This window comes from Ascaphus truei, chromosome 7, assembly GCF_040206685.1.
Source record: "Ascaphus truei isolate aAscTru1 chromosome 7, aAscTru1.hap1, whole genome shotgun sequence".
In the NCBI taxonomy this organism is placed as follows: domain Eukaryota; kingdom Metazoa; phylum Chordata; class Amphibia; order Anura; family Ascaphidae; genus Ascaphus; species Ascaphus truei.
This window is the reverse complement of record NC_134489.1, coordinates 21762923-21835011: the sequence shown is the minus strand read 5'-3', so window position 1 is coordinate 21835011 and position 72089 is coordinate 21762923. Positions and strand designations below refer to the sequence as shown.

At 47.2% G+C, this 72089-nt stretch overlaps 1 protein-coding gene across 1 annotated transcript; it reads right to left on the bottom strand.

Moving 5' to 3' along the window:
• Positions 1 to 12370: 12370 nt before the first annotated feature.
• Positions 12371 to 56553, bottom strand: LOC142498791 (putative methyltransferase DDB_G0268948). Its single transcript, XM_075607242.1, has 6 exons — positions 56443 to 56553; positions 54004 to 54164; positions 52629 to 52842; positions 51143 to 51243; positions 31825 to 31962; positions 12371 to 12738 (listed from the first exon to the last, which is right to left on the bottom strand). The coding sequence occupies exons 1-6, from the start codon at positions 56551 to 56553 to the stop codon at positions 12651 to 12653; spliced, it is 813 nt and encodes a 270-aa protein (XP_075463357.1). The 3' UTR covers positions 12371 to 12650.
• Positions 56554 to 72089: the final 15536 nt, after the last annotated feature.

The following is a 72089-nucleotide window of genomic DNA, read 5'->3' as shown; positions in this document are numbered from 1 at the left end:
ACAGCCGTGGTTACGCCGAGGCGGGCGAGGATCTCGAACTTCAATTTTGCATAGACGTTAGCTTCGGCTGGCTCTAGATCAAAGTAAGCCTTCTGGGGTTCGCCGCTTAGGAAGGGTGCGATTAGACCAGCCCACTCAGCTTCTGGCCATCCCTCTCTCTGTGCCGTGCGTTCAAACGTGAGAAGATAGGCTTCCACATCATCCGAGGGTCCCATCTTCTGAAGGTAGTGGCTTGCCCTGGTCATTTTCGGAACTGGGGCTGCCGCTGCCATTGGAAGGTTACTGATAGTCCCCCTCAGGATCTCGAGTTCCTGCTGAAAGCCCTGAGCGAACCGCTGTTGCTCCTCTCTCAGCAAGCGGTTTGTCTCTTGCTGGTTTGCATTCGCGTTTTGCAGGGCTTCATTCATCTGTTGCTGGTTTGCATTCGCCTGTTGCTGGTTGGCATTCGCCTGTTGCTGGTTGGCATTAATCTCTTGCTGGGCTATTAGCAGCTGTTGCTGGGCTGCATTCGTCTGCTGCTGGTTTGCATTAGTTTCTTGCTGGGCTATTAACAGCTGTTGCTGGGTTTCATTTGCGTCTTTCTGGGCAGCGACATTGCGTACCAGCGCACCCACCACGTCTTCCATCTTGTTTGCAGAGGATGAAAAAAACTTTTTTTTTTTTTTCAAAGTTCTTCAACCCGCAGACCCCCTAGTGTTCTGCCCGCATTCTCCACCATATGTGACAAACGGCTTACTCCGGGGCTCCGTTGTTTGTCCGGGACTGTTTAGAACACGGTCTTTTAGGGTAGGTTAAATGATGAGGCGTCACGTACTGTTCCTTTAAACAGGCTATGCCTGGTTTATTCAGTCCCAGGCACTGAGACTGCCACAGTGCATACAACAGAAAACAGATCAAAACAAAAGCTGCTCACCTGAGCGATAACTTAACTTAGATATCCCTGACTCAGGGTTGGAAGTGGCTTTTCCACTTCCAACATCAAAACACGGTACTTTTGCAGTCTTACACAAATGAACAGAAAGATTGAACCTGTTTGGGGAAGAGGCTTCTCCCCTCTGTAGTTCAGCAGCCTTCCAGCCTCCTGACTCTTGTGGGGAGACCAGAGCAAACAGGAAATCAGTCTTTCATACCTGATTCCTAATTAGCATGACAGGTGACAGAAATCAGGCAGCAGACAAACTCTGGTCTGGATCTCTCATCCCTCAGTTCCAGCGCTTGCCAAACTGTGGGATGAAGTGTATGTATTATAAGGCTGCACTCCCAGGCCAAACAGGATAGAAACTGTCTAGTATCCTGGGAGCCCTATATACGGAATTTATTACCATCCCCTGGTTTCTGTCACACCCTATATACCCTACTCGAGTATCAAATGGTTTGTAGGCAAGTACAGCATTCTATCATCTGCTGAGTAGTAACTATTATGTGTATACAGTAATCCCTACAGTTTAGCATAAATATCACACTCACCCACGCATCACTGTGGAAGCTGCCTTTACACCAGCTTCCATTTTCTGCGCATGACCAGACCCTGGTGTGCTGAGGGGGAAAAAACCAAGGAGCACACAGTGTATGCATGTGGCAGTCAAGTTCACAGTGTGCTATAACAGTAAGGGGCACTGTGTAAACAGCAGAACAGCAGACATCACCAACAACCTACCCAATACTGCAGGAGCATATATCTGGGCTTACATTACCCCCTAGGTGTTTAGGTGATCTCCTATAGCTGCTCTAGCTCTATACTTTACAATAGCTATCACTGCTTGCTCAATAGCCTGCACTTTAGAGAATACTGCACCGACACACTTTATTCGAGCAAATACCCGGTATGTACCTGGCAGATACCTGGAATGCGCCGCTCCTCACCTCTGACAAGCCCCGTTGCATTTGCCTTCCCAGCCTGGGTTCATGCCTGGCTGATGGGCGGCTGATCTGTTAAATGATAATGATTAGGATTTAATAGGCTGCAATGCTTCGCGTGTCTACCAGATGGCATAAATTCATGAATTTTAATGCAGTATATATATATGTAGTGTGCAGTATTGCAGCCAACGGGAATAAAATGCTTCAATCCCTGCCGGAAAATAACTCAATGCACTCGGGCAGAAAACAGTCACAAACCTCAATACACCCGGGTATACCCGAATTCGTGGGACTAGCCGAGCTCGAATAAAGTGTGTCGCCAGTGTAGGCAATATCCCTTATAGAGATGTAGCTCACATTATATGGATGAATTTATACAGCATTAATTGAAATCTCTCTATGAGGGGGAGATACCTATAGGTTTAACCAAGCGGAATATATGCCACATTACCATGAGTGTATCCCTCTAGAGCGCATTTACGCTTAGATACACTCTAATAGAGACAGTCTCTTTTCAGTGGGTATTCTTTGACTCCTCTCCTATATTTTAGGTCGCTATAATTAATAGCGTTTGATCTCTAGTACCAATCAGGGATCATACTATATCTACCCACCTATACAAGGGTGGGTTACAAAAGGATACAGTCACGTGCTGTTCTACATATTATTTAATCATATTTTAACACCCTATTTTTTATTCATAGTTATAAATAAAGTCTTTTAAACTTATCATTATACAATTGTTGTTTACGAGTGCTATAAGACTGGGTTCTTTTTCTTTCATCGATATTGTCTGGTCTGCTCGCACAGAAACTCTTTTAAACATTTTTCCATTTTTTTTATTTTTTTTTGTGTGTGTGGCCCTTCAAGTGCAGGGGCCTATCAACATCCCGGTACTTCTGACACCATATGTTGCAGGGTACATGCAACCACAAGCGGGTTCTTTTGATAAGGCTTATTTATTGAGCCTTAAAAAATACAGCACACAAAAACAAAACAGCTTCTTTCAGCATACAAAAACAAAACAGCTGCTTTTCCGCATGCAGGACACCACAGACAATTCATCAAACATGTACTGTACTTTGAAAACAGACCTTGTAGCAGTAATCTACTTCAGCATTTCAGTCCTATCTATTCACTGGATTTATACCTCTCAAAGGTCACTCTTGCCCGAGTCTGTCACATCAGACAGGGGCATTAACTTGCACTTACATCACCTGGACAATCTCCAACTGGCAGAGACTTGTGTTACTCATTTTATATATTATATTTTTGTGTATTCAATCATGCTATTTTATGCTATTGTTTTATATGTGGTTTATACATAAAATTGGCTGCTGAGCCTGATCCCAACTAATATAGCGCTTCCCTGGTTGTTTTCTTTATTGTCCTTATTCAGCAAGGTTTGGGTACCTTGCATTGGAAGCTGCTTATGTGTTTGGATCATTTTGGTTCCGTCTGCCATTTTTTGTGCTATAACCACAATTAACCCCTCTCACTCCTAATGGTTCATGTCACATAACCTATTAATGGTATAAAAGTATATGTATTCATAGGATTTAACTACTCACATCATCAAGGTGTATTTTCGTTTCCATTCAATTTATAATTAAAATTTTTTTTTTTTTTTTTTTTTTTCCCCTTTTTTTCCCCCCCTTTTTTTTTTTTTTTTTTTTTTTTCTCATCACACTTGGATTTATTTAATAATCCATTTTACGGTGAGTGGTTTCAGGAACAGATCACCAGGCGCACTAATTTTTCTTTTGTTTGCATAATTAATAGCGTTTGATCTCTAGTACCAATCAGGGATCATACTATATCTACCCACCTATACAAGGGTGGGTTACAAAAGGATACAGTCACGTGCTGTTCTACATATTATTTAATCATATTTTAACACCCTATTTTTTATTCATAGTTATAAATAAAGTCTTTTAAACTTATCATTATACAATTGTTGTTTACGAGTGCTATAAGACTGGGTTCTTTTTCTTTCATCGATATTGTCTGGTCTGCTCGCACAGAAACTCTTTTAAACATTTTTCCATTTTTTTTATTTTTTTTTGTGTGTGTGGCCCTTCAAGTGCAGGGGCCTATCAACATCCCGGTACTTCTGACACCATATGTTGCAGGGTACATGCAACCACAAGCGGGTTCTTTTGATAAGGCTTATTTATTGAGCCTTAAAAAATACAGCACACAAAAACAAAACAGCTTCTTTCAGCATACAAAAACAAAACAGCTGCTTTTCCGCATGCAGGACACCACAGACAATTCATCAAACATGTACTGTACTTTGAAAACAGACCTTGTAGCAGTAATCTACTTCAGCATTTCAGTCCTATCTATTGACCAGCTAGCCTGCATGTGTGTGTAGCCTGGTGTTTTTAAAGCCCCTTGATGAGGCAGCTGGGATCAGACTAATTAAGCAGCCCTCTCAACTGAAACTTAACCACGTCACTGCTGCACTGCAAACCTAAACATAGGTTTGCCAGGTATATGGCTGGTGACATTTATTTACCCTGTCACAATGGGACTAAGAGCGCATGGAGATAGAATATTGAGATTTCCTTTTTACTTCTACAATAACGAAGACTTTAAACATGTGTTCTAAATAATTGGTTTTATTGTAAGGAAACTAATGTTGCTCATTGCAATGAGGAAAGGTTATTCAGGGAGAGGGGAAAGGCAATTTTAAGAAGGAAAATAATTGCATATATACTGTATATAAGAGGAGGAGGAGATTGATTTGGTGTTCTCGAAGGCAAGCAAAGAGTTAAATAATAGATTCTGTGTCTTTAATAAGCTAAATCCCACCACAGATAACAGAGAAAGTTATATTAGAGCTAACAATATATGTGAGGTTTGGCTGCATAGAAAAGATGCCGTTTAGAGATCTACATTTTTGAACAAAGGAGAAAAGAACCCCAGTAAAGCACTTATACACTGTGTTGAGATCATGGTGTAGATTTAAAAACTAGACTTTATTAGAATCATATTAAAACAATGGGGATTAATATAGGATTATACTATGTTTCACTACGCTTAATTACCTAAGGGATATGATAGTCCCTAGGTAGGTAGTTGTTGTTTAGTGTTGCTTGAGTACACTAGCCCCCAGCCACCTATGTTAGGGAAGCCTGGGGGAAAGCTTGAATGAGGGATTATACAGTAGTTACTATCCTTATATGGAGTGCCAAATTATATACTTGTAGTGCATTTGGTGCAATAGTGTTGAAATGACACTGCTAATGGTTGGTTGGTTACACAGCCTATGGTTAGCAATTGAGTGCCATTTTAATCTTGATACGATAATGCATCTATGTTGCCTTAAGGTTAAATGAACAGTATAACAGTACTGCCCTAAGGATGTACATCAACAGTAGCTCTAGGTCATGTTAGTACAGTAGAACCTGTAGCTATAGTTGGTAATGCACGGTAATAGTTATAGTATAAGGTACTGCACTTCTAAGACCTGTTGCTAACTGCAGTAGGTGATAGACTAGATAGAGCACTGTATAGACAAATGGTGGCAGTTGCTTGACAATCTGCCCCCGACCTAAAAGGGTGTGCTATTTATCCTTATAAGGTTGTGAACTGACTTGATCAGTAGATTGAAATTGACATAATCTTTGACATAGAGCACCATGTATACACTGATTGCTATACCTGAAAAGCCCTGGATGAGGGGTTAATCTTCAGGGTGTAGTGATGTAAAGCACCAGTAGGTATATATATAATAATTGAGCTCACCAATTGTGGAATGTGAACTATACCTTACTAGCCCTGAGTGGAGCTACTCTGCAGTAACAGTAAATGGTATTGAGCAACAGCACAGGTTAGTATACTCTACAGTATCTGTGTACTTGTCAGTATAGGATATGTAGAATCCCTAAAAGAAAGGCTCCCTTAGACCATTGGGTAATACAGGAGTACTGTATGAACCGTGCAAGAACTGAGTCTCAGCGCTGCCTTGCTCTGTCATTGATTCTGAATAGCAGCGTCTGTGTCAGAGGGCTCAGTGCTTGCACCTAAGTTGCCCAGGACATACTTGAAAACGAGAGGTAACTCTCAATGTATTACTTCCTCGTAAAATATTTTATAAATAAATAATAATAAATAAATAAGTTAGGAATTCTGCCGACGTGCACATTTCGCTAGTAGTGCTTAATCATGGCCAGTGTGGAGGGGAGATCCTGTGAGAGCTGGTGGGTATTTATAGCACTAGTGGTTATGACCTAAAGTAACCCTTCGACCTGCGCATGCGCACCTAGTGGTTGTCAGTGAGGGAGCTTGTAATGCTCTGATCCTGTCTGTGTGCTTTGACATTAGGTGCTGGGTTGTGTCTAATAAATACTGTGTTTACAATGTTAACCATACACATTGTTTCTTGTGGACCTCAACTGTTACCACTGATAGTTGTAAATGTTTAAATAAATAATTACAATACTGTGTCAAGTTTATGTGTCAATATTATAATGTTGTTAGCCTAAACATGAATTGCAAATTATACACACTGGCATATTAACTGTAGGAGGGAGACAATTGTTATAAATGCCAAACCATATCTAGATGACAGATATTGGATGGTTTTAAGAAGGGACTGAACATGAAACCTTCATTTAACCCTTTTGGTGAAAGTGCTTGCAGGGTATAGATCCATCGTGACTCTTTTTGTAAGAGAACCACGTCAATATCCCCTTTCCTTTGGCCCAATGAAAATTGATCTATGCCCCTGAAGGACAAAAAGTTTGTGTCACCATTGTGGCAGTTGTTGACATGCCTTGCCACCGGGGTGTCTGTTTTGTTTCTGATTGCGCCTAGATGTTCAAGTTCACGTTGTTTGAATTGTCTCTTAGTTTTACCGATATAGATTTTTCCGCATCTGCACACCCCTTGATAGATTGCTCCAAAACTTTGGCAATTTATAAACTTCCTTATTTGGTACGTTTTGGTGTTGTCCCAGCTTTGGAAAGTTTTCGTTGTAGAGACATTTTTGCATGCTTTGCAGTGTTGGGAAGAGAAACTACCCTGGGGTTTTGGTGGTAACCATGTGCGTATTGGTGACTCGGTAAAATGATAAAATGGCTGTGGACTAAGATGTCCTTTAGATTGCGTGCTCTCCTGCTCACCATAGAAGAGTAGGCAGGGATGACATCTTTGATGTCCAGATCAGGGGTTTTCTCTATAGTTTATTAGATCTACATTTTTACAAGTTTGGAAATAATGCCAGGAAACTGTTGGGCAATATGGCTATACAACCTATGAAGTCAAACCATATTCTGAGAATAAGGGAAAAATCAGGAGATATCACCACTAATCCTAGAGAGATAAAGAAGGTTTTTCCAAATTTCTATCAAAATTTATATAGTAAAAGTAATATAGACAAAGAAGCACCGCGTGTTTTTTTTGGAAATAATTAAGTTCCCTAAGTTAGACAGAGGAGAAGAGCTGCTGATCTTAAATACTCCCATAATGATTAAAGAGATAGAAAATTCTATTAAAACTCTTAGAAACGGGAAAGTGCCCGGCCCAGACGGATTCACAGGAGAGTTTTATCAAATTCTTATTGATGAAATACATTGTATGAAGCCCCAACCCCCTTTAATAGCGCGCCTGAGATCAGATGCATTGTACGGATCCCAAACTCTCTCGCACGACGATGCTCAAGGAACCTGAGACACAGAGAGCGTTTAGTGCGGCCGACATATTGAATGTTACATGCACATGACAAGACATAAACTTCATGTGTAGTTAGACAATGGATGGAACTTCTAATAGGGAAGATAGACCCATTAAAAGAGGATGAGAAGGACTGGGATGTGGTGAGGTGTTTAAACATAAGACACCTGGACCTGCCACGTCTTCGATTGCCAATGGAGGCAATCCCAGGGTCCGTGACAGGAATCAGATCTCTTAACCTACTGGGAACCAGCTGATTTTTTTTATATATTAGTGGCTTTATGAAAGATGACTGGTACCCTAGGTGTCAGATGTTTTTTCAGATGTGGATCACACCACTATACTCCAGTGTTGATTGAGCACTTCTGTAATTTGATTAGAGTATCCTCTAAATTTGGTAATGAACTTAACACCGCTCTTTGCTGATGGCTGATTTTTCTTCTTCATGCCAGATTCTCTATTGAGTGATATAGTCAGATTTATTCAAGAGATCTACTCTATCAATAGCTCTCACTTTATTACAGCTCAACCCCCTTATAATGCTGTGCTTGGGGTCCAAAGAATCACCTCGCACTATAAGCGTGTTGTAAAGTATTCATAAATACAAAAATTGGGAGCCACGCTTACATCGCGTTATAAGCGGATTCGCGTTGTAACAGATTGTGTTATAACGGGGTTGAGCTGTATAAGAAACCTGGACTAATTCAGAGTCATAGCATTTTATAGCGAACTGGGACATCAGTCGACGTGATTGATCTTCAAAGGCAGAAATGGCAGAGCAGTTACGTCTGAGTCTATTAAACTGACTCAGAGGGATGTTTTGTATCCATTTTGGATGATGGCTACTCCTTGTGTGGAGATGGCCATTTACTGCTACTTCCTTGAAGTGAACTTTAGTTTGAATAGTGTTATTCACGTCGACTGATAGAGCCAGATCAAGAAATACATTTTCATTTGGGTGACTCTAATGAGTACATTTTAATCCAAGATCATTATTATTGAAGTCATCCATTACCTGTGTGAGACTGTTCTCATCTCCTTCCCAGACGATCAATAGATTATCAATGTAGCGGCCATATAATACCTGACCCGCCCCAGCCGCACATTGGGTCCAGATGTAATTGGATTCCCAGAACCCCATCATCTCAGTCCTTCTCATACTCTTTTAACGGGTCTTTCTACCCTATTAGAAGTTCCATCCATTGTCTAACTACACATGTAGTTAATGTCTTGTCATGTGCATGTAACATTCAATATGTCGGCCGCACTAAACGCTCTCTGTGTCTCAGGTTCCTTGAGCATCGTCGTGCGATCATTAAAGGAGTCTTAACCCATAGTATTCCACGACACTTTTCTATTATGCATTGCAGGGACCCTGCAAGTTTAAATATCATTGGGATTAAAGCTATCCCAGGTTCTAAACTAGGAGGAGACAGGTTTAAAACTCTCTGCATTCGTGAATCTTACTGGATCCACCGCCTGGGTACGTTGGTGCCCAGGGTCTAAATGAGTGTATTGATACCAGTATTCTAGTCTAGTGTAGTCTCTAGCTCCTTGTTGCAGTTTATTAGTCGTGGTTGGTTTTTGCTGCCTTGGTTAATCTTCCTATCCTTTTCAACCACAGGTGGCTATTTAGTCACATCATGTGATTTATATATCCAAAGTTTTCTGATTCTCTTGTATTGTTGGTTCAGACACTGGCTCTTAGGCTGGGGCCATAGAGGGGGTAGCGGGGCTGAGGCGCGCTGACGCTGAGGCTCGCCTGCTGAAGTCTGCGCGATTTCATGCCCATGCAGGCGAGCCAGCGGGCGCGATCGGGAGGCGGGGGGAGACTGAGGTAGGCAGGGTAGTGATGTCGCTGTGCCTATCGCCCATGACGCACCGACGTCAACGTCACGGCGCCGTGATGTTGACGCTGTTCCGCGCTGATTGGATGTTTTCAGCCAACAGCGCTCTGAAATACAGTTTGGCTGTCGGCTGAATAATCCAGTGCCTCAGCACGCCTGCGGATGCTTGCGTGAGCCCCCTCTAAAGACATCCTCATTGAGGATGCAGGGGCTCAGCGCGGAGCCTCCGCACGGCTCAGCACGGACGTGCCTTCTATGGACTCAGCCTTAGGTTATGAACATTTCATATCCACTGTGTTGCTGGTTTCCAATACATTCCATCAGTATATACAGTACATAGATATTCTGTAACACTCAGTATTGGTTTGTTGTTTTTTTATACTTGTAAAACTGGTGTTAGTTCAAGTAATGGCCTAATCATTTTTCTTTATTGAAATTTTCATCATGCATGGTTTCAGTTTGGTTTACTAGTTAATGAAAGGCTATATTATGAGTACTATTTGCCACCATTTATTATTGTTTCAATTTATAAGTTGAATTTTATAACTTTTATGTATAAGCAACTACTATTTATACAGTGTTGGCTTAATTAATTTAGTAACTGTTCATCAACTGACAATCTTTCCAAGTTGATCTATTACTCAAAGGGAGATTTAGATAATTGGTTTATCTTGGTTTATAATTGGTCTTTTAAATTGTTACTGTGTATCTATGTTGTTTCCCCCAAATTTCAACTTGTTCATAACATGATAGGCAACAGCTGCTCTGCTACACCTTTATTCCATCTATTAGTGATTGGAAGTATGCTATAAATATTCATAGCAGCCAGTAGCCTATCATCCCTTGAAGAAGTCACTCACGTGACGAAACGTGTCAGACGTCGTGACGCATTGACGTGACCAGGTCGTTTGGAGCTGTCTGGGGGGCGTGGACTTGGTGCATGGTGTTTGGGACAGTGTACACTTCTGTTTGCTGGGTTGCGCTGAATGAAGTGCTTCGTATCGGATGATTCCTGCACCAGCTGACTACGAGTGTGGCGTCTCACACGTGGAACAGGCAGAGGTCATCCGACAACGCTGGATAGGGGTGTCAGTCATTTGGAACACTCACCACCACTGCTGACACAGAGGGGACTCCCAAGCTTATCATCTGCCCTCTTCATCACGGATGAGTACCTATTTAATGGCACCCACCACCTCAGCACCCCATACATGTATTTGATAAGCTGACTCATCCTACAGCTGTTCCAAACAGTACACAGATTGTCTTCAATGAATGTTTTTTTAACAATTGATGTGAGTGCAAGTCCTGGCGACTACTCTTGTTCTTAATAAATTAACCATTTACATGCAGTATTATGCTATGGAGCTGGCGCTTTTATTCTTCTTTTTCTGTATATTTACCTACGCACATATATACTGAGCTTAAAAAGGCATTGCAACAGGGTGTTCCTAGATGCTCACCATTTCTTCCTTAGTATGTGCCCTGTGACTGGGGACTGATTAATAAATGGTATGTACATGTAGACAAGTACAGGGGAGGAGGCTGGGATGTTAGAGTGACTGTTGTACTTAGTATCAAGCTACACAATTGCAGTACAACCAACCTGACTCCATATTATTATGAAACATTGATCCAGTACTTGGTTAATTACTCCAATCCTAGTGTGCTATGGTTCATGATAGTTCTGAATACGTATGGAAGATTACCTTCCTACCTTGTGAGGGCGTGGATTAAAATTTACACAAATCACGTTATATATTTGCACAAATTGACGTAACAGTGTGTGTAATTTATTTCTGTATTTATCACCCAATAAGCATTCCAATCGTTTATATATTCTGTATAGGACAAATGACCATTCATTCACATTCTCATATATGTAAAAAGAAATATGTACATATTGTAGTTCTTTTTTTATGCCAGGAGTTACGAATATTCTAAATACTAGCTACTTCCCATATTAGTGCATTTCAATTCTACTGCACTGTAGGTTAGTATTGGATGGATTTGCTTTATTATGGCTGCTGATGTGTATAGCTTTAGTGATTTCCACGGGTGAAACTAATCAATGGTGAGCACCGCGGTGCAAGTAAACAAAAAAAAAAGTCCTCTCTCAACCCGTGGCCCTACCTGTGGAGCGGGTCCTTACGCGGCAGCAGTGATGGAGGGAGGCAACTCAGGCGGTTATTGTGGAAGATTCTTGACAAAGCCCAAGCGAAACGCATTGAATCGTTGATCGTGGGAGGACTGGAGAGTGAAGGGACTGGCATTGCGGTGCTGATTCCATCCGAGAAGCCGCTTCCGCCCTGAGTCAGTGACGTCACCGGACGTGATGAATGCGGATGCATGCGGTGTACAGCAGATGGGAAGACCAGAATACAACCCTCAACAGCCCTCTCCCATGATATTTTAATCTTTTGAAATGCATACTGTATGAGGATTTACAACATAGAACAGAAGGGGATTACACTTACCTTGCACCCCAATGAAGACACCACTCAAAGGATCTCTGACATGCTATACTAGAAAAGAAGTCTATTTTCAGTGAAACCATTGCAGCATATATTAGATAGGACTTTGTTTCTACTGCTATACTATTATTGGTTTCTTCTCTTTCTTCTTATATACCAATCACGAACGAGCGCTCCTCCCTTACCTGGAAGACAAGATTATTGTGGAAGTTGGGCCACCAGGTAAGGCACCGCATGTAGAGCCGGGGGAGGGAGCGTGGAGACAGTATGGAAATTTCAGACCGCTGTTTCAGCTACTAAAATAAGTGCTGGAACAGTGTTATGGCGCGTGGAGGATTGGACCTTGAAAGTATTTGACTGTGGTGCAGACAAACCGGCTGCACTTATGGTAGTTTTGCAGGCGAAGTAACCTCACCGAGGAGGAAAGACAGCAGGCACGGCCGCCCAACAAGTGGAAAGAGGCTCGACTGTGCTATAGAAAAAACTTTATTGTGGCATGGATATTTTAAAAAAGAGAGAGGGGAAGGCACCCCCCGCAACTCTAACGCGTTTCAGCCGCAACGGGCCTTTCTCAAAGAGTTACGGCGCGTGAAGGATTGGACCCTGAAAGTATTTGACTGTGGTGCAGACAAACCGGCTGCACTTATAGTAGTTTTGCCACTGGTGATATCTCTTTGGCAATAACCAAGTCAAAATGTGGGGAGAGAATGGATGAATTGCCCCTGCTTCGTATTATTTCCTCCAGACGTTTTTCTTCTTCTGTCCCCACTGGAGTCACTGATGAAGGTTAAGACTTGCAGGCAAGGACACAGTAATGTTTCATATGCATCTTGAAAACAGCCAAATCAGCAGCTTCTCCCAGTATGTCCCGGAACCTGCAAGAGAAGAGTAGGGATCAATAGAGTCCTGCAGCAACAGACACTTCAGTATAGGAAGAGTTGAGGTATTTCAAGAAGAAAGAGGACCATTTTATGCCACTGCACAGAGCACTGGCGAGACGTCTTTTGCAATCCCGTCTTCTATTGTGTTCCCTAATGCACACAAAAGGTGAAGTCTTACTGAAAATGTGCACATATAGTAAGCAGGGACATGAAAGACCATCAAATATCACTAATATCACTAAGCTCCACACAGGACTGCAGCAGTAGCCAAGGGGTAAGAAGACTGACTCTGGCCTTTAGCATTGATATAAGTTAGTATGTTTGAATATCAAAAGGTGTTTTTTTTCCCCCTCTTAACTCTGTGCTGTTAATTGACCAACTGGAACAAGCTGATTTATTGGGGAGGGGGAGGGTCATGTGACTGCTTTAGCTGTATAAAACTAATACCCCTCCTGCATTTGCAGGAACTGCATTGCCATGATATAGTGAGCCATTTAAAGTGAGCTTTTAAGTGACAAGTTATAGTTAGACTATAGTTTGACTAGAGGTGACTGGTGACTGCATCTTTCTGCAAACTCTTTTACTCACGACAACAAACGGTAAGCTATTCAGGTCACACTATGATCCCATTCTTGCTAACCTGCATATTTTAACCCCTTTACAACTTATTTCACTGCAGCCTCTCCCAAAACTGACTGCACAGTACACTGAAACTCTGAACTGACTCTATCATTGCAATGTACCAAAACCTTTGACAAGGAACAGGCACACCCCTGCTGTTTAGTCTGCACACACTCACTTTGTTCACAACAGCTCCTTGAAGCACTGTCTACCTCTGGCATCATGAACCTGCTATTTATCTTAACTTTTTTCTTTCTCCTGGCCTCATGGAGATGTTACTCCCTCTATCCACTACAAACTCCTCCATCCTGGTCCACACCCAACATCACCATACACCCTGGACTACTCAAAAGCCTTGCACTATCTACTGAATGTTGGTGGAGAACTCTAAAAAGCAGCACACCAACCACTGCTCACTCTAATGGCAAACACCACAAATTTACAACCTGCAAACAACTACCCAAATTCCTACTCGTACTGTTACTCTCTTTAGCAGGTGATATTGAACCTAACCCAGGTCCGCCCATTTCAGCTCTGTCCCATGCCCCTGAGAATTCCACCTTTAAATTCCAAAAAGGGCTATCTGTCGCCCATATAAATATCCGGAGCCTGCTGCCCGGATATTTGGACGAACTAAGGGCATGGTGCCTTATGCATAAACCCAAAGCCATCATTCTTACAGAAACATGGCTATCCCCTAAAACCCCTGATGCAAATATCGCCATTCAGGGATACTCCATTTCTAGGAGAGATAGGTCAAAGAGAGGAGGAGGCGTGCTATTTTATATTGCAGACACCTTACAATTTACACTGTTTAATTGCCCACCAAGCCCACCCTCTTTTGAAATTCTAGTTGGCAAAATCTGCCTCCCCTTTTCTAAGCCAATCTTGCTTGCTGGCATCTACCGCTCCCCTAAAGCCCCTCTACAATCCCTGACTGATATCACCCAATTTCTTGGCTCCATTTCCTCTCTGAAGGAGAAGAGTGAGCTGCTAGTTCTAGGGGATTTCAACTTCAATTGGCTTGACCCTAAAAACCACAAAATCCAGATACAACTCAAGTCACTTAACCTATCGCAACTCATTTCCCAACCCACACGTATAAACCTGAAATCGCATAACCATTCCTTGCTAGACTGGATTCTCTCCTCAAACCCCAGCAGAATCCAATCCTCTGGCATCCTTCCTGACATTTTCAGTGACCATGCAATAGTGTACTGTGTAAGGAAAATTAAACCGCCCCAATCAAGCCCTAAAGTTCTCCTCACTAGAACATTATAAACTTTAACCCACAACAGTTTCTGGATGACCTTACCAACTGCCCATGGCACAGAATCGATTTAATTCCCGACCCTGATTCTGCACTCGACTATTTCCAATCCGAGTTCTTAAAACTTTGCGATACCCATGCTCCACTACGCAAAATAAGGGTATGGGGGGCCCACCTTCCATGGGTTACACCTGACCTTATAACACTTTACCAGTTCAGGGATGCCTTGTGGAAAAGCTATAAAGTAACTGGCACTACCAAGGATCTCAATCACTACAGATGCATGCGGAACATGTGCACAAGGCAAACAAGGCATGCAAAAGCACAATATTACTCTGACAATCTCCACCAAAATACAACAAACCCAGCTAACTTCTGGAAGGTTATCAACAATATATTCCAGCCTCCTAACCATCAACAACTAAGTAATATCACTAAGGGGGATATTACTCTGACAAACCCCACTGACATTGCAAATGCATTCAATGATTACTTTGTGGGGTGTGCCACTAACTTATTAGCGAAACGCAGCCCAAACCACAAACCTGAATCTCATCCTGGGAGTACCCCTATAGTCCCACCCCCTCCCAACACTGCCCACAATTTTCAATTTGGCCCAGTATCTGAAGAGGAGATTATACAAGCGCTCCTCAAACAAAAACTAAGCAGACAATGTGGACCTGACTTACTACAATCTAGGTTCCTACGACCTGGTGCCCCAGCAATTGCCAAACCAATTGTGTCCATAGTCAACTCTATCCTGTCTGCAGGCCATATCCCTAAGACCTGGAAAACTGCCAGAGTTGTCCCAATCTTCAAAAGTGGGGACAAAAACACTGTCTCAAACTACAGGCCAATCTCACTTCTCCCAATTCTATCCAAAGTCATGGAAAAATGTGTCCACTCCCAATTAAGCGATTTCTATACCAAGACAAATTTCCCTAGCCAATTCCAATCTGGGTTTCGTCCCAAACACTCCACCATAACTACCCTGCTAAAAGTTTGCAATGAAATCCAGTGTGGAATGGAACGGGGACAACTCACTGGTGCAGTATTCCTAGATTTTGCAAAGGCTTTTGACACAGTTGATCATGCTATCCTGCTTAACAAACTCCAGAGCTCTGGAATAGGGAAGCATGCTTTAAACTGGTTTCAGTCCTACCTATCAGGAAGATCCCAACATGTGTCCATCTTAGGCTCTAACTCTAACCCCCTGGATATCACCTGTGGTGTCTCGCAAGGCTCTGTTCTGGGGCCCCTACTCTTCTCAGTGTTCATTAATGATCTTCCCACAGCTTGTAAGGAAGCCTCAATACACATGTATGCAGATGACACAATCCTATATGCACACAGTCATAGCCTCTCTGACCTTCAACACATACTTCAGTCTGACTTTTTGAGACTCGAAAACTGGATTTCCCAAAACAAGATATTTTTAAACACTGACAAGACTGTAACAATGGTATTTCGGACCAAGACTAAATTTTTAAAGCTTCCAGTGACTGAGCTCCTGATTAGAACCAACGCTAACACCTAACACCCCTGTCACTAGTTTTAAATACCTGGGATTATGGTTTGACTCCCACTTAACATTCGGGATGCACATTGATACCCTGACAACCAAGACCTATGCCAAACTAAGGGTACTTTACAGGAACAAATCCTCCCTAAGTCTCCTGGTCAGAAAGCGTATCGCACAGCAGATGCTAATGCCAATTATTGACTATGGAGACATAGTATATGGCTCGGCACCTCAAACCCACCTTAGCAAACTTGACACCCTCTACAATTCAATTTGTCGTTCTGTTCTCCAATGCAACTACAACACACATCACTGCGATATGCTCAAAGAACTAGATTGGTCATCACTAGAGTCTAGGCGCAAAGTTCACCTTTCCTGTCTTGCCTTTAAATTCTTCATGGGCAAGCTACCCAGCTATCTGAGCAAGCTCCTCACCCCTACCACTTGCAGCACTTATCACCTGAGATCAGACTCCAAAAGACTGTTCATGGTCCCAAGGCTCAACAAAGTATCCGGACATTCCTCCTTCTCCTACCGTGCACCCCAAAACTGGAACAACCTACCAGAGACTCTCACATCCACCACCAGTTTAAGTTCTTTCAAATCTAAGGCTGTCTCACATTTTATACATATGTAAGGAGACAAAGGATGCTCCTAAAAAGATCCCACTTTAATGCACAGCAAAGCCAAAAATAGTCCACAGGTATAGTAACCCACTAGAGTAATGGTAAGGCTATAAGGGTACAATTAAGTAACCGCTCCCAACACTGTGGGAGGACAATTACCACTAAAATGCCCTAGGGCAAAAATAATAAATGATTTAATAATATTCAGAAGTCGACGCAGTAACACACACTCAAAATAACCATAAAAACAATTAAAACATAAATCACAGGTGAAGCAGGGTAAGGGGATATTATTATAGGGTTAATTCCCAAATATTAGTATATGTCCCCTTACCAGTACCAGGTGGTAGTGTGAGACACAATGGTAAATACAAATGATTAGCAATAGAAAATGCTAGAGTCTCTGGTCTCAGGGTGTGGTGGAGGTTGCACTAATCATTACATGCTGTGATTGATCTGCTCAGTATCAATAATTGGATATCACACTGACAGCGGGTAGTGATGCATGCAGAGTAGTAGATGCAAATAAATGTGCAACTGTCATATATCACAAAACCTATTGTGACAGAAACCAGGGGATGGTAATAAATTCCGTATATAGGGCTCCCAGGATACTGAACAGTTTCTATCCTGTTTGGCCTGGGAGTGCAGCCTTATAATACATACACTCCATCCCACAGTTTGGCAAGCGCTGGAACTGAGGGATGAGAGATCCAGACCAGAGTTTGTCTGCTGCCTGATTTCTGTCACCTGTCATGCTAATTAGGAATCAGGTATGAAAGACTGATTTCCTGTTTGCTCTGGTCTCCCCACAAGAGCCAGGAGGCTGGAAGGCTGCTGAACTACAGAGGGGAGAAGCCTCTTCCCCAAACAGGTTCAATCTTTCTGTTCATTTGTGTAAGACTGCAAAAGTACCGTGTTTTGATGTTGGAAGTGGAAAAGCCACTTCCAACCCTGAGTCAGGGATATCTAAGTTAAGTTATCGCTCAGGTGAGCAGCTTTTGTTTTGATCTGTTTTCTGTTGTATGCACTGTGGCAGTCTCAGTGCCTGGGACTGAATAAACCAGGCATAGCCTGTTTAAAGGAACAGTACGTGACGCCTCATCATTTAACCTACCCTAAAAGACCGTGTTCTAAACAGTCCCGGACAAACGACGGAGCCCCGGAGTAAGCCGTTTGTCACATATGGTGGAGAATGCGGGCAAAGCACTAGGGGGTCTGCGGGTTGAAGAACTTTGAAAGAAAAAAAAAAAAAAAAGTTTTTTTCATCCTCTGCAACCAAGATGGAAGACGTGGTGGGTGCGCTGGTACGCAATGTCGCTGCCCAGAAAGACGTGAATGAAACCCAGCAACAGCTGTTAATAGCCCAGCAAGAAACTAATGCAAACCAGCAGCAGACGAATGCAGCCCAGCAACAGCTGCTAATAGCCCAGCAAGAGATTAATGCAAACCAGCAACAGGCGAATGCAAACCAGCAACAGGCGAATGCAAACCAGCAACAGACGAATGAAGCCCTGCAAAACGCGAATGCAAACCAGCAAGAGACAAACCGCTTGCTGAGAGAGGAGCAACAGCGGTTCGCTCAGGGCTTACAGCAGGAACTCGAGATCCTGAGGGGGACTATCAGTAACCTTCCACTGGCAGCGGCAGCCCCAGTTCCGAAAATGACCAGGGCAAGCCACTACCTTCAGAAGATGGGACCCTCGGATGATGTGGAAGCCTATCTTCTCACGTTTGAACGCACGGCACAGAGAGAGGGATGGCCAGAAGCTGAGTGGGCTGGTCTAATCGCACCCTTCCTAAGCGGTGAACCCCAGAAGGCTTACTTTGATCTAGAGCCAGCCGAAGCTAACGTCTATGCAAAATTGAAGTTCGAGATCCTCGCCCGCCTCGGCGTAACCACGGCTGTTCGCGCCCAAAGGTTTCACGCATGGTCCTTCACGATGGATAAAGCCACCCGAAGCCAGATGTATGACCTCATCCACCTCGCCCGGAAGTGGCTACAACCCGAGATCAACTCAGCCAGCCACATCGTGGAACGGTTGGTCATGGACCAGTTCTTGAGGAAACTTCCCTCTGCCTTACGCCGTTGGGTCAGTCGGAGTGACCCCCACAATGCGGATGAGCTTGTGGCCCTCGTAGAAAGGTACAATGCAGCAGAAGAGCACCCGCAACCCACAGTCGTGGAGCAACCCCACTCCCCGAGGTTCCAGGACTCTTCCAGAGACGGTAAAAGGGTACCGGGGTTAAGGGGCGCTGAAGAGCGGCGACCACCTTCACGCAGCACCAGCAACAGTGGTTCGCACACTAAGGGTAATAGCCAACATGGGGAGCCGGGAAAAGGCTCTAAGTGGGACACAGACTATGTACCTAAATGTGTAAATTGTCATGAGAGGGGCCACACAGCAAAAATCTGCCCACTAAATGATGAGCCCATGCAATGCAACAGTGTGGAACCTTATTCGCTGTTGTCCCAATGTATGGGCCCTAGCCCAGAGGACCCCTTGAATAACCATCTGTGGGCATTTGTAAAGGTTAATGGTAAGAGGGTTCGGGCACTTCTTGACTCTGGGAGCATGGTCACACTAGTGTCCGAATACCTCTTGCCCATTAAGAAGAAACAGGGAAACAGTTCACAAAGAGTGGCAATTTGTTGTATACATGGGGATAATCATGAATATTCCACTGTTGATGTTTTTTTTGAAACAGAGTTTGGTTCTTTAGATTTCAAGGTGGGTATTGTACCCAAACTGGCACATGATGTGTTAATAGGGACCGACTTTCCCCATTTTCTAAAAATGTGGTCCCCCGCTCAGAATAGCGCCCAGAGTTCAATAGCGGACCATAACGAAGTATTAGAAGAAACAAATCCTTTCCCTTTTTCAGAAATGGAGGTTGACGAGGGCCCAAATAAGAAGGGGGAAAAGGAGGAGTGCTGTAAAATTCCCTTCCCCATCACTACTTTGGTAGGGAATACCCCAAATCAAGATGTTGAGCAGACACTTACCACCCCAGAACCGGATAAGACCCTCGCTGACCTAGAGGTCAGTCCTGGGAGTTTTAAGAAGGCCCAGTGGGAGGACCCCACATTAGCGGTAGCAAGGGGAAATATACAGGACCAGAATAGTACTCCTGGCCAACCAGATAGGTCACTTGCTTACCCCTACTTCGAGGTAGAGAACGACCTAGTATATCGGGTTGATAAAAGGAAATCAGTTACAACTAAACAATTGTTGGTACCACGGACATTCCGTAACGTAGTATTACACCTCGCACATAGTCACCCATTGGGGGGACACCTAGGGGTGGAAAAGACAAAAGAAAAGGTTCTCCGAAGCTTCTATTGGCCTGGGGTTCTGGCAGAAATTACGAATTATTGTTCCTCATGCCCAGAATGTCAGATCACCGCCCCGTTCAAGGCGTACCGCAGCCCATTGGTACCCCTTCCCATAATAGAGGTACCATTTGACCAGATTGCTATGGATCTAGTAGGACCCCTAATAAAGTCTGCTAGGGGACATCAGCATATATTGGTAATATTAGATTATGCCACCCGATATCCGGAGGCAGTTCCCCTACGTAGCACCTCAGCTAAAAACATAGCAAAAGAGTTAGTAGTTCTGTTTTCCCGGGTCGGGATTCCTAAAGAGATTCTATCTGACCAGGGAACACCATTTATGTCCCAAGTAACAAAAGAGCTATGTAAACTCCTAAAAATCAAGCATCTCAGAACCTCAGTCTATCATCCACAAACAGATGGTTTAGTGGAAAGGTTCAATAAAACCTTAAAGAGCATGTTACGGCGGGCGGTTGATAAAGATGGGAAAAACTGGGATTGTTTGTTACCGTACCTGTTATTTGCCATTAGGGAAGTTCCCCAATCATCCACAGGCTTCTCCCCGTTTGAACTATTGTATGGCCGACACCCAAGGGGCTTACTGGATATAGCCAAAGAGACTTGGGAACACGAGGTTACCCCTTACAGAAGTGTAATAGAGCATGTTGCCCAGATGCAGGACCGCATTGCTGCAGTCCTACCCATAGTGAGGGAACACATGGAGAAAGCTCAAGAAGCACAGAGGAATACGTATAATAAGGGTGCTAGGGTCAGAATTTTTTTTCCAGGTGATAGGGTACTAGTTCTGGTTCCCACCGTGGAGAGTAAATTCCTTGCTAAATGGCATGGGCCATATGAGGTCTTGGAAAGAGTGGGAGAAGTAAATTATAAGGTAAGACAGCCAGGTAGGAGGAAACCTGAGCAAATTTATCATATAAACCTACTCAAGCCCTGGAAAGATAGAGAAGTCTTGTTAACCCTAGTACCCCCAGGTCCGTCAGAGAATCAAGAAACTGACCCAGAGGTTAGCATAGCTGAAACCCTGTCCGTTCATCAGAAACGAGAGGTTCAGAATTTAGTGAGAAGAAACAAAGAAATCTTCTCTATACGGCCAGGTAGAACTAGCGTAATTGAACATGACCTAGTCTCTGAACCGGGGGTCCGAGTTAACCTTAAACCGTACCGAATCCCAGAGGCCAAAAGAAAGGCTATAAGTTTAGAGGTTAAAAAAATGCTAAAACTAGGTGTAATTGAGGAATCCCAAAGTGGGTGGAACAGCCCTATAGTCTTAGTCCCAAAGCCAGATGGTACAACAAGGTTTTGTAATGACTACCGGAAACTAAACGCGGTGTCAAAATTTGATACTTATCCTATGCCCAGGGTAGATGAACTTGTAGAGAGACTGGGCAAAGCCCGATATCTCACAACCCTAGACCTAACAAAAGGGTACTGGCAGGTTCCCCTCACAGAAAGGGCAAAAGAAAAGACAGCCTTCTCAACCCCAGACGGCCTCTTTCAGTATAAGGTGTTGCCTTTTGGCTTACATGGAGCTCCCGCCACATTCCAAAGAATGATGGATAAAATTTTAAAACCACATGCCCGGTATGCTGCCGCCTACCTGGATGATGTGGTAATCCATAGTGAAGATTGGCAATCCCACCTTCCAAAGGTCCAAGCTGTGCTTGACGCAGTCCGGTCTGCTGGACTAACTGCTAACCCCGCTAAATGCACTATTGGTCTGGAGGAGGCCAAGTATCTGGGATATTCTATTGGCAGAGGTTTACTCAAACCCCAAACACTCAAAGTGGAGGCGATACAAAATTGGCCAAGGCCGGTTACAAAAAAACAAGTAAGGACCTTTTTGGGGTTAATTGGGTACTATAGAAGGTTTATTCCCAATTTTGCAACTAAGGCAACCCCACTAACTGACCTCACAAAAGCAAGAGGACCGCTAATGGTAAAGTGGTCCCCCGAAACCGAACAGGCCTTTAGAAGCCTGAAAGAAGCTCTCTGTGCCCAACCAGTGTTGGTCACACCTGACTTCTCCAAAGAGTTCGTAGTCCAAACCGACGCATCCGAGGTAGGGCTGGGGGCGGTACTCTCCCAGGAGTCTCAAGGTGAGGAGCACCCCATCCTTTATTTAAGTAGGAAACTAAATCCCCAGGAGAAAAATTACTCCATAGTAGAGAAAGAGTGTCTCGCAATAAAGTGGGCTGTAGAGACGCTCAAATACTACCTGTTGGGGAGAAAATTCCGGTTGGTCACAGATCATGCACCCCTTACCTGGATGTGTCAAAACAGGGAAAAGAATGCTAGAGTGACCAGGTGGTTCCTAAGCCTACAACCCTTTAAATTTTCTGTGGAACACAGGTCAGGGCACAAACATGGCAATGCTGACGGGTTGTCAAGGATGCACTCCCTAATATCCATGGTCGCTCATCCCTCGAGGTCTGAGCTGGGGGGGAGGATATGTGACAGAAACCAGGGGATGGTAATAAATTCCGTATGTAGGGCTCCCAGGATACTGAACAGTTTCTATCCTGTTTGGCCTGGGAGTGCAGCCTTATAATACATACACTCCATCCCACAGTTTGGCAAGCGCTGGAACTGAGGGATGAGAGATCCAGACCAGAGTTTGTCTGCTGCCTGATTTCTGTCACCTGTCATGCTAATTAGGAATCAGGTATGAAAGACTGATTTCCTGTTTGCTCTGGTCTCCCCACAAGAGCCAGGAGGCTGGAAGGCTGCTGAACTACAGAGGGGAGAAGCCTCTTCCCCAAACAGGTTCAATCTTTCTGTTCATTTGTGTAAGACTGCAAAAGTACCGTGTTTTGATGTTGGAAGTGGAAAAGCCACTTCCAACCCTGAGTCAGGGATATCTAAGTTAAGTTATCGCTCAGGTGAGCAGCTTTTGTTTTGATCTGTTTTCTGTTGTATGCACTGTGGCAGTCTCAGTGCCTGGGACTGAATAAACCAGGCATAGCCTGTTTAAAGGAACAGTACGTGACGCCTCATCATTTAACCTACCCTAAAAGACCGTGTTCTAAACAGTCCCGGACAAACGACGGAGCCCCGGAGTAAGCCGTTTGTCACACTATGTAAGTACTAGGTCACACGATCAATAAATCAGTAAATCATTAGTGCACATTATACCACAGTGTGTGAATGAACCGCGGCGTTTGCATCAAAAAACAGGACCTGATATAAGCATAAACTACCTCTGCTAGGCAGTAACAACTCGACCAACCCCACACAAACTACCAGGAACAGTCTCACCCGTGACTCCTCCTATACGACGTCAACGTGGTGACGTCATGCCGACGATCGTTTCGCGCATAAGGGGCTGGCGCTTTCTCAAGGTGGGAGGTATTGGAATGAGCTGCGCTGCCCTCTTATATACCCAAATGTCGCGCGATCACTTAAAAGTCCCACTGTCATACGATTAGGTATTGACAAGTAGCCAAATGTGTATACTTTAATAAAGGAATGGGAGAAAGTGTATAGTAGTGTATTTTATCACTCGTGTGTCATAGATGCAGGTACCTGCATCCCGATCTATATTATCAGTGATATTGAACACTAATCCATCTAGGGGTCACATCACAATGGTAGGTATCCCAGCAATTAACTGGACATAAGAGCACCAGCAGCTGCCAATAGGCACATAGGAGAATGTAATGTAAGTTGCGGTTATATACAAATTGAGGGTCTATGCAATGTATTGGATTCAAGACAGGTGGGCAGGAAGGCAAAAGCAATTGTCAGTACACACTAGTGTGGATTCATTTATAGGTACCAGTAATTCATGGATCATATATCTCTACCAAATGTAAAGTTCAAAGCAAACAGACATTGAAGTACTGGGTAGACTGGCTGGCATTCCATTTGCCTATGGGGGGTTACAGAAATGAGACCCCAGAGTTCTACTGCACATGTGCCAGCTAGCAGGTGGGCCTGTCCTAAAATGTGTTCCCCATCAAAGATTGGCTGGAGATAATGGGAAACCAATCACAGGTACTTAAGGTTAGGGATAGAGGGACTAAAGGTTTATAAACTGCTGTTCCCCACATATCCTTAGTTATTCGTTGTGAGGCTTCAATTTATCATCTGATGATTACCTGATTGCTGAAGGGAAATGCTACATCAAACTTCTCATTCCCCAACCTCTAAGTAAGTGTACTTCTTGTCTGTTACTGTATTATCCGTGTGTTCACCTATCCTAAGGAATAAAATCACTTTATTATATCTAAGACTCGTTTCAGTTCAGACCCAGTGATAAATATATATCATCTGTTATATATATTTATGTGACCTTATACAGCCTGCCATAATCTTAATCATAATAGCAAGATAACCTTTGTTGAAAGGTGATAACTGGGACACTTGGAGACTGCTCTGGTTTGAGCCTCCTCCACCCTTAAATCATCAGGGAGGGTGACAATACCCTTGGAAAAACACTTAAATCCTAGATATTGGGCGCCTCTTGGGGCCATCTGCTATCCTGGTGGACAAAGGAATTTCCTCTGAGTATTTGCCCATTCCTTGGGACACAGTATTAAACCTAAAACATAAACGTATTTCACAAAGAGCTATAATCATTAAAGGACTATTAACCCTTGTGCTCCCGGATGGATTCTAGTGTGTGTGTGTGATGCAGACACTGATTAACCAGACATTACAATGGAACAGGGGAACAGGGGAATACACATGTACATGTCATTACAGGGGTTAAATCACAGTTCTGGGTCTTAGCCCAGTTAACCCTTTGACTCCCGGGTGAGGTCAGGGGTGGCCAAATGGGGTGCAACCCCTTTAATACCGGGCCACTCCCTTTCTCCCTCTACATATAGCCTTACCATTACTCTAGTGGGTTACTATACCTATACAGGCTGTTTCATATTTTCGGCTTTGCTGTGCATTAAAGTGGGATCTTTTTAGGAGCATCCTTTGCCTCCTTATATATGTATGTCTGTCATCCCTATCCCCTTTGCACCAGCTGATATCATAGAGTTAGTATTCATTATTTAGGTGAGCGGTATGTCACTAGTTGTTACAATATGTCTCACATTTTAACCTGGTCTGTAACTGTTTCATACGCCCATAATATATATTTTCTTTAACTGTGCATGCAATGTCTTGTATATAATGTATACCCTGTTCATTTATGTAACTGTATTTGTAACCATGTATTATTTGTTTTACTCTGTGCCCAGGACATACTTGAAAACGAGAGGTAACTCTCAATGTATTACTTCCTGGTAAAACATTTTATAAATAAATAAATAAACACACACACACACACACACACACACACACACACACACACCTTACCCGCCGGTCCCGGAGGCCCTGCCGCTTCCTCCCCGAACATCAGCCTGAAATCCAACTCATCACAGCCGCAGTGCGCGGCGCTCATCGGGACCCGCGCGCACCTCCTCCTCTCCCCGGGTCTCCCGGTTTCCCGCGCTTTTTCCTCCCCCCACCCCCCCGGCGCCGCTACAGTCAGCGGGGGAGCGGAGCGAGCGCCCGGGACACAGCGGGGGACTCTCACCTCACCACGGCTTTCAATTGTGTGCACGCGCCGCGCACCCCCGCGCTCTCCTCCTCCCCGGGAGGCCGCTGTGTCCGCTCCCCACACTCTCCGCACTGTGACCCGCCCACCGCGGGTGGGAGGATGTCTCGCGTGGAATACCTGCCTCCCTGGTGGGTGTACTGGCTGCTTGGGTTCCCACACCGGCAGCTCTCCCTGCGGCCTGGGGGCAGCGACTTCAACCCCACGGACAGCGCCTACCGGCAGGTCAGTGCCACCCGCGGCCTGTGTGCAGGGGGTGTGTAAGTGCCACGGCCTTTGTACAGGACGTGAGTGGGTCTGTCCTTAGCCTGGTAGTGGGTGCAGCTCTGTCTGTGGGACAAGGTGCAGCCTGTGGCTGTGAACTTCCCTGTGTCAGTGGGTGCAGCCTGTGGCTGTGATGCCCCCGTGTCAGTGGGTGCCTGTGATGCCCCCGTGTCAGTGGGTGCCTGTGAAGCCCCCATGTCAGTGGGTGCCTGTGTTGCCCCCATGTCAGTGGGGTGCCTGTGATGCCCCCGTGCCCCTCCCTGACCTTTGCCCCCCACCCCTCACTGCCCTTTGCCCCCCCCCCCGCCCCTCCCTGCCCTTTGCCCCCAAGCCCCTCCCTGCCCTTTGCCCCCTGGCCCCTCCCTGCCCTTTGCCCCTCCCTGCCCTTTGCCCCTCCCTGCTCTTTTCCCCCCTGACCTTTGCCCTCCACGCCCCTTGCCCTCCCCCCCCGCCCTTCCACGCCCCTCCCCCCCGCCCTTCCACTCTATGCCCCCTGCCCTTCCACGCCCGGGCAACGCCGGGTATATCAGCTAGTATTTTATAAATAAATAAATAACTCTACCTTTGTAAAAAGGTGAACCTGGTACAAATCCCAAGTTTCAGCTCCACTTGTTTCTTTGAGAAAGTCATGTTAGCTTGCCCAAGTTATATTGGAAGCTCCTGAGGGCCAGGACACATTGGGCCTCATTCAAGTAGCTTCAATAACAAACTAATCAAGGATTTTAAGCAGCTATTGCAACATTTTGTTAGGTATCTATTGAGAGCCTTGATGAGTTGGTTAAATCGTGCGGAGAAGGCCTTTTGTGGGCGATTTCTCGCTTCTGGCCAAACACATCGCGCGGAAGCTGCAAAACATCTACAAATCGCAGTTTTTCTGATATCACGCTATTCTAGTAGCTCTGATTAGATGATCGAAGCTCTGGAATTGCGGGTTTATGAAAGATTCATCTCGCCAGCCCAAGGGTGGCGAGATGGGATCTGCGGGCAGGACTTTGAAAAAAAATATGCATGTTTCCTGCATCAGATTGAAGCCGGGAGTCTCCGGAGCTGATACACACTAATATCAGCACCGGAGGTCCCCAGCACCAATCCTATGCAATAAAAATGCATTTACAGGCTGTTTCATTACCTTAACGGCAAACCGTTAAGGCAATGAAGGGGTTAACTACCAGTGCTATGTTTATTATGGGTAGCGGAGGTGGGTGAAGGTGGTATTTGGCCCATGGTGGGTGTTTAGGCTTTGCGGGGCAGTTGTGGGAGGAGTTAACACCTTCATTACCCTAGCGGTTAATACCGCTAAGCTAATGAAGGTATTAACCCCTCCCACAACCCACCCGGTAGGTATAAACAGCTACCCTGGGCTAAATACCACCTTCACCCACTCCCGCTACCACCAATTAACATTCAAACACACAACAACCCTAATGCCCACCTCCTCTACCCTCAACAACCCCCCTTGTCCAGGCCTCCTGGATGGGTAGCGGGGGAGGGTGGTTAACCCCTTAATTACTATAGTAGTTAGTAATCGCTAAGGTGATAAGGGGTTAGGGGCCATTAGATTGTATTTTTTCTTCTCGTGTTCCTGCCAACGGAGGACATGAACGTGGAGCATGGTGATGAGGACGCCCTTCATCCTGGCTGGGGTAAGTAGAAGTTTTATTGACTTTATGCTGCTGTACATTGTTTTATATTGAATGGGCAAATGCACTATTATCCATATCTGGATATTAGTCATTTTGCCCATTACTGTACTGTATGTGTTAGGGGGGTTGTTCGGGGTAGAGTAGGTGGGTATTAGAGTTGTTGTTTTTTAATGTTTATTGGGGGTAGAGGGATTGGGTGAAGGGAATTGTTGCCCCAAGGGCGGGTGGTTATGCCTACCGGCTGGGTAGCGGGACTGGTTAACCCCTTCATTACCATAGCGGTTCCCATCGCTATGGTTAGTGAAGGGGTTAACTCCTCCCGCAACCTTCACGGCAGGCCTAACCACCCACCCTGGGGCTACTACCTCCTTCATCCACCCCCTCCGTCCCCAATAAACAGGCTATTAAAGATGACCCCTTCATTGCCTTAACGGCTATCCGCTAAGGTAATGAAGCTGTTTTAATTAAAAAATATAATACTAGTGTGCGTGAGCAGGGGGTCTCCGGAGCAGAACCTCGTTGATATCAGGTCTGGGGATCCCCTGCTTCCCGAGATTCCGGCCCCCGTTATGGGTTGCCAGTATCCCCATGGCATGTTTACATGTCCCACGTCACGTGACCGAGACATTTAAATGAATAGGGAATACCGAAACCCCATATCTTGGCCTGTATCTCGAGAAGCAGGGGGTCCCCGGACCTGAAATCAACGAAGTTCTGTTCCGGAGACCCCCTGCTCACATACACTAGTATTACAATTTTAATTAAAACACTGCGATCACTGGTGAGATATGCACAGGGTGACGCGGCTCTCTCTGTGCAGCTCTTCAGCCAGATTGCAGGGGGGAGAAGTTTGAGGGAGGCTGAGATGAGTTTGCTGCTACGCCGAGCGGTTTAGGCATTTTCCTGCCGCACGGTTTGAGTTGGGTTCAGATTCTTTCTGAATACCGTGATAACTCAAATTTCAAACCGTTCGGTGGGAACTTGCCAAACCTTGCGATGTAGCAGCAAACTCATCTAAGCTACTAGAATGAGGCTGTGAGGATTGGACTTCGAACCCGCCCCCGTGACGCATCCTGTGATGAGACGGGTGATGCACGTCACGCTGCCAGTTTGGTGGACACTGCACGCACCGTGCCCGGGTTCCGCCCACGTGGCACGGCCCATGACGACATGCATGACGAACGTCACACTACCAGGCTGGGGGACACTGCACGCACCGCGCTCCGGCTCCGCCCCTGTGAGATCACGGGTGATGCACATCGCAAGCTACGCGCAGGCGCTGCACGGCTCTGAGAAGTCTGGCTCTCAACAATTATTCCACACCTGCACTTCTCCCTACCCCTGCCTATCAGTGGACTGAATATGTCTACAGGGGCGGTTCTCATTCATCACCCAGCAGCCTTGTACTAACCAGCTATTGGCTAACTGTTCCTTAAATGCTCAGCCAACCCTGCTGCAAATTGGCTGAGCACAAACTTCTGTTTATGTGACAAAGTGCTTGCTCCAAGCACCCTTCTGCCTTGCTGTTGCCTTGTTTAACCCTTGCCTTCCTTGCTCCTGTTTTGACTTTGGATTGTACCTGGACCTCCGCCTTATCTGATCCCTGACTTTTGCTCGCATTTGGACTTCTACCTTCTCTACTCCTGGACCCCAGCTCCGCACTACGACCATCTGATTTCTCCAACCCTAAACCACGGCAAGTACCACGACCATTCTACCATCTCCTACCCTGACCCGGCTACACGACCTGCACTCTGCACTTGGTTGCTCGGTTGCAGGTCGGTGGTTACCAACATCCCCATCTCAGCCTCGTGGTCCTGTACTGTTTGTGGTGAGCCCTCGTTACAGACGCCCATTGTGTCTATGCTCAGCGCTGTGTACACCGATCAAAATATTAAATTAACAAAAGTTACAGCAGTAAATATTATGCAGCACGGCTCCATGAAGAGCAAAATATATTATATTTCAAGAAAAAGAGCGTTGAACCTGGATAGGAAAACTATATTCTATGGGGAAAAAATAGATTCAAATATAGATCATACAACACAACCTATAATTAATTACTAATTACTGTAGGGAAGCAAATAAATTACAAATAATTCTTACCAGATAAATAATTACCAGCCTATATTATTGTTATCTATTAGCATATATTATGACTACTGTATTAATTACCAGCCTATGCTACTATATATTATGATTCATTATTATTAGCAGGTCATGGATTAAGTAATGTTCTAGCGGCAGACCTCATTTTTAAAATAACTAAAACATTGGGGAAAATGTATTATCACCAAGTGATATTAGCAAAACAAACATTCATTATTAAAAAACAAAAATGTAAATTGGACAGGTTTTTTTTTTTTTTTTTGCTGCAATACCTGAAAAGCTGGTATGGGACAAAATAAAACGCTACAATTTGAAAGTAATATAACCAAGAAAAGTTATGGCACAAACTAACATATTATACGTACTTGTAGATCTATGTGGTATATTTGATCAAATATAAATGTGGAAGTCCATATATACGACAAACAATTATGTCTTAAAATAAAGAATTTTAGAACATAAAAGAGAAACTTGCTGTATCTAGGCAGAAAGGGGATGGGGCTTAACTTCTGCTGAATCACCCCAGCAACGTGTGATAGAGAAGGGGCATTACTCTGTGTGAGCCAACACAATCAACCCCTTAAAACCCTGGCAATCCCAAAGGAGGGTTACATTACTTAGGAGGGAAGCATATTGGATGTCTGAATTGCATACAGTATTTCCAAAAGGTGTAAATTCCCACTTTGATCTGACACCATTTCTTAAAAAAAAGTTGTAACTAAATAGATTTTACTATTAATTAATCAAATTGAATATATAAGTATGGTGGGGTTTAAGAATGTGGGGATGGTTTTAATATGTGCAATTATTATGTTGTCATTCTGGTATCATATTTGTCTATAAGCGTATTTTTTGTTATCCTGTATTTATGTTTTAAATCACTGTATTATTACATAAATGTATTATATGAGCATACATTTTGCTTATACAGTATTTGTTTTAGGTTGACGTGTCATTGGACATTTTTGCACTATATATATATATATATATATATATATATATATATATATATATAGACATACGTTACCGTTCCAAGGTCTGGTAAAGCAAGAGACAGCACTCAATTGTAGAAAACTTCACAAAGTGTATTGGTGAAATTAGATTTACCACTAATTTCACCAATACACTTTGTGAAGTTTTCTACAATTGAGTGCTGTCTCTTGCTTTACCAGACCTTGGAACGGTAACGTATGTCTAAATTATCCATATGGGGCAAGCACCTACAGACTATCAGCACCTAAGGAGTGCCAACTGTTCTATTTGACTATATATATTAATATATATATATATATATATATATATATATATATATAGCATTTAATATATTAAACAAAGCACTTCATTGTATTCTTAAACAACAATACATTTTGATGTGCCACATGTAAACTATTTTGCATTATACTGGTATGTAGATAATAAGATATACTGTAGCACTTTAACAATTTAGTTACATAATGCACTTTAATGGGTTGTATTGAGTATTATGTATATTAGGATCTTTATGTATAATTGGGAGGTTCTTTAGATCATAATTTTTGTTAATAATAAAATAAATTTTATGCATATAAGATTCTTATGATTTGTGTGATGTAAGTAACGAAAGTTGCGAAATGTATCAGGGAATGCATGTTTTGGGTTGGGTAGACTCCACACCCATGTGTATTTTACTAAATTTAAAATAAATTATGCCCATCACCAAGCTGTGACTGATATGTTCTGTTGAAGAAGCCGATTGCAGGTCTTCATTGGGGAGCTGTCTGCGTGCACGATGGAGAGTCTGTATCCTGCAAGAACCCCTTTGTGCATTTATAATGTTGCAGCAGCCTGGCTTGTTGGGGTTGACACAAAGTCTGAGAGAGGATATAATAACTAGATCCATAAATGCATAAGACTCGAGAATGGAGATGTGCATGGGGGTTGGGGGTTGGCATTATTTAAGTAGAAAAAGAACAAATGCATGAAATTTTACACTCAGTTAGACATGTGTAGACTACAGTACCAATAAAAAGGAATCAAATGACTGGTGCAACAATATATTGCATGCTAACTACTGCTTGATATAGCATTATTATTCAACATGTTATATCTAGCATAAGAGTGCATTCGCTTTTAATACTTGTGCTCAGTCTTTATCAGGAATTCTTTGGCTCCGTCCGAATCCTGCTCCAGGAATGCCTGGTACATGTAAACCGATTGAATAAAACCCATCAGGTTTCCCAGGGTCATTGGAAAGGTGACCGGTATATCGGTGACCCTGCAAGAGAAATGTAAATAGATACAGTTGGGATAATTCATTCAAACTACCATTGAAGTCGATTTTGAGTTTCTGTGCAATAGTACCCTGATCGGCACTATCGCAATTTAATGAATAACCCATCGTGTCTCTACATGGTGAGCAAAGTATCGCAGAGAGTATTCATTACATGGCAAGATCTGGTCTGCAGGACTTTCAGTAGAAAAACAACTTGAAATTAGCGTTGACTCCTTACAAAGCCTCATTTATAGGAATGCTGCTCTCTCACTGGTAAGCTTCTTTTCGTCATGTTCCATCGATAACCAGGCTCTAACCATTCATCATTCTATTGCGACAGGTAAACCCAAGCGTTATTCTCTCCCTTTGTATTCCAGGGGCGGCCACATAGTATGTCTTGTATTAATATTTTTCAGTTTATAAGTTTATAGACAAGGACTTCAGCCCTTGCGTTGATACATCTCCCCCAATATCTCTTTACCACTCTAATGGACTACAAAAATTAAACCTCTAACGCAGGGTTTCCCAACACGGGTTCTCAAGACCCCCAGCAGGTCAGCTTTTCACAGTGCTGCCACTTTCTGCGGAAGTCCAACCCGGAGAAGCACTTTTACATTTACCTTCGGCATCTCCTGGCATCCTTCAAACATCTCCCAGTCATCTCCCGCTGCAAACGTCAAGTGGTGCTATGTTGGCAACAGGACGCTAAGTGATGTCATGGCATTGAGACATCACGTTGTCATGGCAACGGGCGTCACGTGATGCTGCATTGTGTTTCCGTTGACATGGCAACGTGGCGCCGTCTGGCAGGAGTTACTTGCAGGGAGAGATGCCGGGAGGACGCCAAGTGAGCCGAGGACGCCACCACTGCCGAACACTACCACCCAGAGGTTTACTAGGTAAACCCAGAGCCCGGAGATACGTAGACAAAACCCGTAGTCTCTGGGCCAAACCCAGACAAGTGGCAACTCTGGGTGTTCAGGAAATCCATGCTTCAGCAAAGGTGGCTGAATAAGGGGCTCCCTGCTTCTGTACAGCTGGCTCAATCAGTGGCCTGGTCAAAGACTGAGCCACTGATTGAGCCACCTGTGTTGAAGCTAGAAAATACTTAAAACCTGACCTGGTGGGGGGTCTTGACTAGTGACGTTTTGAACCTCTGCTTTTTATTTAAATTTTTAAACTTATATTTTTATTAATATTTTCAAACATGGAAAGGAAGGGTTACACAAAAAAGGGGGAGGGAAGAGGGGAGGGGGGAGGAGGGAAGGGAGGGGAGGAAGGGAGGGAGGGGAGGAAGGGAGTGAGGGAGAGGTGGGGAGGGAGGGGATGTGGGAGGGAGGGGAGGGAGGGGATGGGGGAGGGAGGGGAGGGAACAACCATTTTGTGACAGAATTCTTAAAATGACAACAATCACATTACACTACCGACACACTTAATCCGAGCAGGGCTAGTTCCGCAAGCCGGGGGATGCCCCGGCTTGCTAGCCCCACTCCCTCAGCGTGCCGCGCGTCACCGATGCGCGGTCACGCGTCATCGGGTGCCAGCGCCCTCTGCACGCGCGTCCAGGGCTCCCCGAGGGAGCCCTGGTGTCCCGCGATGTGTGGGACGGCGGCAGGGGGTTCCGGGGGACCTGGCGGACCCGGCAGCGGGAGGGAGAGCGCCCCGATCGGAGGGCGCTCTTCCGCTGCTTCGGCGCAAATGCTCGAATAAACTCGGCCGCAGCAGTACATATCATACAAGATTTTTAATTTTATAACATTTTATCACCTTTTATCAGCAACATATCCTACACTCATCACACCCCGATCCTCTAACCCCAGGGTGGGCAACCCTGTCGCCAATCGTCACAAGTGGCGAATCGGCCATGAAAGTGAGGCAAATTTAAGTTTGCCAGCTCCCACAGTAAAATAAACGTTCTCCTGACGGCGTGTGCTGGTTTCCGCATTCTGAATGAGTCAATGAAGTGAACCAGCAGCAGGTGAGTGCGCTGAGGTGAGTGACGCAGCAGCAGGTGATAGTGCTGAGGTGAGTGACGCAGCAGCAGGTGATTGCGCTGAGGTGAGTGACGCAGCAGCAGGTGAATGCGCTGAGGTGAGTGAGGCAGCAGCAGGTGATAGTGCTGAGGTGAGTGAAGCAGCAGCAGGTGATAGCGCTGAGGTGAGGGAAGCAGCCTATTTTGATCTGGTTCAATACTGATTGGCCGGAGAAGCCGACCAATTCAGTTAAACAGCAATTCTACTTGTTGCCAAGTAGAACAAAGAAAAACCAGTCAAACAAATATATAAGGGAATCAACAAGTGCACTGTAACAAGTGCACTTAAAAAAGAAGGGTTAACTCAGAAGAACCCATGATGGGGGATACCGAGCAGAGCACCCCGCCTAACGCCCACTGGGAGGCAAACTCCGAAACCGTCCCAGTGGACTCGGCGTACGTGAACTCTGCCCGAATACGGGAGTGCACCAGCGCCCGGAACACTGCCACGATGTTCGTTGGGACCCCCCTCTCCAAACGCTGCTTCCTGGTCTTGTAAATGGCTACCTTAGCCACTGCCAGGAGCAGGTTGACTAGGAGATCCCTAGGCTTATTGTCTCGGGACACTCGGCACCCAAAAATAAAATGATGAGGAGAGAAGTTTAACCAGAACTGCAGGAGAAGGCTCCTCAAGAAGGACAAGAGGGGCTGCAGTCTGGCGCAACTCAAATTAAAGTGAAATACGGACTCCCGCTCGCCACAGAAAGGACAGGCGGCGGGGGAGTCCGTGAAGTGTGCCAAATACTCTCCTATGCTCAGTCCACCGTGGAGGACCCTCCAACTCAAATCTCCGGCGGGACGGGGAACCAAAGCTGAATAGAGCTCTCTCCACCGGGGTCTCTCGCCCTCGTTCCTAAAAAATACCCGCCTCCAGATGGTATCTGGGCGGGTGACAAGGGCGAGGTAGTGCACTATATGGAGCACCAGAGAATACAGGACTTTCCTCGGCATGCCGCGAAAACATGCCGGGGACATATCCCCCAACCTGCTGAGGTTTGGGGAGATAGGAGCCCGAGGGGGTTGCCTTGGTTTGGGTTCTACGTAAAGATCCGGAGAGCTGAAGTTGATAGGTTGACAAGGCTCTCCGGTCTGCAAAACCCCCTCGATGAAGGTGCGTGAGCGGGCAGTAAGCAGACCCATACGGGGCGCGAGCTCCTCTGCTCCTACCCAGTCTTGCCGCTCATAGTCCAGGAGATCTCCGACTCTGGTCACCTGTGCCAGGATTAGTCGGCGGCAAATAGAGGGTGAATCCAACATCCGAGCCCCCACTGTCTGATTACACAGCAGGGGCTCGGCGAGGAAATCAACCCCCACCGCCTGTTCCTTCCTGGTCGCGGAGACCAATTTCCAGGCCTTTAGTAAGTCCCGGTAGTATGCCGGCAGCACCGAGAGGTCTCTACCTAAACCCTCAGGCCTGATGATAAACAGTTGCCGGTCATACCTCATATTGCGCAGCTGGCGAAAGAAACTGGTTGCCAGCTGGCACCACTGCGGAGACGGATCTGCGAATAGGTATCTCTGCAGGTATTGGAGGCGGAAAGTGTGTAACTGGGAGCGGACACACACCACTCCCTGTCCACCCTCCTCCAAAGGGAGACACGCAACTCCCGCAGAGACCCAATGCTTCCCCATCCAGAGGAAATCCATCAACCTCCTCTGGATCTTGTTGATAAATTCGGGGGTTGGACCCATGGCTATAAGCCGGTGCCAAAGCTGACTGGCCACCAGCTGATTAATCACCAGGGTCCTTCCCCTAAGGGAAAGCATTCTCGACAGATACACCCATGACCCCAGACGAGCAATGACCCGTTCTTCAAGATCACTGAAGTTTTCTGGGGCCGGGTCCTCCGCAGCAGACAGGTAGACTCCCAGATACTTGAGAGTATCGCTCTCCCATGAGACATTCCGAAACGTGGGGGGCAAAGAGTCCACCTGTAAGGGACCCACCAATATGCCGGAGCACTTGGACCAGTTGATCCGAGCAGAAGAGGCCGCGGTGTAGACCTCTTGGCATGCTTGTGCCCGCTCTAGATCATCTAGGTCCTGGGCCACGAGGAGCACATCATCGGCATAAGCCGACAGGACTACTCGCATTTCGGGCTCCCGCAGCACCAGCCCGGTGAGCCTCCTCCTCAGTAGGCAGAGGAAGGGCTCAATGGCCAGCACGTACAGTTGCCCAGACAGGGGGCACCCTTGACGTACTCCCCGACCAAACACAAAAGGTGCCGTCAGGGACCAGTTGATCTGCACCAGACACTCTGCAGAGGCGTACAGCATCTGGAGAAAGCCCACAAATTGTGGGCCAAAGCCAAACGCCCGCAGGGTCTGCATAAGGTAACGGTGATCCACTCTGTCAAACGCCTTCTCCTGATATAGGGACAGGAAGGCCAGTGATAGACCAGTCCTCTGCACGTAGTGCATCAGGTCCCGGACCAGAAAAATGTTGTCATGAATGCTCCGGCCCGGGACAGTATAGGACTGGTCGGGATGAATCACCTCTGCCAGCACGGACTTGAGCCTCAGCGAAAGCGCTTTGGCTACGATCTTATAGTCCGTGCTGAGCAGTGAGACCGGTCGCCAATTAGAGATCTGATGGAGATCCCCCTTCTTCGGCAGCAAAGACAGTATTGCCCGCCGACACGAAAGTGGCATCTCACCGATCTCCAGGGCTTCGGCTAGGACCTCGGTGAAATCAGGTCCCAGCATCTCCCAGAAAAACCGGAAGAACTCCACAGTCAGCCCGTCTAGCCCCGGCGCTTTTCCGCGAGACATGAGACTGAGGGCTTCAGAGAGCTCGGCCAGAGTCAAAGGTAACTGAAGCCGCTCCCTTTCATCCTCACCGACCGTGGGAAGCCCCTCCCATAAGACCCTGCATTTATCTGGCTGGATGGACTCCGGAGAGAAAAGATCTACATAGAATCTCCGGGTTCTGTCCCGGATGCTCTCCGGGTCAGTCAGAGGGGTACCGTCCTCTGCCAACAGGCATGTGATATGTCTACGGTTTCCCCTCTTTTTCTCCAGTGCGTAGAAGAGGCGCGACCCACGATCCATCTCTCGAAGGAAGTTGATGCGGGATCGCACATACGCCCCCCGAGCTCTCCGATCTTCCAAGTCACGGAGAGCGGACTTCCTCTCCACGTACATACTCTGCAGGTATTGGTCTCCTGCCACAGACAGCCGCTTCTCGAGATCGAGCACCTCCTCCCTGAGGGCCTCGATCTCAGCATCGCGCCACCCGCTGGCACCTTTTGTGTACTCCTGACACACGAGGTGCAGATGAACCTTGCCCACGTCCCACCACTGCTCTAACGTGGCAAAGTCTGACCTGCAACCTCTCCAGGCCATCCAAAAGTCTCGGACCGTCGTCGCAAACCCCTTGTCCTCCAACAACGTAATGTTGAAGTGCCAATATGCGGCCGAGGGTGCTGCAGGTAGCAGCGTCACCGTCACGGACGCACAATTGTGGTCCGAAAACGGCGCCAGCCTAATGGCACTGGACTGGGCTCGCGACAGGCTGTGGCTGGAAATATACAGCCTGTCGATCCGGGACCAGGACATCCGTTCACCCCTAAACACCCTAACATGGGTGAACTCAGTGGATGCCTCAGGATGTTGTTCTCGCCAGACTTCTACCAAGGAGTAGCGGGTGATGACCTCCCGCAAGGCCGACGCAGAACACGGGTGTGGCTCCGGACCATTCCGGTCTTTCCGAGCCTCGAGGGTACAGTTAAAATCACCCCCGAGCACCACGTATTCGTCCGCGTCGACTGTCTCCAGGTATTCAGACATTCTGACGAAGAACTGCCTTCTCAGGGGTCCGGTGGCAGGAGCATACACGTTCAGGAAATTAAACGTGTAGTCCTCGTGTCGGACCCTGATATGCAACAGGCGACCTGGAACAACAGCTTTGGCAAGCAGCAGCTCAGGTTGAAAGGATTCGGAGAACAGGGTCACCACCCCACAAGATGTCGAAGTGAGGTGGCTGAAAAAGACCTTGCCTCGCCACTCCAGACGCCAGCTGGCTTCAGCCTCTGGAGTGGTATGGGTTTCCTGCAGGAAACTCACAGAAAACTTTCCCTTTTGTAAAAAGGAGAGTACCTGGAACCTGCGAAACCCGTCCTTACATCCATTTACGTTTAGCGTACCGATACTCAAAGCCATTGGTAATCAAGAGTCTTGCTTCCCATAGACGCTCAGGGTACTATACCCCGAGAAGCCTTTACGTGCTCTCGCAACACTTTGTTAAACTTTAGGACCCGAGCATGTTCGATAGTCCCGGAAAGTTTGGCCTTGTGGTTAGCCTTGATATATACTCTGAGAGAGTGGAGAATGACCGAAGCATCCTTCCACCTCTCAAGGGCCAACTGCACCTTCGTATGTCCGTGTCTACAGAGGGTATCATCCAGGAAACTATCTAGCTCCCGGGCAGGGATAATGGGGATCGAGGAGTCCACCGACTCCATGGTGCCAGAGGACTCCCCTCTGAGCCCCAACTCCCCAGGCTCCTCTTGGCTGGAGAATTCACGGCCCCCGTCCTTCTCTGCGGGGGCCTCTCTCAGCCCTAGATTGGATCCCCTCCTCGGTGTTTCCACGAGGGGGTCCACTGTGCTCTCCACCTCCATCCCCAAGTCAGGATGTTCAGGGGCAGCTGGTGGCGACATGGCAGAGGCAGTGGTCTCCCGAGAGTCCTTGGGGGCCACAGAAGCACACATGCCACGGGTGTTCGCATCACCCGCGGGAGGGCACTCACCAACCGCGGGAGGGCACTCACCATCCGCTGGAGGGCCCCCACCATCCGCGGGAGGGCCCTCACCAACCGTGGGAGGGAACTCACTAGCAAGGACCTCAAAGGGAGGGTCTATCCCAGCATTCACTCCCAATGAAGTGCCCGCCCAAAACTCCGCACTAAGAGGGTTCAGGTCAGACAACTCCCAGATGTAATCGGAAGTGCTCACCAAAACCCCCTCCAAACCCCCACCCACGGGGGTCAGCCCTAACCCAGCTCCTTCCTCTGGTGACGAAAACTGGGGTCTTTTATCCCTATATGCGTCACCCGAAGGCGGTACAGCCGGAAGGGGATCTTGGCTGGCTCCGAAGATAGGTGCGTTCGGCATGGCAAATTCACCGAAGCACAATTCTCCGGGGGACGCTCTCCAACCGAGAGGGGCGTTGGGAGGCTCCCCAACGTCCCCAGAGGCGCCGGGTACCTCCAGCTGCATTCCTTCCAGAAATTCGAGGGGGGGGTGCTGTACATTTGTGGGATCCGGCGTACACTGGTTAATCCCAACCAGTGGGTCGGACAGGACCACCTTGTGCGGAACTGATTTTACGTTCCGCTTCAGAGACTTCAGAGGGTAAACGTAATACGGTTCACCCTCCTCGACCTCCTCAATCACCCTCTAATTATTTTTAAAATTGCACTTCCTGGGGACTGATTTCCCAGGAGAGGGTGCCGCCGTCTCCCTAGCAGGAGCTTCCTCTCGCTCCCCTTCACCTTGTACGGTGCTTACAATGGGGTTAGGGATTATTGGGGGGGGACAGCGACAGAGGGTGACTGTTGTGGGGTGACTATTTCCTTCTCCCTCTGTTCTTTGGGGAGAGGTTCAGATGTCACTGTTTGAGATGGGGCAGTGACATCTTCTGTGGTCCCAGGGGGGACCTGGGCCCTCGAGATCTTTTCCTTCTCCCTCTGTTCTTTGGGGAGAGGTTCAGATGTCACTGTTTGAGATGGGACAGTGACATCTTCTGCGGTGCCAGGGGGGGCCTGGGCCCTCGAGGGCTTTTTCTTCTCCTTCTTTCTTTGGGGGAGAGGTGTAGACGTCACTGTCCGAGATGGGGCAGCGATATCTCCTGTGGTCCCAGCGGGGGCCTGGGTCCCCGAGTGCTCCGCTGCGGTGGGCGCAGCGGCACAGGGTGTTTCCTCCTGGGGGGAGACAGCAATAACAGAGGCTGGCTGCTCCAGGGCGACCCCCTCTCCTTCCCTCCACTCTCCAGGGAGAGGTGCAGAAGTCACTGTTCCGGATGGGACAGCGACATCTCCTGCGGTCTCAGGAGGGACCTGGTCCCTTGAGGGCCCCGCTGTGGTGGGCACAGCGGTACCGGGTGTCCTGGCAGAGGGAGGGGCGGGTACAGGAGTTGGGATGGGTCCTCTGTTCCCTTTGAGGCAACTCCTACGAGTGTGCCCTAGCTCCTTGCACAGATAACATCTAACCCCCTCCGTGCCATAAAACACAGTGTACAGCACCGACAAAGTTTATTGAAGCAAAAACCGCACGGCAGGATGCGTGGCGGCAGAGTGGAGTAGCGTTGCAAAGCGGCTCGTTCGCGTGACGTCGGTGACGTCACAGTTACGTGAGCGCCCGGCTTCCCCGGCTTCCCCGGCTTCCCCGACTCCCCTGAATGTTTGAAGTGAGGTAAGCGGGGGAGCGGGGAAGCAGAGGGGCACAGCAGGCGCAGCTAGGGGGTCGGGAAGGTATGTAAATTGCGCGCGGATTGGAGGGGGGGGGGGAACGGAGGGGACGCGGCTGGATGCGGCTGATGTGCTGACTTTCCTCAGCACCAGCCGGAGTAAATCCCGGTGAACCGGCGGCATTTGCTGCAATAAACTTTGTCGGTACTGTATGCTATGCCCTCGTAGGGCACCCTAAACGAACCCTCCACAGATTCAGTGCTCCCCGGCAGCAGCAGTTGTACCTGCCGCCTAAATGAGAGTACATGCCTCAGCGCCCTATCTCTGCAGCCCAAAGATAATTTAATTATGGGGGACTTAATGTCTCCCAGGGCTTGCAGGTGCGGCCGCATGAGGCTATCTGGGATGAAGGGGGGCACATTTGAAAGAATGACCTTTGTGCCTAACCCCTCCATGGGTTCTATAGGGATGTATTTCCCCCCTACACTGATGCCTTTCTGCACCAGGGTGTGTGTGGCAGCCAGCGTACGGAGGAAGAAAATGCCCCTCCCATACATCTTGCTGGCCGCCACCACAGCAGAGGGACCCACCACATCAGCCACAGCCCTCACATAGATCTCCATGTTCAGGCCAGGTGACATTGGGCACCTCACCCCAAACTTCCTGCTCAGACAGGGCGTGCCCCAGCATTGTTGTTGCCGGGGTCAACGCCTGCAACTGCCACCTGCGCCCATGTTGAAACTGTGGCCGCAGGGGTTATGCTGCTAACAGGAGCTGGGGGAGGCGTGGCCAGGGCACTGGAAGTACCAGGCCTAGGGCTGTGACTAAGAGTGTTGCTCCTAGGGGCCACAGTTTTTGGTGTTCGGTATCCAGGCGTGGCCCCCGTTGCCACACTTGTCCTATTCCCCTTTCCATGCATGATAACAAATAAGCCTCTAAGTCAGGGGAGGGTATTGCTTAGGGAGAGAGGTATTGAGAGGAACTGTCCCTTTAAGAATCAATTAAGATATCTCTCTGCAAGGAGAAAAAGCAGCTTTTAGAAACCTGCTGCAGTTTTAAATCTTTTCCCCTTATTAGTTACTCTCTCTCTGTTGTAATAAGCAAACACCACAATTTTACAAGTCTTTATAGAAAAGACACAGAGCTCTTAATAGCAAGTGAGAAAAGAGGAATCAGGCTTAAGAAAAAGGTGAAATTGGAAGTTAAACAATCAGTAAAACAATCCAGTAGTGAGGGAGGAGAAGAGGGGTGAGACTGCAGTTTTCCAGCCAGCCAAACTGCAGCTATGCTGGGTTAAAACACTGCAGCCCCTGGGTGAAAACAAAAAACGGTTTTCAAACCTGAAAATACACCCCAAACCCTCTATAAAACTCCCAGTATACTCACAGTATACTCCCCCACAGATCCACAGCAAAAAAAACAAATAAAGAAAGAATAAAGCTGATTCCTTACCAAATGCCTGGGAGCTCTGTACATACACTTCTGAGTGAAGCAGCCTATTTTGATCTGGTTTAATACTGATTGGCCGGCGAAACCGGCCAATTCAGTTGAACAGCAATTCTACTTGTTGCCAAGTAGAACAAAGAAAAACCAGTCAAACAAATATATAAGGGAACCAACAAGTGCACTGTAAAAAGTGCACTTAAAAAAGAAGGGTTAACTCAAAAGAACCCATGATGGGGGATACCGAGCAGAGCACCCCGCCTAACGCCCACTGGGAGGCAAACTCCGAAACCGTCCCAGCGGACTCGGCGTATGTGAACTCTGCCCGAATACGGGAGTGCACCAGCGCCCGGAATACTGCCACGATGTTCGTTGGGACCCCCCTCTCCAAACGCTGCTTCCTGGTCTTGTAAATGGATACCTTAGCCACTGCCAGGAGCAGGTTGACTAGGAGATCCCTAGGCTTATTGTCGCGGGACACTGGGCACCCAAAAATAAAATGATGAGGGGAAAAACCCAGCCAGAACTGCAGAAGAAGGCTCCTCAAGGTGGATAAGAGGGGCTGCAGTCTGGCGCAGCTCAGATAAATGTGGATTACGGACTCCCGCTCGCCACAGAAGGGACAGGCGGCGGGGGAGTCCGTGAAGTGTGCCAAATACTCTCCTGTGCTCAGTGCACCGTGGAGGACCCTCCAATTCAAATCTTCGGCGGGACGGGGAACCAAAGCTGAATAGAGCTCTCTCCACCGGGGTCTCTCGCCCTCATTCCCAAAAAATACCCGCCTCCAGATGGTATCTGGGCGGGTGACAAGGGCGAGGTAGTGCACTATATGGAGCACCAGAGAATACAGGACTTTCCTCGGCATGCCGCAAAAACATGCCGGGGACATATCCCCCAACCTGCTGAGGTTGGGGGAAAGAGGAGCCCGAGGGGGTTGTCGTGGTTTGGGTTCCACGCAAAGATCTGGAGAGCTAGGATTGAAAGGTTGACAAGGCTCTCCAGTCTGCAATATCCCCTCGATGAAGGTGCGTGAGTCGGGGTGGTTGGCATCTTTAATCTCCTGGATCAAACGACGAGGGACGCGGGCAGTAAGCAGACCCATACGGGGCGCGAGCTCCTCTGCTCATTCCCAGTCCCGCCGCTCATAGTCCAGGAGATCCCCGACTCTGGTCACCTGCGCCAGGATTAGCCGGCGGAAAATAGAGGGTGAATCCAACATCCGAGCCTCCACTGCCGGATTATACAGCAGGGGCTCAGCGAGGAAATCAACCCCCACCGCCTGTTCCTTCCTGGTCGCGGAGACCAGTTTCCAGGCCTTCAGTATGTCCCGGTAGTATGCCGGCAGCACCGAGAGGTTTCTACCTAAACCCTGATGAAAAAAAGTTGCCGGTCATACCTCATATTGCGCAGCTGGCGAAAGAAAAAGGTCGCCAGCTGGCACCACTGCGGAGACGGATCTGCGAATAGGTATCTCTGCAGGTACTGGAGGTGGAAAGTGTGTAACTGGGAGCGGACACACACCACTCCCTGTCCACCCTCCTCCAAAGGGAGACACGCAACTCCCGCAGAGACCCAATGCTACCCCATACAGAGAAACTCCATCAATCTCCTCTGGATCTTGTTGATAAATTCGGGGGGCAGACCCATGGCTATCAGCCGGTGCCAAAGCTGACTGGCCACCAGCTGATTAATCACCTGGGTCCTTCCCCTAAGGGAAAGCATTCTCGACAGATACACCCATGACCCCAGACGAGCAATGACCCGTTCTTCAAGATCACTGAAGTTTTCTGGGGCCGGGTCCTCCGCAGCAGACAGGTAGACTCCCAGATACTTGAGAGTATCGCTCTCCCACGAGCCATTCCGAAACGTGGGGGGCAAAGAGTCCACCTGTAAGGGACCCACCAATATGCCGGAGCACTTGGACCAGTCGATCCGAGCAGAAGAGGCCGCGGTGTAGACCTCTTGGCATGCTTGTGCCCGCTCTAGATCATCTAGGTCCTGGGCCACGAGAAGCACGTCATCGGCATAAGCCGACAGGACTACTCGCATGTCGGGCTCCCACAGCACCAGCCCGGTGAGCCTCCTCCTCAGTAGGCAGCGGAAGGGCTCAATGGCCAGCGCGTACAGTTGCCCAGACAGGGGGCACCCTTGACGTACTCCCCGACCAAACACAAAAGGTGCCATCAGGGACCAGTTGATCTTCACCAGACACTCTGCAGAGGCGTACAGCATCTGGAGAAAGCCCACAAATTGTGGGCCGAAGCCAAACGCACGCAGAGTCTGCATAAGGTAACGGTGATCCACTCTGTCAAATGCCTTCTCCTGATCTAGAGACAGGAAGGCGAGTGATAGACCAGTCCTCTGCGCGTAGTGCATCAGGTCCCGGACCAGAAAAATGTTGTCATGAATGCTCCGACCCGGGACAGTATAGGACTGGTTGGGGTGAATCACCTCTGCCAGCACGGACTTGAGCCTCAGCGAAAGCGCTTTGGCTACGATCTTATAGTCCGTGCTGAGCAGTGAGACCGGTCGCCAATTAGAGATCTGACGGAGATCCCCCTTCGGCAGCAAAGACAGTATTGCCCACCGACACGAAAGTGGCATCTCACCGATCTCAAGGGCTTCAGCTAGGACCTCGGTGAAATCAGGTCCCAGCATCTCCCAGAAAAACCGGAAGAACTCCACAGTCAGCCCGTCTAGCCCCGGCGCTTTTCCGCGGGACATGAGACTGAGGGCTTCAGAGAGCTCGGCCAGAGTCAAAGGTAACTCAAGCCGCTCCCTTCCATCCCCACCGACCGTGGGAAGCCCCTCCCATAAGACCCTGCATTTATCTGGCTGGATGGACTCCGGAGAGAAAAGATCTACATAGAATCTCCGGGTTCTGTCCCGGATGCTCTCCGGGTCAGTCAGAGGGGTACCGTCCTCTGCCAACAGGCATGTGATATGTCTACGGTTTCCCCTCTTTTTCTCCAGTGCGTAGAAGAGGCGCGACCCACGATCCATCTCTCGAAGGAAGTTGATGCGGGATCGCACATACGCCCCCCCGAGCTCTCCGATCTTCCAAGTCCCGGAGAGTGGACTTCCTCTCCACGTACATACTCTGCAGGTATTGGTCTCCTGCCACAGACAGCCGCTTCTCGAGATCGAGCACCTCCTCCCTGAGGGCCTCGATCTCAGCATCGCGCCACCCGCTGGCACCTTTTGTGTACTCCTGACACACGAGGTGCAGATGAACCTTGCCCACGTCCCACCACTGCTCTAACGTGGCAAAGTCTGACCTGCAACCTCTCCAGGCCATCCAAAAGTCTCGGACCGTCGTCGCAAACCCCTTGTCCTCCAACAACGTAATGTTGAAGTGCCAATATGCGGCCGAGGGTGCTGCAGGTAGCAGCGTCACCGTCACGGGAGGGCTCTCACCAACCATGGGGGGGGGCACTCATTAGCAAGGGCTTCATAGGGAGGGTCTTTCCCAGCGTTCACTCCCAACAAAGTGCCTGCCCAAAACTCTGCACCAAGAGGGTTCAGGTCAGACAACTCCCAGATGTAATCTGAAGTGCTCACCAAAACACCCTCCAAACCCTCATCCACGGGGGTCAGCCCTAACCCATCTCCTTCCTCTGGTGACGAAAACCGGGGCTTTTTATCCCTATGTGCGTCACCCGAAGGCGGTACAGCCGGAGGGGGATCTTGGCTGGCTCTGAAGATAGGTGCATTCAGCATGTCAAATTCACCGAAGCACAATTCTCCGGGGGACGCTCTCCAACCGAGAGGGGCGTTGGGAGGCTCCCCAACGTCCCCAGAGGCGCCGGGTACCTCCATCTGCATTCCTTCCAGAAATTCGAGTGGGGGGGGGCTGTACATTTGTGGGATCCGGCTTACACTGGTTAATCCCAACCAGTGGGCCGGACAGGACCACCTTGTGTGGAACTGATTTTTCTTTCCGCTTCCGAGACTTCAGAGGGTAAACGTAATATGGTTCACCCTCCTCAACCTCCTCAATCACCCTCTTATTGGTTTTAGATTTGCTCTTCCTGGGGAATGATTTCCCAGGAGAGGGTGCCGCTGTCTCCATAGCAGGAGTTTCCTCCCGCTCCCCTTCACCCTGTACGGTGCTTATAATGGGGTTAGGGGGTTCTTGGGGGGGGACAGCGACAGAGGGTGACTGTTGTGGGGTGACTTTGTTCTTTCCCCTCTTTTTTGGGAGGAGAGGTTCAGATGTCACTGTTTGAGTTGCGACAGTGACATCTTCTGTGGTCCCAGGGGGGATCTGGGCCCTCGAGATCTTTTCCTTCTCCCTCTGTTCTTTGGGGAGAGGTTCAGATGTCACTGTTTGAGATGGGGCAGTGACATCTTCTGCGGTCCCAGAGGGGGCCTGAGCCTTCGAGGGCTTTTCCCTCTCCCTCTTTCTTTGGGGGAGAGGTGTAGACGTCACTGTCCGAGATGGGGCAGCGACATCTCCTGTGGTCCCAGCGGGGGCCTGGGCACCCGAGGGTTCCGCTGCGGTGGGCGCAGCGGCACAGGGTGTTTGCTCCTGGGGGGAGACAGCGATAACAGAGGCTGGCCGCTCCAGGGCGACCCCCTCTCCTTCCGCTCTCCAGGAAGAGGTGCAGAAGTCACTGTTCCGGATGGGACAGCGACATCTCCTGCGGTCTCAGGAGGGACCTGGGCCCTTGAGTGCCCCGCTGTGGTGGGCACAGCGGTACCGGGTGTCCTGGCAGAGGGAGGGGCGGGTACAGGAGTTGGGATGGGTCCTCTGTTCCCTTTGAGGCAACTCCTACGAGTGTGCCCCAGCTCCTTGCACAGATAACATCTAACCCCCTCCGTGCCATAAAACACAGTGTATGCTATGCCCTCGTAGGGCACCCTAAACAAACCCTCCACAGATTCAGTGCTCCCCGGCAGCAGCAGTTGTACCTGCCGCCTAAATGAGAGTACATGCCTCAGCGCCCTATCTCTGCAGCCCAAAGATAATTTAATTATGGGGGACTTAATGTCTCCCAGGGCTTGCAGGTGCGGCCGCATGAGGCTATCTGGGATGAAGGGGGGCACATTTGAAAGAATGACCTTTGTGCCTAACCCCTCCATGGGTTCTATAGGGATGTATTTCCCCCCTACACTGATGCCTTTCTGCACCAGGGTGTGTGTGGCAGCCAGCGTACGGAGGAAGAAAATGCCCCTCCCATACATCTTGCTGGCCGCCACCACAGCAGAGGGACCCACCACATCAGCCACAGCCCTCACATAGATCTCCATGTTCAGGCCAGGTGACATTGGGCACCTCACCCCAAGCTTCCTGCTCAGACAGGGCATGGCCCCAGCATTGTTGTTGTCGGGGTCAACACCTGCAACCGCCACCTGCACCCATGTTGAAACTGTGGCCGCAGGGGTTATGCTGCTAACAGGAGCTGGGGGAGGCGTGGCCAGGGCACTGGAAGTACCAGGCCTAGGGCTGTGACTAAGAGTGTTGCTCCTAGGGGCCACAGTTTTTGGTGTTCGGTATCCAGGCATGGCCCCCTTTGCTGCACTTGTCCTATTCCCCTTTCCAGGCATGATAACAAATAAGCCTCTAAGTCAGGGGAGGGTATTGCTTAGGGAGAGAGGTATTGAGAGGAACTGTCCCTTTAAGAATCAATTAAGATATCTCTATGCAAGGAGAAAAAGCAGCTTTTAGAAACCTGCTGCAGTTTTAAATCTTTTCCCCTTATTAGTTACTCTCTCTCTGTTGTAATAAGCAAACACCACAATTTTACAAGTCTTTATAGAAAAGACACAGAGCTCTTAATAGCAAGTGAGAAAGAGGAATCAGGCTTAAGAAAAAGGTGAAATTGGAAGTTAAACAATCAGTAAAACAATCCAGTAGTGAGGGAGGAGAAGAGGGGTGAGACTGCAGTTTTCCAGCCAGCCAAACTGCAGCTATGCTGGGTTAAAACACTGCAGCCCCTGGGTGAAAACAAAAAACGGTTTTCAAACCTGAAAATACACCCCAACCCCTCTATAAAACTCCCAGTATACTCACAGTATACTCCCCCACAGATCCACACCAAAAAAAAACAAATAAAGAAAGAATAAAGCTGATTCCTTACCAAATGCCTGGGAGCTCTGTACATACACTTCTGAGTGAAGCAGCAGCAGGTGATAGTGCTGAGGTGAGGGAAGCAGCAGCAGGTGATAGTGCTGAGGTGAGGGAAGCAGAAAATCAGTGTGTGTTTTAAATGTTCAATTGAGCAACCTAATTTCTCCATTTTTACATGGTGTGGCGATTTTCACTTCTCATTTGCCACACCTGTGGCTACATTGAAAAATAGGTTGCCCACCTCTGCTCTAACCTATTGGGGCCTTACCCCTATCCAACATCCCAGGGATCCCAGACTCTATCAAACTTCCTTGTGGTGTGATTAAAAAAATTAGGTGAGTCTTTCCATCAATTGTACATTTTTAACCCTTCTAATAACCTCTCTTCAGGAGGGCGGCAGTACCTTTTTCCTCCGGTAGTTTTGGGAGGTTACAATCTCTAAGGTAGGCCTCAATCTGTGTCAGGTCCGGGACTTTAGCATTCGGAGTTGAATTGATGAGATCATGGAGATCCGTATAAAATGTAGCAAACTCCTCTGCCATCTTTAACAGGTTATAAGTCACTTCTCACCCTTTTAACCTAATAGCAGGGACTTATGCTCTCAACCTGATCCCTCTAAATTTATTAGCCAATAAACTGTCTGCCTTATCTCCCTTATCATAATACGTTTGTTTGGTCCGCTTAAGGGCTTTCTCTACATCCTCTAATGGCACCCTCTTAAGATCCTCCCTTGCCTTGGTCAGGATTTTATAAATCTTTCTCGATGGATTTTTTTTATGTGATTGTTCTAATTTTACAATCTTTTCTGTAATTTTTTTTTTTCTATTTTTGTTCTTTGTGTGATGCTATTGAGATGAGCTTTCCTCTGATCGTGGCCTTATGTGCCTCCCATAGTGTTGATGTTGATTCTACAGAGCCATTGTTCATATGGAAATAATTTTTGAGGGAGTCTCCAATTTGTGCGCTAATCTCTGGGTAATTTAGTAATGAGTCGTACATCCTCCAATGGAATGATTGAGTCCTAGCAAAAGGGGGATCGAACAGAATTGCCACCAGGGCGTGGCCTGAACACATGGTAGGCCCTATATCTGAGTGGATCAATACCTCCAGGAGACCCGAGGGATACAAATATATTGTCAATTCTGGAGTAGGAAACATGTGGGGGTGAATAAAAGGAGTAATTCCTCTGTCCTTTATGTGAACTACACCAAGCATCCCATAAACCGTATTCTTTAAGTAGCAGTCTAAATGTCTTGGCTAAATTGTATGTCATAGCAGAGGGTGCTTGATCTGAGTGGGAGGACTTATCCACATCCGGGTCTGGTACCATATTAATATCACCTCCCAATATCAGCCGTTGCTCTTGGCTAGCTTCCATGGATTCCAGTGATTCCCTTAAAAAATCAATTTGTCCCTCGTTGGGTGCGTACACTGGCGACACACTTTATTCGAGCTCGGCTAGTCCCACGAATTCGGGTATACCCGGGTGTATTGAGGTTTGTGACTGTTTTCTGCCCGAGTGCATTGAGTTATTTTCCGGCAGGGATTGAAGCATTTTATTCCCGCTGGCTGCAATACTGCACAGTACATATATATATACTGCATTACAATTCATGAATTTATGCCATCTGGTAGACACGCGAAGCATTGCAGCCTATTAAATCCTAATCATTATCATTTAACAGATCAGCCGCCCATCAGCCAGGCATGAACCCAGGCTGGGAAGGCAAATGCAACGAGGCTTGTCAGAGGTGAGGAGCGGCGCATTCCAGGTATCTGCCAGGTACATACCGGGTATTTGCTCGAATAAAGTGTGTCGGTGCAGTATATATACACTAACGTGATATGTTGGCTTGAAAGAAGCCTGTGAACCACTAGGAACCTCCCCCCTTGATCTCTCTTAACCTCCAATACCTGGAACGGAATGTCCCATTTAATCAGTATCGCAAGCCCTCTTTATTTGCTACTAAAAGAAGAGTAGAATGCTATAAGGTATGTCCCGCTGAAAGTGTTTATGGGTTCCTGAGTATCAAAATGCGTCTTTTGCAAGAGAACAATACCTGCTTTCAAGTTCCTGAATTCTTTTAGGGCCAGTCTACGTTTACCATTGCTGTTACGACCTTTAACATTCAGGGATACTAACTTCAGTGGAACTTGGCTAGTCATTTCCGATATCGTATCTCTCTCTCTCATGTGAAAGTTGTGAACTAAAGACTTTAATGGCTGTAGGAAACAAATGGGGATAAAAAATGTATCCCCCTCAGGTCCCGCAGCTTGCCTCTCTCCTTCTTTATTTACCTTTATGAGTGCGCACTCCCTCGCCTTCAGCTCAGCGGCGCCATCTGTGTTTTTTTCTTTTCAGCCACTGCTGACTGCCGCGGCTGAAGCGGGTGAGATCGGGTGTTCCCGGCTTCAGGGTTCTCTTGTTAGCCATCCCCACTGGTTCCCCCGGCCTCTGCAGTGTCCCGCGGAACAGATCAGTGCGCGATCAGGGGTTATACTTAATATTTTGGCGGAGTGCACAGAGCTTTTATAGCTTGCGTGCATCCACGTAACGTCACGCGCGTGCCCCACCCCCCCAACCTCTGCTTTAACTAGTGCTTTGTAGATCTAAAAAGAAATTTGACATGTCTCATTACAACCACCATGCTTGTTAGTAGCCTCAGGCAGAACCAAGTCGACCCCAACTGTGCACAGTTATTTGAAGATATTTGTAGAAGGAATGACAGCGAAGCCGTAATTCTTGTTGTATAATTGACATCTCAGTCACTCGTTACTTTTCAGTAAAATCATAATTTATTTCTATTCTTGAGGATAGTGCAGACAACAAAAGCAACGTTTTGGGCTAAACCCCAAGCCATTTCGATGTAGGCTGTTTCAGTTATGCCTGAGAAAGGGCTCATTGTATCTCAAAACGTTGCTTTTGCACTCTGCCCATTCCTCACATTTAAAAAAAAAATTAGGATTTAACTAAAAAGTTTCGCGATTTGAAGTCTCAATTATACAACAGGATTAGCTACTCAGCATCTTGTTTTAGGTCCTAGATACGGTAAATGTTGTTGGGTGGAGGTATTCGACTGATGCTAAAGAACAGCATAGCACATGAAATATCTAAGAGTGGAAATGTCACTTTGTCTATTAACCTTACGCTGAAGGTTGGCTGTGCGGCAACATACTCTTCCTGGGTCTTGACACACAGTATGTGAAACTGTTACCATGTTCTTACCTCTGCTTGTCTGTTAATGGTACTGCCTTGAATATCCCTTTGTACTGGCATAGCATATGTTCAGTTGTTTTATCAACATACTTGAAAAGGATGTCCCAGACCTGCAAAAGTTGGAATGGCCAGTTCAGTCACCAGTAAGATACTCCAAAACTCAGTGTGCATAGAAAAGCAAACTTGATCATGACAGTCAGTATGAGTGCTGCTCGATAGTGCTATAAGGCAGGGGTGCGCAAACTTTTCCCCCTGCACGCTCTCGCGCCCCCCACTTTTTTGGCTCCGGCGTCAAATGACGCCATGTGATCCCACGGCATCATTTGACGCCACGTTGCTGGAAGCCAAGGTAAGGGAATTTACAGAGGCTTCACACGGTCCCCCGGCATTTCATTTAAATACCTTCGGGGAGAGAGCTGGACCTCTGTAGCCGCCACGCCCCCCCACCCCCCTGGAAAATCTCCCAGTTTGCGCACCCCTGCTATATGGTATTGAAATTATGAATTAATGCAACTGCTACAATACTTGTGGGAATGACGGGTACTATTATGGGTGATAACCCTTTTGAAGATAATGAGAATTAAGGTTTCGATAGCATGCTAAGTCTGATTTTTTGCACATGCTGATTCTTATTCTACTGGCAAAGATTGAATGATTATTTTTCATGAACAGAAAGCTGAAGGAGATCATTAATTCACAAGGTGTGCGTGCTATGAACATGATACATTATGATTCAATTGGCCTGAAGAAGAATTGTAGGCACTTTATTTTAATTAATGTTTCTGTAGGAGACTAGTGCAGAGGTATGACAGGGGAGACATATATTTGGGAAATAAACATTGGCTTTTATTTAGCTCATATCTTCAAACAATACAGCTTTAAGGCAGCATACAAATAAACAAACAGCCTATCCATTTGTGAGGGCTAACCCACTCTCCCAGTCCCCATCTGCAGGGCAGGGAGGCTAGGCCTCTTACCAGCCTCTGACCCAAAGACAAAGAGGTACCTGTTATCAGGGCCTCTTTCCCTCAGTGCGGGTCCGGGTTGGTGCCCGTGGTGGACACACTCTAGAGAGTTCCAGTGACCACTGTGTTCTGGAATAGATGTGCTACTTCCCTGGAATCCCTCTCTGTTAGCAAATACCTTCCATGTGCTAGAGCCATCCCCTGCAGTTCAAGCAGGAGGCTTTTCTACCTGTCTGATGAGCCAGGTGGAGCTGGTTAATTGTCTGCAGCCACAATTAACCAGCTCCCTGTTGTTCTCATCAGACCAACACAGGCTTTCTATTGAAGCACTTTTAGGGTTCAAGGCCCGGTCAGTTTCCAACCTTAATTTAAAGTGTCAAAATACCTGAAGAGACCAGAGAGATTTACAAGCTCATGTATGAAATACAGCGTTGACGAGATTAATTTTGATTCATTAGAAGGTACTGTATTACAAGAAGTGAGGCCCCCTGCAGAAGCAGGAGCCCATGATCATTAGAAGCACCTCATACCTCCTTAACGAGCGCTGTCAGTGTCTCTGAGAATTCTTCGTATTCTATATTGCCGGCTGGGTAGAAAGCATGCACAGCCAGGCAGCCATTGGGCTTCAGAACCCGAACTGCTTCCTGCAGAAACTTATCTATAGTGAACCAGTGAGCAGCAAGACCTGCATTCACAAGGTCCACGGAGGCATCTTCCAGTGGTAGCTGCTCAGCTGGGGCCAACCTATAGATAGAAGAGAGGGGCAACCAGTAAAGTAAGAAAAAACAAAAAGCCCCTGTGCTACATCCAATATGACAAATTATATAGTTAAATACTTTTTAACATTAACTTTTTCATAAGTGAGGGTCATTGAGTTAAATTCTTTGGCCAAAGTATTATAAGCTTGCAAACCACGCAACGGTATCCCCTCTTTTGCAAGTCCTAACATTACCTGCACAAGCTCTCCTAACCTCTCCAATGGAGGGAGAACTGTCTTAATAGACTGGTCATTCACAGATGCATAACAACACCTGGCATTTAAAATTGAGATGAGTGAGCTTAAAACCAGGGAGGAGGGCTCTCAAAGCTGCAAACAATTGTTTACCGATTTAAGTTTACAAACCAGTAAAGTAAATAATGGAACTGTGAGTAAGGCCTTGTTATTTGTGTCACGGTCTAGGTTGTTTGGTCATGACCAAACCACTGCTGGGGCTCCACCGCCACAACAACTCACCACCAGGACACATCGCCACTTCACATGTCGCCGCTACGATCCCAATCTCCGCTCTGATGCGGCTGCCACTCAGATGTCCCGTACCATCTCAGATGTCTGCTCCAATCCTTGCTCAGATGTCCACTCCGATCCCTGCTCAGATGTCCACTCCGATCCCTGCTCAGATGTCCACTCTGATCCCTCATCAGATGCCCACTCCGATCCCTGCTCAGATGTCCACTCCAATCCCTGCTCAGATGTCCACTCCGATCCCTACTCAGATGTCCACTCCGATCCCTGCTCAGATGTCCACTCTGATCCCTGCTCAAATGCCCACTCCGATCCCTGCTCAGATGCCCACTCCGATCCCTGCTCAGATGTCCACTCCGATCCCTGCTCAGATGTCCTGCGCAGCCGCTGCGCGCCGGACATTTAAAGTTGGAGCGGCGGCTGTGCAGGACAACTGAGCGGGGATGTGAGCAGCAGCCGCATCGAAGCGGGTATCAGAGTGGGGATCGGGATTAAAGCAACGGGCGACAAGTCATGTGGCGAGGTGTCCTGGCGGTCAGTTGTTCTGTAGCAGAGCACCCACTGTGGTTTGGCCCCGACCGAACATCCCATTCTGTTTGAGTTATGATTAGTGCATTGAGGTTCACAGACACAGCTGTTTTAAATGGTCGTATAAGACTCACTGGTAAAACACATTCTTCTCTGAAGTAGATATTTTGGCCTCGTTTATCTGAGATTCACTGATGTCTGTTGCCAGCACCTTCTGGAAAAGAGGAGCTAGGGACCGAGTGTATCTCCCAGTCCCACAACCAACATCCAATGCCAACTTGAAGGATTTACATTTCTGGAGAGGAGACAGCAGACACAAGATTTAAAGAGTATGGGCAATATTCAATAAGCTTCAACACTGCATGAAATTTGAGTTAATAAGATTTATTTATTATTACCTTAATTAGTAGATTATTGCATTAAAATAACCTGGGAATACATGTTTTGTTTTACCAATGTAATATTGTGAGGTAAGTCTAACATGAGCATTCAAATTAGTTATTACTATTACTATTACAGTATTACTATTATTACTACTATTAATATTAGCGGCTCAGTGAGTTAAAACACTGATTTTGGCACTGAGATTTAAGCAGGGAACCTGGTTCAATACCCAGGGTCGGCTCCTTGTGACCTTGGGCAAGTCACTTTATCTCCCTGTGCCTCAGGCACAAAAAACATAGATTGTAAGCTCCACGGGGCAGGTACCTGTGTCTGCAAAAATGTTTCTGTAAAGCGCTAAATAAAACTAGCAGCGCTATACAAGAAAAAACAGCAACTACCACAAAATTAAATATGTATATGTGTTTATATGAGCTACATGTAGCCATTTGCTTATTCAAATAGCGGAAAATATTAGCACAAATTTTAGAATGCTCATTACAGTCCTATAAAAAAAATCACAAGAACTCATTTCTCTAGCATGTGTTACAACTTTAACCTATACACCAACAAACCATTAAAAATGTGCCCGCACTATATACTCATCCTAAGGCTTTTGCATTACTCCCCTGCCGTTGAGAAAGTGCTATCTCCTTCTGTGTGTGTCTCTCTCTCTGTCTCTCTCGCTGTGTCTCCTTTGCTTCTCTTTTTCTCTTTCTCTGTCTGTCTCCCTCTATCTCCTTCTCACCATTTTCAAGACTATTTCTTTTTATGATTTTGTATTTTTCTGCAGATGCACAGCTTTAAACCTCTTATCGTATTTTTAGTTCATTTGTAATTAGCACTTATTTCAAATGTGTTATATTGTGAACTTGTGAGAATTGTAAAATATTTTTTGCTATATACTGTATATACAGTAGATAACAATGCATGTATAGGTACTCCTGTGCAGCATATTAAGTTTATTAAACCAATGTATCGGGAACAGAAATGTTGATGTAATAAAGTTGATTTTCAGTACAGGGGTGACTATAGATGCTTTGTTATCCCATATTCTTTCCAGCACCATAGCCAGATTTTGAATGGGAGCACCCTACCTGCACATATATATTTAGAATGTCTTAATAAATTAACAAATGATCTATGTTCCCTCTTTATGAAGGAACCAGTTCTTCTACTGTATCACTTTGTCCCCTTAGTGTGTCTTCATCCCCGGGTTTGAGAACCAACATGTGCTGGGCAGGTCTTACTTGGGCACATGTTGCAGCACTCGAGGACATTTGGGGCCTGTTGGATTATTGCACATAGCTGATCTGAATTGTTGGCTTGTTGCTTTGTGAGCTGCTGTAAAATAGTAGCAATTTTGAAGCAGTTAGAATTATATTGCTATTAAAGTCTACTCTTTTCCCTTTGCAAGCCGTAGGAGGTTAGTTTGTTTGGTTGCAGCTTTATGAGCTCAGACATTTAGCTAGATAGCCAACTATGTACTCTTGCACGCAAGTCGACTTCCTCATTTAGGTTTGGTGAATGTGTTGGCGCGATTGAATCTTTGTGATTGACCTTGATCATTGGGATGCTGCTGCTGCTGCTGCTGCTGCTTACACTACTCAATCTGCAGCAATGTTGTGGGTGGAGCTGTAGGTTCCACACACCCTACCTTTAAGTTAAGAATTATATATTGCTTTTCCTCTCCTGCAGACTGGAGCAGTGCAATGTCCTGAGGCTGCTGGATACACAGTGGTGACTTTGGCCCCCATGCCGGCGATCCTAATGTGTAGAGTCTGCCCTGTGGGGCCTGTAAGGGCCTCCCTTTCACCGGCCAACACTCCTCCACGAGCCGACCTTCCCCCCCAGGCCTGTACCTCCTCACCCCCAGCCCATACCTCCTCCCCCCCCTAGCCCATACAACCTCCTCTCCCCCATACCTCCTCCTCTCCTTACCCCAGGCTCAAACTTTAAACGTTGTCCCCAGGCCCATATCTTCTTCGCTCCTTCCCCCTTACAGACCCATACCTCCCCCCTCTTAGACCCATACCACCTTCAACCCTCCAGTACCCATCCCCACTTAGGCCCATCCATACCGCCGTCCTTCCCCCTGCCTCTCTTGAGTGCATTTTATAATGTGATATATGGGAAACACACACATTTAAGGACAACGCATAGAATATCACACAGTCAAAATCTGAACATACCTTCTCTTCCATGTATGATAAAATCAGGTCTACAACTTCTGAGGAGATTGGGACCATGTATTTCTGATACACCAATGAGAATTGGTTCTTTTGAAACAGCTCAACAGCCATCTGAATGTGGTTTCAAAGATTGATAGAGGGAGTGTAATTAATATATTTTATCTTCATTTACTGTAACTGCCCCACAATCACAGAAAAATAGGTCAATCTTCTCTGGCTGTGCAGTTAAAAATGACATAAGTGTCAGAGAGTATAATAAGTAACAGTGGAGCTCTCAAATATGTTGTATCATTTGAATATCCTTGTATCCTTGTGGGTAAACGCAGGTGTAGTAATGATAAAATAAAAAAACACTAACTTCTTAAATAGGGAATGTGATCACAGAGAATATTTTGCAAAGTTTTCAGAAAATAGTTATACAATGTCTGTATACAGTATAACTAATTGTATTGTATGTCTTTATTTATATAGTGCCAATAATGTACATAGCGCTTCACAGTAGTAATACACGTGACAATCATATAAATAACAAATACAGATAACGGGTCATGGGAATAAGTGCTTCAGACATGAACGTAACATTTAGGAAGAGGAGTCCCTGCTCCGAGGAGCTTACAATCTAATTGGTATGTAGGAGGAACGTACAGAGACAATAGGAGGGCATTTTGGCAAGTGCTTTTGAAGGGGGCCAAGCTTTAAGTATCATGTGTCTAGTAATATCCACGGTGCTACTCATATGCTTCTTTAAGCAAGTGTGTCTTAAGGTGGGTCTTAAAGGTGGATAGAGAGGGTGCTAGTCGGGTTTTGAGGGGAAGGGCATTCCAGAGGTGTGGGGCAGTCAGTGAGAATAGTTTAAGACAGGAGAGGGCTTTAGATACAAAGGGGGTAGAGAGAAGACATCCTTGAGCAGAACGCAAAAGTCGGGATGGTGCATAGCGAGACATTAGGGCTGAGATGTAAGGAGGGGCAGAAGAGTGTAAAGCTTTAAAAGTGAGGAGGAGAATTGAGTGCGAGATGCGGGATTTGACAGAAAGCCAGGAGAGGGATTTCAGCAGGGGAGACCCTGAGACAGATTTAGGAAAGAGTAGAGTGATTCTGGCAGCAGCGTTTAGGATAAATTGTAGGGGAGACAGGTGAGAGGCAGGAAGGCCGGACAGCAGGAGGTTACAGTAATCGAGACGGGAGAGAATGAGGGCCTGAGTCAGTGTTTTAGCAGTCGAGCAACAGAGGAAAGGGCGTATCTGTAATATTGTGGAGGAAAAAGCGACAGGTTTTAGAGACATTTTGAATGTGAGAGGAGAATGTGAGAGGAGTCGAGTGTGACCCCTAGGCAGAGTGCTTGGGCTAATTGGTGAATGATGGTACTTCCAACAATAATGTGGAAGGAGGTAGTAGAGCCAGGTTTGGGAGGAAGTATGAGGAGCTCTGTTTTTGTCATGTTTAAGTCAGCGGAGGGCCATCCAGGATGATATAGCAGAGAGACATTCAGAAACTTTGGTCTGTACAGCTGGTGTAAGGTCAGGGTTTGAAAAGTAAATTTGTGTGTCGTCAGCATAGAGGTGATATTTAAACCCAAGAGATGTGATTTGGTCACCTAGAGAAAGTGTGTACAGGGAAAAGAGAAGAGGTCACAGGACAGAGCCCTTGGGTACCCCACAGACCCCACAGAGAGATCGATAGAGGAGGAGGAGGCGTTAGCAGAAGAGACACTGAACGTACGATGAGAGAGTTAAGAGGAGATCCAGGATAGAGCTTTGTTACGAATACCAAGAGTATGGAGAATGTGGAGGAGAAGAGGGTGGTCCATGGTGTCAAATGCTGCAGAGAGGCCAAGTAATATGAGCAGAGTGTAATGACCTCTGTCTTTGGCAGCATGGAGGTCATTAGTTATTTTAGTGAGGGCTGTTTCCGTCGAGTGAGCCGTGCGGAAGCCAGATTGTAGAGGGTCTATGAGAGAATAGGAGTTGAGAAAGTGGAGCAAGCGAGAGAATACATGACGTTCAAAGAGTTTAGGGGCAAAAGGCAGGAGGGAGACAGGTCGATAGTTGGAAAGACAGGTAGGGTCAAGCTTGTTGTTTTTGAGTAATGGTATAACGGTTGCATGCTTGAAGGAGGAGGGAAATGTACCAGAGTAGAGGGAGGTGTTAAATATCTGTGTGAGCGTAGGGGTTATAGTAGGAACAAGATGTTTTAGGAGATGGGAGGGAATGGTTTCAAGAAAGATGTTAAGGAGATGGGAGGGAATGGGGTCAAGAGGGCAAGTGGTAGAGGGAGAAGAGGAGATCAGTAGTGGCACGTCCTCCTCTGTGACAGCGGAAAAAGAGTCAAGGAAGAAGGGTTGTGGTACCTTGTACTTCCATTACACTTCTCTGGAATACAACTGAACTGTGTGCTGTCTCTTACTACTGGATTTCAATCTGGTAAATATATATTTATATAATATATACTGTACAGTATATATATATATTTTAAAATCCCCATCACTGATATATGTTTGTTGTTAGTTTAGTTGTTGTTGTAGCCAGCTGGGATTGATTCAAAAAAAGAAGTGCTCCCCGTGATAAAGTGAACAGTAATATTAATATCTAGTGTTAATGATCAGAATAAACTAATATAAAAGTATATACCGGTATATAACATTTTGATTTTAATCTACTGTTCCAGGCACATAGAAAGGGGCCATCATCTCAGCTCTCTCTTACTCGTTCTCTCAGTCACAAATGAGAAGAATATGTATGTAGGTAACTTGATTGACTGTACCAGTTAACTAGCTCCAGATGGCTTTTACAAGTTACATGTTAATAGTGTTTACTTCACAACACGCCCTAATCTGTTGTTTTATAATATTATATAAAATATATACTGTAGTACCACGGCCCACTATCTAACCTGTCTCTACCCTCTTTACCAGTGTACACCCGTTGTAATGCAGCAAATTGATATATCAGTTAACCAGTTGCAGTTGGGTTAACTACGACTACAAATACAACCTTCCTTACTTTTCCTGTTGGATACTTGCTACTATAGAAGAGATCAGAGACGCAGTCTCTGGTCCTACTCTCTTAGAATATATAATAGTTACTGTAACACTACCAGTCAGTCAAACAGTTTGAGTTGCGTTGAAGTTAATACCCTTATCCATTGGCTTAAATAATAAATATAATGTATATACGGTGTGTGTGTGTGTGTGTGTGTGTGTATATATTGTGACAGAAACCAGGGGATGGTAATAAATTCCGTATATAGGGCTCCCAGGATACTAGACAGTTTCTATCCTGTTTGGCCTGGGAGTGCAGCCTTATAATACATACACTCCATCCCACAGTTTGGCAAGCGCTGGAACTGAGGGATGAGAGATCCAGACCAGAGTTTGTCTGCTGCCTGATTTCTGTCACCTGTCATGCTAATTAGGAATCAGGTATGAAAGACTGATTTCCTGTTTGCTCTGGTCTCCCCACCAGAGCCAGGAGGCTGGAAGGCTGCTGAACTACAGAGGGGAGAAGCCTCTTCCCCAAACAGGTTCAATCTTTCTGTTCATTTGTGTAAGACTGCAAAAGTACCGTGTTTTGATGTTGGAAGTGGAAAAGCCACTTCCAACCCTGAGTCAGGGATATCTAAGTTAAGTTATCGCTCAGGTGAGCAGCTTTTGTTTTGATCTGTTTTCTGTTGTATGCACTGTGGCAGTCTCAGTGCCTGGGACTGAATAAACCAGGCATAGCCTGTTTAAAGGAACAGTACGTGACGCCTCATCATTTAACCTACCCTAAAAGACCGTGTTCTAAACAGTCCCGGACAAACGACGGAGCCACGGAGTAAGCCGTTTGTCACATATGGTGGAGAATGCGGGCAGAGCACTAGGGGGTCTGCGGGTTGAAGAATTTTGAAAAAAAAAAAAAAAAAAAAATTTTTTTCATCCTCTGCAAACAAGATGGAAGACGTGGTGGGTGCGCTGGTACGCAATGTTGCTGCCCAGAAAGACGCGAATGAAACCCAGCAACAGCTGTTAATAGCCCAGCAAGAAACTAATGCAAACCAGCAGCAGACGAATGCAGCCCAGCAACAGCTGCTAATAGCCCAGCAAGAGATTAATGCCAACCAGCAACAGGCGAATGCAAACCAGCAACAGACGAATGAAGCCCTGCAAAACGCGAATGCAAACCAGCAAGAGACCAACCGCTTGCTGAGAGAGGAGCAACAGCGGTTCGCTCAGGGCTTACAGCAGGAACTCGAGATCCTGAGGGGGACTATCAGTAACCTTCCACTGGCAGCGGCAGCCCCAGTACCGAAAATGACCAGGGCAAGCCACTACCTTCAGAAGATGGGACCCTCGGATGATGTGGAAGCCTATCTTCTCACGTTTGAACGCACGGCACAGAGAGAGGGATGGCCAGAATCTGAGTGGGCTGGTCTAATCGCACCCTTCCTAAGCGGCGAACCCCAGAAGGCTTACTTTGATCTAGAGCCAGCCGAAGCTAACGTCTATGCAAAATTGAAGTTCGAGATCCTCGCCCGCCTCGGCGTAACCACGGCTGTTCGAGCCCAAAGGTTTCACGCATGGTCCTTCACGATGGATAAAGCCACCCGAAGCCAGATGTATGACCTCATCCACCTCGCCCGGAAGTGGCTACAACCCGAGATCAACTCAGCCAGCCACATCGTGGAACGGTTGGTCATGGACCAGTTCTTGAGGAAACTTCCCTCTGCCTTACGCCGTTGGGTCAGTCGGAGTGACCCCCACAATGCGGATGAGCTTGTGGCCCTCGTAGAAAGGTACAATGCAGCAGAAGAGCACCCGCAACCCACAGTCGTGGAGCAACCCCACTACCCGAGGTTCCAGGACTCTTCCAGAGACGGTAAAAGGGTACCGGGGTTAAGGGGCGCTGAAGAGCGGCGACCACCTTCACGCAGCATCAGCAACAGTGGTTCGCACACTAAGGGCAATAGCCAACATGGGGAGCCGGGAAAAGGCTCTAAGTGGGACACAAACTATGTACCTAAATGTGTAAATTGTCATGAGAGGGGCCACACAGCAAAAATATGCCCACTAAATGATGAGCCCATGCAATGCAACAGCGTGGAACCTTATTCGCTGTTGTCCCAATGTATGGGCCCTAGCCCAGAGGACCCCTTGAATAACCATCTGTGGGCATTTGTAAAGGTTAATGGTAAGAGGGTTCGGGCACTTCTTGACTCTGGGAGCATGGTCACACTAGTGTCCGAATACCTCTTGCCCATTAAGAAGAAACAGGGAAACAGTTCACAAAGAGTGCAATTTGTTGTATACATGGGGATAATCATGAATATTCCACTGTTGATGTTTTTTTTGAAACAGCGTTTGGTTCTTTAGATTTCAAGGTGGGTATTGTACCCAAACTGGCACATGATGTGTTAATAGGGACCGACTTTCCCCATTTTCTAAAAATGTGGTCCCCCGCTCAGAATAGCGCCCAGAGTTCAATAGCGGACCATAACGAAGTATTAGAAGAAACAAATCCTTTCCCTTTTTCAGAAATGGAGGTTGACGAGGGCCCAAATAAGAAGGGGGAAAAGGAGGAGTGCTGTAAAATTCCCTTCCCCATCACTACTTTGGTAGGGAATACCCCAAATCAAGATGTTGAGCAGACACTTACCACCCCAGAACCGGATAAGACCCTCGCTGACCTAGAGGTCAGTCCTGGGAGTTTTAAGAAGGCCCAGTGGGAGGACCCCACATTAGCGGTAGCAAGGGGAAATATACGGGACCAGAATAGTACTCCTGGCCAACCAGATAGGTCACTTGCTTACCCCTACTTCGAGGTAGAGAACGACCTAGTATATCGGGTTGATAAAAGGAAATCAGTTACAACTAAACAATTGTTGGTACCACGGACATTCCGTAACGTAGTATTATACCTCGCACATAGTCATCCATTGGGGGGACACCTAGGGGTGGAAAAGACAAAAGAAAAGGTTCTCCGAAGCTTCTATTGGCCTGGGGTTCTGGCAGAAATTACGAATTATTGTTCCTCATGCCCAGAATGTCAGATCACCGCCCCGTTCAAGGCGTACCGCAGCCCATTGGTACCCCTTCCCATAATAGAGGTACCATTTGACCGGATTGCTATGGATCTAGTAGGACCCCTAATAAAGTCTGCTAGGGGACATCAGCATATATTGGTAATATTAGATTATGCCACCCGATATCCGGAGGCAGTTCCCCTACGTAGCACCTCAGCTAAAAACATAGCAAAAGAGTTAGTAGTTCTGTTTTCCCGGGTCGGGATTCCTAAAGAGATTCTATCTGACCAGGGAACACCATTTATGTCCCAAGTAACGAAAGAGCTATGTAAACTCCTAAAAATCAAGCATCTCAGAACCTCAGTCTATCATCCACAAACAGATGGTTTAGTGGAAAGGTTCAATAAAACCTTAAAGAGCATGTTACGCCGGGCGGTCGATAAGGATGGGAAAAACTGGGATTGTTTGTTACCGTACCTGTTATTTGCCATTAGGGAAGTTCCCCAATCATCCACTGGCTTCTCCCCGTTTGAACTATTGTATGGCCGACACCCAAGGGGCTTACTGGATATAGCCAAAGAGACTTGGGAACACGAGGTTACCCCTTACAGAAGTGTAATAGAGCATGTTGCCCAGATGCAGGACCGCATTGCTGCAGTCCTACCCATAGTGAGGGAACACATGGAGAAAGCTCAAGAAGCACAGAGGAATACATATAATAAGGGTGCTAGGGTCAGAATTTTTTCTCCAGGTGATAGGGTACTAGTTCTGGTTCCCACCGTGGAGAGTAAATTCCTTGCTAAATGGCATGGGCCATATGAGGTCTTGGAAAGAGTGGGAGAAGTAAATTATAAGGTAAGACAGCCAGGTAGGAGGAAACCTGAGCAAATTTACCATATAAACCTACTCAAGCCCTGGAAAGATAGAGAGGTCTTGTTAACCCTAGTACCCCAGGTCCATCAGAGAATTAAGAAACTGACCCAGAGGTTAGCATAGCTGAAACCCTGTCCGTGCATCAGAAACGAGAGGTCCAGAATTTAGTGAGAAGAAACAAAGAAGTCTTCTCTACACAGCCAGGTAGAACTAGCATAATTGAACATGACCTAGTCTCTGAACCGGGGGTCCGAGTTAACCTTAAACCGTACCGAATCCCAGAGGCCAAAAGAAAGGCTATAAGTTTAGAGGTTAAAAAAATGCTAAAACTAGGTGTAATTGAGGAATCCCAAAGTGGGTGGAACAGCCCTATAGTCTTAGTCCCAAAGCCAGATGGTACAACAAGGTTTTGTAATGACTACCGGAAACTAAACGCGGTGTCAAAATTTGATACTTATCCTATGCCCAGGGTAGATGAACTTGTAGAGAGACTGGGCAAAGCCCGATATCTCACAACCCTAGACCTAACAAAAGGGTACTGGCAGGTTCCCCTCACAGAAAGGGCAAAAGAAAAGACAGCCTTCTCAACCCCAGACGGCCTCTTTCAGTATAAGGTGTTGCCTTTTGGCTTACATGGAGCTCCCGCCACATTCCAAAGAATGATGGATAAAATTTTAAAACCACATGCTCGGTATGCTGCCGCCTACCTGGATGATGTGGTAATCCATAGTGAAGATTGGCAATCCCACCTTCCAAAGGTCCAAGCTGTGCTTGACGCAGTCCGGTCTGCTGGACTAACTGCTAACCCCGCTAAATGCACTATTGGTCTGGAGGAGGCCAAGTATCTGGGATATTCTATTGGCAGAGGTTTACTCAAACCCCAAACACTCAAAGTGGAGGCGATACAAAATTGGCCAAGGCCAGTTACAAAAAAACAAGTAAGGACCTTTTTGGGGTTAATTGGGTACTATAGAAGGTTTATTCCCAATTTTGCAACTAAGGCAACCCCACTAACTGACCTCACAAAAGCAAGAGGACCGCTAATGGTAAAGTGGTCCCCCGAAACCGAACAGGCCTTTAGAAGCCTGAAAGAAGCTCTCTGTGCCCAACCAGTGTTGGTCACACCTGACTTCTCCAAAGAGTTCGTAGTCCAAACCGACGCATCTGAGGTAGGGCTGGGGGCGGTACTCTCCCAGGAGTCTCAAGGTGAGGAGCACCCCATCCTTTATTTAAGTAGGAAACTAAATCCCCAGGAGAAAAATTACTCCATAGTAGAGAAAGAGTGTCTCGCAATAAAGTGGGCTGTAGAGACGCTCAAATACTACCTGTTGGGGAGAAAATTCCGGTTGGTCACAGATCATGCACCCCTTACCTGGATGTGTCAAAACAGGGAAAAGAATGCTAGAGTGACCAGGTGGTTCCTAAGCCTACAACCCTTTAAATTTTCTGTGGAACACAGGTCAGGGCACAAACATGGCAATGCTGACGGGTTGTCAAGGATGCACTCCCTAATATCCATGGTCGCTCATCCCTCGAGGTCTGAGCTGGGGGGGAGGATATGTGACAGAAACCAGGGGATGGTAATAAATTCCGTATATAGGGCTCCCAGGATACTAGACAGTTTCTATCCTGTTTGGCCTGGGAGTGCAGCCTTATAATACATACACTCCATCCCACAGTTTGGCAAGCGCTGGAACTGAGGGATGAGAGATCCAGACCAGAGTTTGTCTGCTGCCTGATTTCTGTCACCTGTCATGCTAATTAGGAATCAGGTATGAAAGACTGATTTCCTGTTTGCTCTGGTCTCCCCACCAGAGCCAGGAAGCTGGAAGGCTGCTGAACTACAGAGGGGAGAAGCCTCTTCCCCAAACAGGTTCAATCTTTCTGTTCATTTGTGTAAGACTGCAAAAGTACCATGTTTTGATGTTGGAAGTGGAAAAGCCACTTCCAACCCTGAGTCAGGGATATCTAAGTTAAGTTATCGCTCAGGTGAGCAGCTTTTGTTTTGATCTGTTTTCTGTTGTATGCACTGTGGCAGTCTCAGTGCCTGGGACTGAATAAACCAGGCATAGCCTGTTTAAAGGAACAGTACGTGACGCCTCATCATTTAACCTACCCTAAAAGACCGTGTTCTAAACAGTCCCGGACAAACGACGGAGCCCCGGAGTAAGCCGTTTGTCACAATATGTATATATACATATATATATATATATATATATTTATTATAGTTAGGCATAAAGAGTGATGTAGCACCATCTGACCTGACTCTACTCTACTAGTATACATCAATCAGTCCCAGTTGTTTATTTTAACACCCTTACCGGTTGGTTATATTTACATTTTTATTAGGTAGGCAGTGATACCATCCCCACCAGTCCATCATCTGACCTCTCTACTCTCTCAATGTACAGAATAAATCTACATACATATATACATATATATATATATATATACTAGCTGATATACCCGGCGTTGCCTGGGATTTAATTTTCCCGCTCTCTCTCCGCTCACCCCCTTCACTGCTCTGGTTCCCCCCCCCCTTCACAGCTGTGTCCCCCACCCCTCACGTTCACATGTCCGATTTCACCCCCCTTTCACAGCTCCATTTCCCCCCCCTTTCACAGCTCCATTTCCCCCCCCCGCCTTCACAGCTCCGATTTCCCCCCTTCACATCTCCAATTCCTCCCCTCCTCCTCCTTCATATCTCGGCAGCGGTGGGTCACTGAGGGGGGCGGCGGGGAGGGTTTGGGATTCCCCCCTCCTTGACTGCTTGGCGGCAACTCCCTTTTGTAATCCCCCCCTTCAGAGCTGACTTACTGTGGGGTGTCCGCTGCGGTGGCGGGCGGGAGCAGGGTCATCAACAGAAAGCATGGGGCCCAGGACAAATGAAAGGAGCAGGGCCTCTCCCCCCCCCCCCAACCCATAGTGTAAAATATTTTTTTAGCTTACAACTTTAACTTAACTGTTTTCATATTGTCATACAGAAAAAAAGATTACAATGCAACCAAGAGAGGCGTGCGGCCGGGACTCGGGAGTGTGTGCGGCGTGCGGGTGGGAGAGAGGCGGTAGCAGGAGAGGCGAAAGCGGGAGAGAGGCGGCAGCGGGAGAGAGGCGACGACCGGGAGTGTTTGCGAGCGAGAGAGAGGCGGCGGGCGTGATAGCAGGTGGGACAGCACGAGTGCGGGCGGAGATGCGGCGTGCCGGGAGTGGAGGTGAGAGGGACTGATGATGCGGTTGGCGGGTGTATGTGAGGCGGCGGTGAGAGGGGCTGATGGTGCGGTTAGAGGGGGGGTAGAAATGTGGGTGTATGTGAGGCGGCGGGTGTATGTGAGGCGGCGGGGTGAGGGACTGATCCGGCGGGGGTGTAGATGAAGGTGGCGGGCCGGGTGTAAAGTGTAGCTGGGGGTTGCAGTGGCGCTCAGTGAGGAGGAGAATCTGTGGCTGCACTGCGTGTGTCTCTCGCTCAGAAGGGCGCGGTGTAGCCGTGGGGGGGCAGGACACATGGGGGTCGAGGCACACCGGCCAATGAGAGCCATGGGGGGGCGGGGGGGTCATGGACCAATGTGATTGGCCAGAGGCTGAGTGACAGACCGACAGACCAATCAGATTGCCCATAAGAACAGCAAACATACAACGTTTTCAATTATATATATGTAATATTGAATACATGTCCCCACCACCCCATCCATACCCCCCGCTGGTGGCACATCTCCCCGCCCCCCCTGCTGCTGGATGTAGAGCGGGGTGAGATTAGTCTCTGTCTCTGTGTGTCTGTCTGTCTGTGTGTGTGTATATGTGTGTGTGTGTGTCCGCTGCCAGAACATGTCCCCACATGTTATAGGGTGTATAAGGATATATATCTGAGAAGCCCCCACTCCTCTGTGTGGCAGACAGGAGCCATCTTGTGACAGACACACACGCCATCACCTCATAGCCACCGACCATCACCTCACAGCAAACACCCCTGCCATCCGTATGTATGTTTAATCTGGATTCGCACTACTTTCCGGTCATATTATTTGTTTTATAACTGGGACAGGGCTGTGCCAGTCACCGCCCCGGGGACTGGCCAACGAGAACATATACACATGAAATACGTGCTGCTGTACAGGAGGGTCCTTGCTCGGTATACTCACTCTGCCCTCAAACTGCTTCTCATCCACGTCTCTCATAGCGGTGGCTACTCCTCTAACAAAGCGGATACTCGAGGGAAGGTCAGACCGGCGGCGGCTGCTGCTCCAGCATGTATCTCCCAGTCCCTCTGCACTTTTTCCTCTCCGTCTTTTCATCCCAACCCACCCATTGGTACATCTCCCCCCACTGGTGGCACATTTTCCTAGCCCCCCCTCCCGTTGGTACATCTCCCTCCGCTAGCTGGCACGTCTCCCCACCTCCCCCCCCCCCCCCCCGCTGGAACATCTCCCACCCCCCTGCTGGAACATCTCCCCCCCTCCTGGTTCATCTCCCCCCTCCTCCCCGACCTCCCCAGCTGGCACATCTCCCCGCACATCTCACATGACCAGTGATTCCCAACCATTTTTGTTTGAAGGAACCATTTAAGTATTTTGTAAAATTTCGAGGGAACCCCTATCTGGATGACATGTTCGACAGGGGTAAAAAACAAAATAGATGTGTAAAGCAGTAGGGGTAATAAATAATAATTAACTCATACTGTTGAATAAACAATGTGTATATGTTTTGTAATGATTTTGGTTTAACCCCCCCCCCTGCATCTCCCATCACCTCCTCCCCCCCTGCATCTCACATCACCTCCCCTGCATCTCACATCACCCCCCCCCCCCCCACGGATCGATCTCTCTCCCCTCTCCCCTCCCTAACCCTCTCCCCTCCCTCTCTCTCCCTTTTCTCTCCTTCTCTCTCCTCTCCCTCCATCTCTCTCCTTCTCTCTCCTCTCCCTCCTTCTCTCTCCTCTCCCTCCTTCTCTCTCCTCTCCCTCCTTCTCTCTCCTCTCCCTCCTTCTCTCTCCTCTCCCTCCTTCTCTCCCCTCTGCCTCTCCCTCTCTCCCCTCCCCCACACAGACAGTGTCACACACACACACACACACAGTGTCACACACACACAGTGTCACACACACACAGTGTCACACACACACACACACACACACACACACTGACACACACAGTGGCAAACACACACACACAGTCACACACTGTCACACACTCACGTTTTCAGCAAAAGTACTGTCCCTCAGCTCACATGTAAGGAGAAGCAGAAGCAGCAGCCCCCCTCCTCCTCCCCCGAAATGCAGGGCTGCTAGAGCAGCTCTGAGGAGAGCGGAGGGGGGAGAGGAGGGGGGAGCAGGGAGTGCGGGGGGCAACCATGGGACTGCGGAGCCTCGGTTGAGAATCACTGCACATGAAACACAGAGCTCCGTTCCAGGAGAGGACACACCCCTCCCATGGTAGCCATGCCCCCGCCCTTGGTAGCCACGCCCCTGCCCTTGGTAGCCACGCCCCTGCCCTTGGTAGCCCCACCCCCACCCCCTGCTTTTTCTGCTGTCCAGCCGAGTGAAACTTAGAATGTCCATAACTTGGGGGGGTGAGTGACATTGGAAGCTCAAAATAGTTGCGTTGACCTTCAAATCCGCCGCAGAATGTACAGTGAAAGTTTCGTGGTGCTGCGTGGTGCCGTTTGTGAGATTTCGATGCTTCTGACATACAAACGAACGGAAACCGGAATCCAACTTAGAATTATAGTATAGATATGTGTGTGTGTGAGAGAGGGAGTGTGTGTGAGAGTGGGAGAGTGTGTATGTGTGTAGTGAGAGTGTGTGAGAGAGTGGGAGTGTGTGTAAGTGTGTGTAAGTGTGTGTAAGTGAGAGGGGGAGAATGTGTGTTTGTGTGACAGGGGAGGGTGTGAGGGCGAGAGACACGGGGTTGACAGGGGGAGAGAAAGATGGAGGGGTGAAAGTTGGGGTTCCCCAGAATTTCAAAATCGAATTCTGGGGTTCCCTAACCAAAAAAAAGGTTGGAGACCAACTGCCTTAATGTATCAGTGACAAAAGACCTCAGGACCCCTGGCTTATGAATACTTTTTTTCCCACCACAGGGAAACATGAGTTTACTAAACATTTCATTAAATCACCATAAAAACTAAATATGTATAAAAAAAATGGAATTAAAAAAGAGAAAACTAGAGAACAAAAATATTTGGTCAATTATCGCTTTCCTTGTCTAGCAAAGTACAATGAGATATACGTATGAAGTTGAAATAATATACTGTAAACAAGCCTTACCTTAGTGGAGGTTAATGTATACAGAAAAGTGGTTATCTAGAAGAGTGACCTCCAGCTGGTGAATTTACTTTCCCTTTTCTGGTGACATGCTTGCTGCTTCTGCATTTATATACGGTCAAAGCCATTACTGGATTCCTGCCTTGACAGTCGTATCCTGAAACACGTTTAGTCACTCAAAAGTGACCTAACACACCCTGTGAATTAGTGCGGTATTGGACATTCCTGCTAAATTGTAAGAGCTTAAGGCAAGAGATTGAGGTGAGAGGTTAGGGGATGCTATACTTATTGAAACAGCAAGATTAGGGATGTACCTTAATGTATCAGTGACAAAAGACCTCAGGACCCCTGGCTTATGAATACTTTTTTTCCCACCACAGGGAAACATGAGTTTACTAAACATTTCATTAAATCACCATAAAAACTAAATATGTATAAAAAAAATGGAATTAAAAAAGAGAAAACTAGAGAACAAAAATATTTGGTCAATTATCGCTTTCCTTGTCTAGCAAAGTACAATGAGATATACGTATGAAGTTGAAATAATATACTGTAAACAAGCCTTACCTTAGTGGAGGTTAATGTATACAGAAAAGTGGTTATCTAGAAGAGTGACCTCCAGCTGGTGAATTTACTTTCCCTTTTCTGGTGACATGCTTGCTGCTTCTGCATTTATATACGGTCAAAGCCATTACTGGATTCCTGCCTTGACAGTCGTATCCTGAAACCCGTTTAGTCACTCAAAAGTGACCTAACACACCCTGTTAATTAGTGCGGTATTGGACATTCCTGCTAAATTGTAAGAGCTTAAGGCAAGAGATTGAGGTGAGAGGTTAGGGGATGCTATACTTATTGAAACAGCAAGATTAGGGATGTACCTTGTAGGAGATGTGTGCCGAGGTATGCCATGGAGACTGTTTTAAGGTCAAATAAAAATAAGGCTTTATTGCACCTGTTGCTTTAAACACTACAAACACCAAACATCAAAGAAAAACCCCACTCCACTTAGGAAACATCACTACACATTTTAATACAGCCCTTTCTAACTGGGTGGGTAGCTAAGCTGCTTACCACCCCAAACATATATATTTATAAACACCCAACAGTCCAAACAGAAAGTCTTATCTGTATCTGGGGTTTCTGCAGTCTTTTTCCTTGGTCAGTTCTCTTGTGAGCTAAGGAATATCTGCAGTCTTTCTTTCCTTGGTCAGCTCATTTGTGAGTGTAACGCGTAGCTCACCTCAAACGAGGCGTGAGCATGGGGCTGAGGTAGGGATTGGTACAAAACACCGAGCACAACCGCGAGGGCGCGTCTAGAGTATAGGATAGTCTTGCAGGCCGGATCAGGGTAATAGAAGACAGCATAAATGAGGTATTTGCCGGGTCTAGGAGTGTAGAGTAGCGGATCATTGGGGTACGTAGCCAGAGTCAGGATTGGAGAGCGTAGAATAATAGTAGAGCCAAAGCCAGGGTCAGTGCAGGAGAGAGCAGCATCGTCATATTCAAATGCCAGGGTCAGTGCAGGAGAGAGCAGCGTGGTCGTATTCCAATGCCAGGGTCAGTGCAGGAGAGAGCAGCGTGCTCATATTCCAATGCCAGGGTCAGTGCAGGAGAGAGCAGCGTGGTCGTATTTCAATGCCAGGGTCGGTGCAGGAGAGAGCAGAGTCGTCGTATCCAAAGCCAAGGTCAGCGCAGGAGAATATCACAAGGTACAAGTTCCAGGCAGGGTCATGCAGCAAGGTAAAGGCAGACAGGCACGGAGAAGTGAGGTTCAGCGTCACACACAGAAGTTAAGATCGGCAAGGAATGAAGTGCAGAGAGTGTATTTAAAGGACCTCCCACCAATGGAAGGCATCCAGGTCGTGGGGCTGTGGTTCCTGATAGGCTGCTGGATCGTGCAGGTGCGTCCTATTGCACAGCCAATTGAGACCGCATCAGAGTTTGCGCGCGCTACCCGCACATCACGCTGGCTACCCGGTCACGCGCCGTCGTCACGCACCACGACACCCGCGCCAGTACGAGGGCAGAGACCAGATGCGGGACCCGAAGGAACAGAGGAGGAGCATGGAGCACAGCCGCGCCATGTAGTCCTGACGTCAGGGCGGGTGCGGGAACGAGGGGTGGAGACTGCAGACCGACGGGGAGATCGCGCACCGCACACACGCCGTGCGTCAACGCCAGAGGAACGGGAGCGCACCCTGTGCCCAGAACCAGAGGAAGCCGACGGAACCCGTGCAGTACCTGCGCGCCGCGCGTAAGTGCCACCATTAGGTTGCCTCACTTGAGTGCCACAGGAATCAGCGAGTAAGGGTTAAGGGGACAGAAGCACCAGAAAGACGAATCCTCACAGTGAGCAAAGGAATATCTCTTTTTCCCAAGTCAGCCCAGTTGTGGGCTAGGGAATCTCTTTCCTGTTACTTATTCCAAGCTTTTTCTACAGTCCTAATCAGCCAGGTGGAGTCTGGTTGATTTCTGGTGAGCAATTAACCAGCACACTGCTGGATTAGAGGCAAGTTTTCTCCAA

Bases quoted from the DNA above. Each gene is read 5' to 3' on its own strand.
- LOC142498791 (XM_075607242.1), bottom strand. From the start codon at position 56,553: ATGGCTGTTGAGCTGTTTCAAAAGAACCAATTCTCATTGGTGTATCAG. The intron at 54,165-56,442 runs GTATGTTCAGAT...TCTCCTCTCCAG, and splicing joins TATCATACATGGAAGAGAAG to AAATGTAAATCCTTCAAGTT. The intron at 51,244-52,628 runs GTATGAGGTGCT...CAACTTTTGCAG, and splicing joins TGACAGCGCTCGTTAAGGAG to GTCTGGGACATCCTTTTCAA.